The sequence below is a fragment of the Hordeum vulgare genome, chromosome 1H, assembly GCF_904849725.1.
Source record: "Hordeum vulgare subsp. vulgare chromosome 1H, MorexV3_pseudomolecules_assembly, whole genome shotgun sequence".
Lineage (NCBI taxonomy): Eukaryota > Viridiplantae > Streptophyta > Magnoliopsida > Poales > Poaceae > Hordeum > Hordeum vulgare.
Genome location: NC_058518.1, coordinates 32191022 through 32263110, shown reverse-complemented (window position 1 = coordinate 32263110; position 72089 = coordinate 32191022). Strand labels below are relative to the sequence as shown.

Below are 72089 nucleotides of genomic sequence, written 5' to 3'. Positions count from 1 at the left end.
CCCATTTCACAAGTTTTCTGCCACCAAGCACCAAGGAACAATCAGAAAGGTCAACAGTTAAAAGTCTAAGTTCTTCAGACCCCTGCCGACGCAAGCAGTCGACAGCGGTCTCGGGGACTACACCCAGTGGGTTCACTGAGAGTGACCCCACTGGCATGCAGCTCAAGCAGGCCTGCCCTATTGAGATGCATGTTATCACCTACGCCTACGAGGCAAATACTACCCGACCTGACTACAACCTACTCTCGGAGACTCTTACAGTAAGTGCGCTCCGAGTGCCACAACTGCTAGCAGTCGGTCATATTATTTACACACACGACCAAAGCAAAGACAATATGTATAAAGACAACTGTCGGTGCAAGCACTCGACAGAAGTCTCGTGGACTACACCCACTGGGTTCACTCAGAGTGAACCCATTGCAAACAACAACTGCTATTCAAGAACACCCACTGGGTTACAGGAGAAAAGTAAATACTTACTAGACCACTTACTCGGATATCATCCTGCAGCTCCAAGATCCGCTGGTACAAGGCCGCAACGGAGTCGTAGGCCCTCATGGCTTCTCCAGCCATGAGCTCCGCCTGCACCATAGCCCCCTTGGCCGCTCCCACATGCTCCTCCGGAAGACGCTGAATGCTGAATTCAGCATTCGACGATCCCGGAATCGTCGGAGGTCCCTGAGGCAGCCCAAGGCCCGCCCCAGTCGGCTCCTCAACCACCAACACTGGTTCAGTCTGTGGCAGCACTTCAGTCGGTAGCACGTCGGCGGCGAGAGCGGCAGCAGGAGGAGCAGCCTCAAGAACAGGCTCCACAGCTGGGTCGGCTCTCCCCTGGTCGCCCTCGTCCAGGCAAATCGCCCCTGACAGGCCGAATGACACGAGGTCTCAGAAAAAGAAAGAGGCAGAACTTATTATAAGATAAAACACTCGGAGTCACTACAACGCACCTGGCTGGGACGAGACGACGTTGTCCGTGTCCATGGGGTCATCTTCTTGGCGTGCCGGAGAGGTGGCAGAGGTGGCGACTCTGTCGAGTGAAATCCATTCGACCAATGAACAAGAATTCACTCGGATATCAGAAGGAATTAGAAGATCGATACACTTACGTGGAGGTGACAGGGACAACAACCCTCATTCGCGGCAGAGCCTTCCGAGGCTTAGGCCCACTCGGCTTGGCCGCCTTAGAAGACTGACCCGCAGGCTCGGCGGCGACATCCCTGGTCCTCTTAGTGCTTCGAACACTCGGGACCACCGGAGCAGTAGGCGGGGCACTCGAAGACGCAGGAGGAGCCGAGGGGACGGCGGGCTCATGTCGGCGCTTGGTCCAGTGCTCTAGTTGCGGAGGTGGTGAGTCTTGCTCTTCGTCTTCTTCCTCCTCCTTGCTGGTCTCCTCCTCTGATTCCCCGTTGTCGGAGACGTACTCAGCACTCTCCATGCTGCCCTCCTGGCTGCCTTCCTCCTCTTCCTCCACCGGATTCCCGTTCGAGACGGGGGAGAACTAGTTGGTCCACTCCTGCATAAATTTCAGTCAGCGATATCAGACATCACGCAGAGATTCAAAGCAAACGACAGGAATTAAGACAGTCGGGTGCACTCGACAAGTTCTGCTCACCTGATTCGGAGGAGGATGGTCCGTGCAGAAGGGCTTCACTCGCCGAGATCCTTTGGGATTCTCGCAGGGGCCTATGATCTGGAGCACCCACGAGGTCACCCTCTCCTCAGTCACGCCCACAACGTTGGTCCGAGTGGAATCCTCGGGCTCCATATAATGCCACATGGCATGGTCGCGAGCCTGCAGAGGCTGGATCCGCCGACCAAGGAAGACCTCCAGCAAGTCTATGCCGGTGACCCCCCCCCTCCTGACGACGTCCACGAGTGCCTCAACCAAGGGCTGGACGTCGTTCTTCTCCGCCTTCGAGAGCGCGAGCTGTTTAGGCGGGGCGGGCCGATCTAAACTAAAAGGAGGCAGCCCAGTCGACGCATTCGGACAGGCGATATCCTGGCAGTAGAACCACATCGAGTGCCAGTTCCTGACCGACTCACTTAACTGAAGAGCAGGATAACTACTCCGACTCTTCTTCTGAAAACCTAAACCCCCGCAGAGCTGGAGGAGATGCATCTTATCATCCGACTGGCTAAGTCGTTTGATGGTTTGAGATCTGGCGGAGAAGATGTGTTTGAACAAACCCCAATGGGGAGGGCAGCCGATGAAACACTCGCACAAAACTATAAAGGCAGAAAGATGGGCGATGGCATTCGGAGGAAAATGGTGAAGTTGGGCCCCGAAGTGATTCATGATGACCTTGAAAAAAGGATGCGGGGGCAAATAAAAACCTCGGTGGACGTGGCTGAGGAGCAGGACACGCTCCCCCTCCCGAGGCGCTGGCTCGACCTCGTCCTCCGCCGGCAGCCTCCAGGACTTATGCACGATCATTCCGTGCTCCACCAGCTTCAGCAGGTCCCCCTCCGTCACCGTGGAGGGGAGGAAGTCGCCCTGAATCCACCCCGCCGGCAGCGGCCGCTGCCGCCGCTGAGCAGGCACCGCCGCCTTGCCCTTCTTCTTCCTCGCCTCCATCTTGCTGGTCTGACCCTTGGTCATGGAGGCGACGGCGAACCCTCGAGAGGAAGGAGAAGGAAGGAGTGTAGGAGCGCTGGAGGTGGCGAGGAAGACGGAGCAGGCGAGAGCGAAAGATTCGGCGAGCGTAACGAAGAAGCCTCGCCGCCCAGATTTAAATAGGGCTCCGACTGGGTCACTGGCGGGTGGCCCCAAAACCTTATCCGCCCGACCGGCCGCGGCGATATCAGTGGAGGAGTTGAAGGCGCGAGAATCGAGGCGTCAGGCGCTACTCGAGTGCGCTGGCATCATCCCCACTGAGCGCGCGGAACCCGAAATTTGAGATCCCGGAAAATCCGCCGCTGTCAGTTGACCGGTCACGTCAAAAGATGTCGCAGAAACACTCGGCTCCCGACAGTCTGTTTCGCAAGCACTTCCACTCGGATCGTTGGTCAGAATAGATAAAATGGATAGAGGCCAGCAACGCCCAAGCCGAATCTAATCCACTCGGATCCGAACTTCAAGCACCGCTTCGTCGTTTCAACCCCAATCCATTCGGGGACTAATGATGGGGTCATAGTCCTAGGGTAGGGTCATAGGCCTTCCATACAGGTCCTACCCAAGGACTACCCCACACAAAGGACAGGGCCCTAAGTCTGCCCCGACTGAATTAAGGAGTCCCCATCATCCAGTCGGTAACAGGTCCTCAATCATCCAGTCGGATACTAGCATTCGGAGGATACCGGGCTAACCGACTGGCTACACTCGGTACATCATAACCTCTCTGGAGGGAATCGGTCGTACGTTTCCGGGTGCATTTATTAGCATTTAGAGCATACGTTACCTGCAACGTACGCATTCAATCCCCACTACTTCACCCCCGTACCGGAACCGTTGTGGAGGGCAGCGCACTCTATATAAGCCGCCCTCCCCCACTGGTAGAGGGGTTAGCAAATCATTGTATTCCATATTACACTCGACAACAAGCTCCGAGAGTACTGAGACGTAGGGCTGTTACCTCCACTGCAGAGGGGCCTGAACTCATACAACCTTGCCGTAGCTAGGACTGTGCCCATCTCATTCGTACCCTACACATCTACTGTCAGGCTTATACCCACGACACCAACTGTGTGCGTAGTCGTGACTGTCTCTTTCGTGAGTTCCTTCTCCGATCGAGGACACGGTGGGGTTATGTCTGACGTAGGTAGGTGTTCAGGATCATTCATTTGATCATCAGTAGTTGCGCCCTTTATACGTAGATCACCCCCCCCCCCCTCTTATTTCTTGTACTCGTAAGTTTAGCCACCAAATATATGCTTAGCCGCTGCTGCAACCTCACCACTCAACCTTGCCTCACCTATTAAGCTTTGCTAGTCTTGATACCTTTGGAAATAAGATTGCTGAGTCCCCTGTGGCTCACAGATTACTACAACACCAGTTGCAGGTACAGGTAAAGGTTACTTGACGTGAGCGCGTTGATTGTTCATTTGGAGTTGCTTCTTCTTCTTCTTCTTCATCGATCTAGGATAGGTTCCAGGCCGGCAGCGTGGGATAGCAAGGATGGACGTCGTTCTTCTTTTCTCGTTTGTTTTCGTCCATAGTCGTACCCTGCTCTTCTTCATGATTATTATGTAATGTACTGCTGTGACTCTGATGTAGCTTGTGGCGAGTGTAAGCCAATTATATATATATATATATATATATATTCTTTTCAGTACATGTACTTGTAACGATATCCCTTCTTGCGACACGATGAGATGCGCTTCTATCCCTGACGAGGACCTCGTGCCAAATTGAGGATAGGGTCGCATCTTGGGCGTGACAAGTTGGTATCAGAGCAGTACCGACCTAGGAGCCCCCTTGATTGATCGAACTTGGCCGAGTCGAGTCTAGTGAAAAACTGCTTTGAGTCTAGTCATATATCGGAGAGTAGAATTCTTTTTTCTCCTCTTCTATGCTCTGGTGAGGAATCTTGACGTAATAATTTATTCAATTCCTCTTCTCACTCAATTTTTTTTAGGATCACGCGGATATTTTTGGAATCTATATGATGCCGATGTGACGGAGTTCTGTCTTGGTGCCTCCTGTCTGACTTGATTTCTTCCGGGGAGTTGAGCTCCAGGGGATTCTCGAGCACATTGTTATCATTCAAATTTCTTAGTATCTCAGGACGAAGGATGTTCGTAATTGCTTCAATACTAGTAGTGGCGAGATAACCCCGATGTCCCCAGTACTGGTGCAGATTGTTCGGGAGTACTGCCATACTTTGTATCGTTGTGATCACGAGGGTCTTTTGTAGATGAAGGTCCGAGATTCTGGTTGTGTGTTGACGGATGTGATACAGGTGACGGGTTAGTATAGGAGTTGTGTGATTATTACTCCTTGTATCCGTGTACCAGATTGCATGACTAGATATTTCGGGAATTCTTAGGAGGGAATTCAAGTAGTTGCTTATAGGACACTCTTCCAACAAATGCATGATGTTAGGTTGGGGTTCGACATCTAGTGGATTCGTTTGTTGACGGTCGACTTACAGCGGTTCTCGTTGTGTCTTAAAGAGTCCTTGTAGCTTGCTACGACTCGGGGACGCTTCGTATGTCGGGTGCACTGCCTTGCACTTGATGGCTACTGTAAGGTTCGAGCCCGTGTGATCCTGTCCACGAAAATATCGAACTCTCATGAGTTTGTTCTGGTTTGTTTCATAAGCCTCATCCTTTGTTTTGTTGAATATGGTAATTCAAGTAGCTTCGATGTCAAGTGGAGATTTCAGATCTTTTCTAAGCAGTGTTCTCATGTTCACATGAGAGTGCTAATCCTTTTCCTTAATCAATCGTCTTATCAATTCTTGTCAACCGGAGTCATCGTATCAATTCCATTCAACCGGTGTGTTTCTCTCCAAGTGAATTCAATCCTCTCCAATTTTGCAAGATCATTCTCTCATTTTATTGCGGAGTTCATCTCATCTAGCCCAAGTTGTCTTTTTTTCCCACCCTCCCACCCTTTTCTTCAGTGATTAGTTTTTATCCAAGTGCATTCATTTCATTGTTGCTTCCGCTATCTTTTCTTCTGTATCCTATCTGGTGATTTATTGTGAAGATTCTCAGGAGCTTCGTGTTCATCTTTATTCAATCTTGTCATCTTTCCCGGTGAATTCAATTCAGTTATCCGTGTTCCTCATACCATTTTCATCCTTTAAATTCTTTCCCATGTTGGAGATTCTTATCAACCTATCTTGTTATTCATTCCTCTCTTTTCTATCCAGAGCGCTCAAATTATCTCAGAGTTTCTTGTTTCAATTCTTTAATTATTTCGAGGTGCTCAACCTCATCTAGTTTTCTTTATACCGGTGCAATATCTCTCTTTCTAGCAATCTTTTCAACGGTGGTTTCTTTGAGTGGGCCCATAACCCACAGGTTTTTCCCAGGATCTTATATGTCTCTTCTAATTTTCCGGAGATCTCTAAATCTTTTAACCTATGACGTAAGTATGAATTTCATCAGTCATATTCCTTCTTCAAGATCGCTTCAAATTTATTTTCGTCTTTGGCTCAACCTTTCGTTATTCGTTCTTCCGGAGTATCTCAGTAGTTCTTGGTGGTGTTCTCTTCATCCTGTTCAGCGTCGAAGACCGAAGGAGTGTTCCTCATAAATCTTGGTCCATTCTCTTGGAGATTCGTCATTTCAGCTTTGTGCCATCATCTTAATTTTTATCAATCATGAGTATCCCTTTCTTGATATTCGGTGCATTTCTGAGTTGTTTTTATTTCTCGTTCCTCTGAAGGCCATCCTTTCAGAAGATTCTTCGTTCTCAACTTTGAGCTTTCATCCTCAATTCTTCTCCATTGTTGTCTCTTCGTTCGTCTCTCGTTTATCCGGTGCCTTATTCTAGTTTTATTTCAGGTGGATCATGATCTCTTCATTCTCATGTATCTCCATTCATTCATGGTTGCCTCGTTCATTTCAATTCTCGCCGGTGTTTCTTGCAACAATTCTTCTAGTTTGTGCTCATATCTCTCCTCAATCTTTTCAGAAGAATAAGCTATATGCTAAATCTGTTGCTTGTCATCAATTTAATTTGATGAAGGATGAGCATAACATAATTCTTATTCTTCTTCATAGTGATTTCAATTCTTTTTCCGGAGCGGCTCATGATATCAATTCATTCTCAAGTGTTCTAAAAGATTCTTGTTGGAGAACCTCAAGTACCCTTTCTCTTGCATTTCAGAGTTCAATTCTTCCTCCTTTAACATGTGAGGTGGTATTATAGCATTCTTGTTAGTGTAGGAGCCTCGAAGAGATTTCCTTTCAAGAATGAGATAATTAAACCCACCAATTCTATGATCATGAGACTTTTCAACCCATGATTTCTTCATTGAGCTGTCTTGGTTTGGATTTCACCTAAAGCTTTTCCTATGGATTGTTGCTATCATGGTGCTTGTCATTAATCCAAGTTTTCAATGTATCCTCTTCAATTCTTCTTTCAAGGATGTTCTTCAATCCAATTGTGATACTAGTTGTCGTTTTCTTCTCCATTCTATTCTGCTCATGTTGTTGTTCATATTCTCTTGTTCCGGAGTTGTTGTGATGTTGCTCTTTTGGGTCTATCATGTTGTTCTATCAAGATAATGGTGTTCCCTTGTTATATTTAGTTGTTGGTTGTGAATATTGTCTATTTCTTCCATCTTATCGAATTTTTTGTCCCATTTTCCTACTGAAGTGTTGCCGAAATTTAACGTGAATTCTTGCTTCTTTCTCATATCATTCCTCATCTCTTTGCAACCTTCAAGGATCGTTGGTTTCACTCGTTTTTCAAAGAAGCGACTAAGTTTTACCTCTTGTTCTTTCTAATCCTCTCCCCCTTTCATTCTTGGATCTCGGGGCGAGATCCTCTTGTAGTGTAGGAGAGTTGTGACAGCCCTATGCCGACGTTCCAGAAGATTCCCCTTCTATTCCGTTTTCGTCGTGTGTCTGTTTTATTTTGTCGCATCATCATAGCATCATTCGCATCATCTACATTGCATCGGCATCCCGTTGCCGCCAGTTTTCAAAACTTGCATCCGTTGTTAGTTGTCGGTTCACGTCGTTGTCCGTTCTGAGCCCGACCGCACACGCACGCACCCGCGGCATCGTCAAAACCCTGTTTTAAAAGTGTGTTGAAAACTTTCTCTGATCGGGGTGAAACTTGGCATGCGGTCGTAATTAGATATAGCTAGGCCGCGTGTCAAATTTTGTCGCGATCGGAATCTGTCTGGTGCCCGAACGGTCGACCGTAGCGGCACCGTATTTGGTCTACCGTCGGACGGTTGTCGGTGTTTCAAAAACTCGTTGCCGCGCCGCCCGTTTTCCCTCTCGTCTCCGGATAACTAACCACACAGCCATTTAGTCCGTCCCGCGTTTGGAATTACTCGAATCCGACCGCGTGGTTGAAACCGGGGCAGAATTCTGGTTAGCCTAGCCCCCCATTTGTCTATAAATAGACCCCCCTCCTAATTATTTAGACAGCCAACCCTAGCCGCCTTGTTTTCCGCACCCCACCTACCCCAGCAGCCTCTCTCTCTCTCCCCTGTCTCCCACCTCCAACCGTCGGGCCCGCCCGAGCCCGGGTCAGGCCTGCCGAAGCTCATCTCGGCCCGAGGCTACCCTAGCCCGAGCCCCCGTCCATGGCCTCGCCCTGGCCGAGATGCCCTGCCCGCAGCCGCCGGAGCAGCCACCTAACCGGAGCGCCGCCGTCCTCCGGCCACCGCGCGTCGCCTCCCCGTCCTCGCGCCGGTCGCTGTATCTCCGACGAGCCGGAGTGCTCGCGCGTCGGTCAAAGGCAGCCGGAGCTGCTGCCGTTCCCCTCGCGAGTAGCATGCTTCGCAGCAGTTCAAGTCGATGGGGATTCAGTTCCCATGACCAGATCGCTGCACCTGGGCCCGAGAGCTCCAACCCCGCCGCCGGATCCGCAGGTCCCCTCGCCGCCGTCTCGTTCCTAGCCGGCCCGAGCTGCCGCCGCCCCGGGAACTTGAAGTCGCCGCCGCCTGGGGCCTCGCCTCGTCGATATCGGGAGGATGAGGCTCCCACCCGCGTTGACCGCTGCCTCGCAACGTGGGCCTCGACCCAGCTCGCCTCCTCCCGCTGGCCTGCCTCGCCCCGCCTCCGATCTGAGCTGAGCCCATCAGGTGCGCCCCCCCTGCCCCCTATCCCGCGCACATGGCGCGTTATAGCATAGAGCGATGCTGCCTGTTTAGGCCCGTTAGGCAATTCGGCCCGATAGGTTTTTTTTAGAGTTTCCGAATTAGATAATTTCAGAAATTAGCGTATATTCTTTTGCCCATAACTTTTAATCCGTGAGTCGGTTCGCGATGAGTTGTATATGGTTTTGGCGTAGATTTTCGCGTAGAATCCGTTTTTGCAACATGCATAATTGTTTGACGTAGTTTGAGACGCCATATGCATAGATTTACATGATGTTCCAATAGGATTCGCTCCGTAGTTTATTTTCCGCGCGTGTTCGAATTGCTCGGATGCCGTAGTATAAATGCCCATGTTTTAGGAACCCCTTTTGGCGTGTATTTTAGAGCGGTCGTCGGTATTTTTGCGTGTAGGGATTGCCGCTAGTTTATTTTTTTCGTGAATAGGTTATTATCTTGCATTTTCGTGTGGTAATATTTTTGTGTTGCAACCCCACATATTTTATAGGTTTTCGGGGTAGAAAAATCCATAGGATTTTTCTGTGCAATCAGTTTTAGCTTTTGATTAATTTAGTTCGCGCGATATTTTGCTATGTTGCTCTCTTGTCATTTTCGTAGGATTTGTTCCGTGTTTCGTTTGTTTAAGTTGTCAACTAGAGAGTTGTCCTTGGATGTTTACTCTAGCCCCTGGTATTTTTGGTTGCAATAGAAATGCATGTTTAGGTGTGGTTTGCATGCTCTCAAGTTGCTAGAAATAGTGTTGATCTGGAGGTGCTGAAATATTTCTAAGTCTGAAATCTGTTATATTTTGTTGTTGTCTTGTCTTGCTTCTATCTTTTGATTTGTAGCTCTTTTGAGGTTGATGCAATGGATTTAGTTGTAGACCTTGTGATTCTCTAGCATGCTATGAATTTTCATGCCATTTGGAGTCATGTAGCTTATGGTTTTGCAGCTGTCAATATGCCTTTAGATCGAAAACTGCAGCTTCATAAACTGCTATTTTCACGAAGTGTGAAATAGTGTGTGGGATGCCATTTTGTGACTTCTTTCCCTAGTGACCCATGATGCCATGCTAGTTGTTGTTAGCTGTTTGTTGTAGTGATTCTTGTCCTCTATAGTGTCATGCCTTGCTTGAGCATATTGGGTTTTTGTAGCTCGTAGTTGTGGGGTGTAGAAAATGCTATGTGGCTGATTTTGGCAGATTGTAGTGATATCTTGTTTTGCTCGTAGTTGTTGATCCATAGCTCCGTTTTGATCGTGTCCTATATGAAACTTGCTTAGAATCTTGTGTAGTTTCATTTTATCTTGTTGGTTGTATGTTTTGAAGTGCTCGTGACCGTCGTTGCACACATATTGCATTCATGCCATCATATCTTGCGGTGTCCGTATCTTTTGAACCGTAGCTCCGTTGGAGATGATATCTATGTGTAAATTGCTTGTAACGATGCGTAGAATCACGTGAACCTATTTGTTTTGCTGTTTAATAACTAATTAAGTGTGTTAGTTAAGATCTGGACAGTATTGTAAATTAACATGTGAGATCGTCTCGGAGATGCTATATGTCATTTCCGACCTTATTTAAAATGCCTAGATAGGTAGTTTAATTACGCTTCACCTCTTGCCATGTTTAACCACATTTAATATTACCGTGTACCTAATCGGGATAGAACTAAATAAATAAACGTGGAGTTTCGTCAATATGCAACTCGTTGCATATTGAACTTCACTTAATGTGTAGTGTTTGTTTGTGTGATTTGTCGAGCCTTGCTTATGCATCATTTGTGTTGTGCATCGTGAGGTGAATTCCGTGTGTTAATTTGTGTTTCCGGTTTGCTTCGTCTCGTTAGAGTTCCGCAGCGTGCCGGATTGTGAGGACCCGTTCGACTATGTCGGTTCGTTTGCTTCACGGAGGCATTCTTCTTCATAGCGGGATCTCAGGCAAGATGACCACTTCCCCAGATACCATTACTATCATTGCCATGCTAGTTTTACCGTTTCTATCGATTATGTCTTGTTGCCTACCACATGTTAAATATCAGCCTCTCGACAATGCCATGAAAACCTTCAACCTGTTCAACCTAGCAAACCACTGATTGGCTATGTTACTGCTTGCTTAACCTTGTGTTAGCGTTGCTAGTTGCAGGTGCAGTTGCTTCCATGTGATAACATAGGTTCTTTGTTATATCACCATATTAAATGCTATTTAATTTAATGCAACTATATACTTGGTAAAAGGTGGAAGGCTCGGCCTTTCTAGCCTGGTGTTTTGTTCCACCTTTGCCCCCTTAGTTTCAGCTACCGGTGTTATGTTCCATAATTGAGCGCTCCTAACACGGTCGGGGTTGTTATGGGGACCCCTTTGATAATTTGTCTTAGATTAAAGCTGGTCTGGCAAGGCCCAACTTTGGTACTACATTTGCCTAAACACCTAATAAAAATTGCATAGGGACTTTCCGGACCCCGAGGATAATTTAATCAACCCCCGGGCCAGTGCTCCTCATGAGTGTTGGTCCCACCTGAGCGATGTCCGGCGCCCCCTGGTCACCCATAGGTTTAGCGATCCCGATGTCTAGCTCATCTGTCGTGTCCTGAGAACGAGATACGCGGCTCCTATCGGGATCCTCGACACGTCGGGCGGCCTTGCTGGATTAGTTTTACCTTTAACGAGATATTTTGTGCATCGGGATTCCGGTGATGCTTTGGGTAAACTCAGAGTTGAGGTTTTCCACTAAGGAATCCGACGAGATCACGAGTGTCGTGATTGAGGATTTCTATGCGGCTTGTGGTAATTTGTGATGGACTAGTTGGAGCACCCCTGCAGGGTTAAATCTTTCGGAAAGCCGTGCCCGCGGTTATGTGGCAACTTGGAAACTTGCTTAACACTGGTTCTAGACAACCTGAAGTTAACTTAATTAAAATATGCCAACTGTGTGCATAACCGTGATTGTCTCTTTCGTGAGTTCCTTCTCCGATCTAGGACACGGTGGGGTTATGTCTGACGTAGGTAGGTGTTCAGGATCATTCATTTGATCATCAGTAGTTGCGTCCGTTATACGTAGATCATCCCCCCTCTTATTTCTTGTACTCGTAAGTTTAGCCACCAAATATATGCTTAGCCGTTGCTGCAACCTCACCACTCAACCTTGCCTCACCTATTAAGCTTTGCTAGTCTTGATACCTTTGGAAATGAGATTGCTGAGTCCCTTGTGGCTCACAGATTACTACAACACCAGTTGCAGGTATAGGTAAAGGTTACTTGACGCGAGCGCGTTGATTGTTCATTTGGAGTTGCTTCTTCTTCTTCTTCTTCATCGATCTAGGATGGGTTCCAGGCCGGCAGCCTGGGATAGCAAGGATGGACGTCGTTCTTCTTTTCTGGTTTGTTTTCGTCTGTACTCGGACCCTGCTCTTCTACATGATGATTATGTAATGTACTGTTGTGACTCTGATGTAGCTTGTGGCGAGTGTAAGCCAATTATATATATATATATATATATATATATATATATCTTATTTTCAGTACATGTACTTGTAACGATATCCATTCTTACGACACGACGAGATGCGCTTCTATCCCTGACGAGACCCTCATGCCAAATTGAGGATAGGGTCGCATCTTGGGCGTGAAAGGGTTCGAGAACTATGTAGACATGACCCGAGACACTCCTCGGCCAATATCAAATAGCGGGACCTGGATGCCCATATTGGATCCTACATATTCCGAAGATCTTTATCGGTTGAACCTCAGTGCCAAGGATTCATATAATCCCGTATGTCATTCCCTTTGTCCTTCGGTATGTTACTTGCCCGAGATTCGATCGTCGGTATCCTCATACCTATTTCAATCTCGTTACCGGCAAGTCTCTTTACGCGTTCCGTAATACAAGATCCCGTGACATACACTAAGTCACATTGCTTGCAAGGCTTGTGTGTGATGTTGTATTACCGAGTGGGCCCCGAGATACCTCTCCGTCACACGGAGTGACAAATCCCAGTCTTGATCCATACTAACTCAACGGACACCTTCAGAGATACCTGTAGAGCACCTTTATAGTCACCCAGTTACGTTGCGACGTTTGATGCACACAAGGTATTCCTCCGGTGCCAATGAGTTATATGATCTCATGGTCATAGGAACAAATACTTGACACGCAGAAAACAATAGCAATAAAACGACACGATCAATATGCTACGTTCATAGTTTGGGTCTTGTCCATCACATGATTCTCCTAATGATGTGATCTCGTTATCAAGTGACAAGACTTGCCTATGGCCAGGAAACCTTGACCATCTTTGATCAACGAACTAGTCAACTAGAGGCTCACTAGGGACAGTGTGTTGTCTATGTATCCACACAAGTATTGTGTTTCCAATCAATACAATTATACATGGATAATAAACGATTATCATGAACAAAGAAATATAATAATAAATAATTTATTATTGCCTCTAGGGCATATTTCCAACAGTCTCCCACTTGCACTAGAGTCAATAATCTAGTCCAGATCACTATGTGGTTCTAACGAATCCAACACCCTTACAGTTATGGGGTTTCATCACGTCTTGCTTGTGAGAGAGGTTTTAGTCGACGGTTCTGAACCCTTTCAGATCCGAGTGAGCTTTACAAATCTTCATGTCATCTTATAGATGTTGCTACTATGTGCTATTCGGAAATACTCCAAATATCTACTCTACTATACAAATATGTTTCACTACTCATAGTTATTCGGATTAGTGTCAAAGCTTGCATCGACGTAACCCTTTACGACGAACTCTTTAACCACCTCCATAATCGATAAAAATTCCTTAGTCCATTAGTCACTAAGGATAACTTTGACCGCTGTTCAATGATTCAATCCTGGACCACTCTCTGTACCTCTTAACAGACTTGTGGCAAGGCACACATCAGGTGCGGTACACAGCATGGCATACTGTAGAGTCTATGGCTAAGGCATGGGGGACGACCTTCGTCCTTTCTCTTTCTTCTGCCGTGGTCGGGATTTTGAGTCTTACTCATATTCAGACCTTACAATACAACCAAGAACTCCTTCTTTGCTGATCTATTTTGAACTCCTTCAAAAACTTGTCAAGGCATGCATTTCATTTGAAAGTTCTATTGAGAGTATTGATCTATCTCTATAGATTTTGATGCTCAATGTTCAAATAACTCTATCCAGGTCTTCCTTCGAAAAACTCCTTTCAAACAACCTTTTATGCTTCACAGAAATTCTACATTACTTCTGATCAACAATATGTCAACCACATATACTTATCAGAAATTCTATAGTGCTCCCACTCACTTCTTTGGAAATACAAGTTTCTCATAAACCTTGTACAAACCCAAAAGCTTTGATCAACTTATCAAAGCGTATATTCCAACTCCGAGATGCTTGCACCAGTCCATAAAAGGATCGTTGGAGCTTGCATACTTGTTAGTATCCTTAGGATCGACAAAACCTTCTGATTGTATCACATATAATCTTTCCTCAAGGAAACCGTCGAGGAAACAATGTTTTGTCTTCCTATGTGCAATATTTCACAAATAATGCAGCAACTACTAACATAATTCCAACAGACTTTTAGCATCGCTATGAGTGAGAAAGTCACATCATAGTCAACTCTTTGATCTTGTCAAAACATCTTTGCGACACGTCGAGCTTTTCTTAATAGTGACTTATCACCATCATCGTTTGTCTTCCTTTTAAAGATCCATCTTTACTTAATAGTCTTACTACCATCAAGTAGTTCTTCCAAAGTCTACACTTTGTTTTATACAGGGATCCTCTCTCGGATTTCATGGCCTCGAGCCATTTATCGGAACCCGGGCCCACCATTGCTTCTCCATAACTCGTAGGTTCATTGTTGTTCAACAACATGACCTCCAAGACAGGGTTACCGTACCACTCTGTAGTAGTACGTGACCTTTGTCGACCTATGAGGTTTGTAGTAACTTGATCTGAAGCTCTAATGATCACCATCATCAACTTCTACTTCAATTGGTGTAGGCGCCACAGGAACATCTTCCTGCGCCCTGCTACACACTGGTTGTAGTGACGGTTCAATAACCACATCAAGTTCCACCACCCTCCCACTCAATTCTTTCGGGAGAAACCTTTCCTTGAGAAAGGACCCGTTTCTAGAAACAAACACTTTGCTTCCGGATTTGAGATAGGAGATGTACCCAAATGTTTTGGATATCCTATGAAGATGCATTTATGCGCTTTGGGTTCGAGCTTATCAGACTAAAACTTTTTCACATAAGTGTCGCAGCCCCAAACTTTCAAGAAACGACAGCTTAGATTTCTCTAAACCTCAGTCTATACTGTGTCATCTCAACGGAATTACACGGTGCCCTATTTAAAGTGAATGCGGTTGTCTCTAATGCATAACCCATAAACGACAGTGGTAATTCGATAAGAGACATCATAGTATATACCATATCAAATAGGGCGTGGCTATGACGTTCAGACACATCATCACACTATGGTGTTCCACGTGGCATGAACTGCGAAACAATTTTTACTTTGTCCTAACTGCGTACCAAAAACTCGTAACTCAGATATTCATCTCTATGATCATATCGTAGACAGTTTATCCTCTTGTCACGACGATCTTCACTCTAAAATTGCTTTGAACTTTTCAATATTTCAGACTTGTGATTCATCAAGTAAATACTCCTGTATCTACTCAAATCATCGGTGAAGTAATAACATAACGATATCCACTGCGTGCCTTAGCACTCATTGGACTGCACACATCAAAAATGCATTACTCCCAACAAGTTACTCTCTTGTTTCATGTGGCATGTTTTGTATGTCTCAAGTGATTCAAAATCAAGTGAGTCCAAACGATCCATCTCTATGGAGCTTCTTCATGCATTTTATACCAACATGACTCAAGTGGCAGTGCCACAACTAAGTGGTACAATCATTATTACTTTGTATCTTTTGGCACCAATATTATGAACATGTGTAACACTACGATCGAGATTCAATAAACCATTGAGGGTAATTATTCAAGCAAATAGAATAACTATTATTCTCTTTAAATGAATAATCGTATTGCAATAAACACGATCCAATCATGTTCATGCTCAACGCAAACACCAAATAACAATTATTTAGGTTTTACCACCAATCCCGATGATAGAGGGAGCGTGCGATGTTTGATCACATCAACCTTGGAAACACTTCCAACACGTATCGTCACCTCGCCTTTAGCTAGTCTCCGTTTATACCATAGCTTTCATTTCGAGTTACTAATCACTTAGCAACCGAACCGGTATCCAATACCCTCGTGCTACTAGGAGTACTAGTAAAGTACACATCAATATCATGTATATCAAATATACTTATGTCGACTTTGCCAGCCTTCTTATCTACCAAGTATCTAGGGTAGCTCCGCCTCAGTGACCGTTCCCCTCATAATAGAAGCACTTAGTCTCGGGTTTGGGCTCAATTTTGGGTTTCTTCATTAGAGCAGCAACTGGTTTGTCGTTTCATGAAGTATCCCTTCCAGCCCTTGCCCTTCTCGAAACTAGTGGTTTTACTAACCATCAACAATTGATGCTCCTTCTTGATTTCTACTTTTGCAGTGTCAAACATTGCGAATCACTCAAGGATCATCATATCTATCCTTGATCTGTTTATAGTTCATCACTGAGCTCTAGCAGCTTAGTGGCAGTGACTTTGGAGAACCATCACTATCTCATCTGGAAGATTAACTCCCACTTGATTCAAGCGATTGATGTACTCAGACAATCTGAGAACATGCTCAACGATTTGAGCTTTTCTCCTTTACTTTGTAGGCAAAGAATCTTGTTGGAGGTCTTATACCTCTCAACAAGGGCACGAGCATGAAACCTCAATTTCATCTCTTAGAACATCTCTTATGTTCCGCGACGTTTCAAAACGTCTTTAGCGCCTTGCTTCTAAGCTTTTAAGTATTGCGTACTGAACTATCACGTAGTCATCAAAACGTATATGTGAGATGTTCGCAACATCCACAGACGACGCTCGAGGTGCAGCACACCGAGTGGTGCATTAAGGACATAAGCCTTCTACGCAGCAATGAGGACAATCCTCAGTTTTACGGACTCGGTCCGCAAAGTTGCTACTATCAACTTTCAACTAAATTTTCTCTAGGAACATATAAAAACAGTAGAGCTATAACGCAAGCTACATCGTAATTTGCAAAGACCATTAGACTATGTTCATGATAATTAGTTCAATTAATCATATTACTTAAGAACTCCCACTCAAAAAGTACATCTCTCTAGTCATTTGAGTGGTACATGATCCAAATCCACTATCTCAAGTCCGATCATCACGTGAGTCGAGAATAGTTTCAGTGGTAAGCATCTCTATGCTAATCATATCAACTATACGATTCATGCTCGACCTTTCGGTCTCTTGTGTTCCGAGGCCATGTCTCCACATGCTAGGCTCGTCAAGTTTAACCCTAGTGTTCCGCGTGTGCAACTGTTTTGCACCCATTGTATGTGAACGTTGAGTCTATCACACCCGATCATCACGTGGTGTCTCGAAACGACAAACTGTCGCAACGGTGCACAATCGGGGAGAACACAATTTCGTCTTGAAATTTTAGTGAGAGATCACCTCATAATGCTACCGTCGTTCTAAGCAAAATAAGGTGCATAAAAGGATTAACATCACATGCAATTCATAAGTGACAAGATATGGCCATCATCATGTGCTTCTTGATCTCCATCACCAAAGCACCGGCACGGTCTTCTTGTCACCGGCGCGACACCATGATCTCCATCATCATGATCTCCATCAACGTGTCGCCATCGGGGTTGTCGTGCTACTCATGCTATTACTACTAAAGCTACGTCCTAGCAATATAGTAAACGCATCTGCAAGCACAAACGTTAGTTTAAAGACAACCCTACGGCTCCTGCCGGTTGCCGTACCATCGACGTGCAAGTCGATATTAACTATTACAACACGATCATCTCATACATCAAATATATCACATATCACGTCATTGGGCATATCATATCACAAGCATACCCTGCAAAAACAAGTTAGACGTCCTCTAATTGTTGTTGCATGTTTTACGTGGCTGCTATGGGTATCTAGTAGATCGCATCTTACTTACGCAAAAACAACAACGGAGATGTGCAAATTGCTATGTAACCTCTCCAAGGACCGCCTCGGTCAAAACCAATTCAACTAAAGTTGAAGAAACCGACACCCGCCAGTCATCTTTATGCAACGAGGTTGCATGTCAATCGATGAAACCAGTCTTTCGTAAGCGTACGAATAATGTTGGTCCGGGCCGCTTCAATCCAACAATACCGCTGAATCGAGAAAAGACTAAGGAGGGCAGAAAATCGAACATCACCGTTCACAAAACCCTTTGTGTTCTACTCGAGATAACATCTACGCGTGAACCTAGCTTATGATGCCACTGTTGGGGAACGTCGCATGGGAAACAAAAAATTTCCTACGCACACGCAATACCTATCATGGCGATGTTCATCTACGAGAGGAGATTTCCGATCTACGTACCCTTGTAGATCGCATAGCGGTAAGCGTTAAGAAACGCGGACGATGTAGTGGAACAGCTTGCGTGATTCAAATCACCGTAGTCGTACTCTTTGTCCCACGATCCCATCACGATCCGTCCCGCGAACTTCATCACGATCTGTCCCGCGATCTCATCATGATCCTTCCCGATCTAGTGCCGAACGGACGGCACCTCCGCGTTCAGCACACGTACAGCTCGATGACGATCTTCACCTTCTTGATCCAGCAAGAGGGGGTTGTGACGCCCTCGGCTTAATCGTACGCTAATCATACACGCAAATGCGTACGATCAAACCCAAGGACTCACGGGGAGATATCACAACACAACTCTAGACACAAATAAAATAACATCAGCTTCATATTACAAGCCAGGGGCCTCGAGGGCTAGAATACGAAAGCTCGAAAAACACACGAGTCAGCGGAAGCAACAAAAATCTGAGTACAGACATAAAACATGGGGTGCCTTAGAGAAGGCTAGCACAAAAGATACAACGATCGAACGAGGCGAGGCCTCCTGCCTGGGAACCTCCTAACTACTCCTGATCATCAGCGGCCTCCACGTAGTAGTAGGCACCGTCGGGGTAGCAGTCGTCGGCGACGGGGACCTCCATCTCCTGGGCTTCATCATCTGGTCGCAGCAAACGGATCAAGGGGACAAGGGGGGAGCAAAGCAGCGGTGAGTACTCATCCAAAGTACTCGCAAGTCTTACATCAGAACTATTCTAATTATGCATCAGTATCAAAGAAGGGGGTTTATGTGGACTGACTGCAGCAATGCGAGAATAGAGAGAGAAGGCCTAGTCCTATCGAAGACTAGCATCTTCAGGGTCTTGCAGCAATAGACGAGAGTAGAACAGGGGTAACACAATAGTAGTCATATTGTTGCAGCAATATTAAAGTGAGGTCACGCCTAAAGATCCTCCCTCGACTCCCTGCGAGGAAGCAATCCCGAGGCAAACTAATTCCAATTAAGTAACAATTGTAGTTGTATAAGATCGGGGCACAACTCCAAGTCGTCCTGTAACCGTGGACACGGCTATCCGAATAGTTAAATTTTCATCCCTGCAGGGGTGCACCACATGTCCCGTCACGCTCGATAACACTCTGGCCGGACATACTTTTCTGGGTCCTGCCCGGCCTCGGAATATCGACACGTCGTAGCCCCACCTAAGACTAATCAGAGAGGCCAGCCCGCCGGTCTAAATCCTAAGCACAAAGGGTTCATGGGCCCAGTTCCCCTTCACGCTCCTGCACGTGGCGTGGGCGGCCGACGTCAGTCCTAGCATCCCTTAATCACAAGCGCGATGCATCTCGGGACCACTCGGGCGCGCGCCGCTACACTGCTGGCATCTGAAAAGCTTCGGCTGATACCGCGACGCCGAGTACCCATAATTCTTCCCGCGTAGCCGGTTAGTGCGAAAAGGTCTCCGACCAACCCAGATCAAATACCCAAATCCATTAGCATTTTAAATAGGCCAACAACACAGTCTCGCGGGAATCTACCCGTCTTACAACTAATCACCGAAGATCCCAGTAACATGGTCGAGTAACTGTGTGGTTGTATCATCGGGGGAATCCGAGGTATCACCCTCGTTGGATTCCGAACGATGTACCCGTCAAGGTGGGCTTAGAGGAATCACCCTCGGGGGTCCCACACTCGCGGGGTGGCATGACAGAGACGTCATCGGGAATGGTGAAAGAGGAATCACCCTCGATAACCACGACCGACTAGCTATACTACAGAGATATCATCAGGAGTACTTAGCGAGGTGTCACCCTCGGTACCCGATAGTATCCCTGTAGCGTCGTACAACGAAGGGGGGTGAACATGCTGTGTCGGGTCTGGCTCGTCGATCAGAGATCGAGATTTGGAAACAAGCGGGGCAACTGATCTACGGGGTCAGAGGGGATGACTGCTCCACCTATACTAAGCAGGTTAAAGGTACAGGACTGAAAGTAGCAGTTCATCAAAAACAGGCTATGCATCAGATATAGGAGCTAACTACAACAGTAGCAAAATACTAATGCAAGCAGTAGAAAGAAAGACATAGGCGATATAGGAATGATCAAGGGGAGTTTGCTTGCCTTGCTGCTCTGCGGCAAAGGACTGATCGGCAGGGTCGTAGATGTACCCGGCAGCAGCGTCAGTCTCGGGGTCTACCGGTAAGAAGAGGGGGAAGAAACAATAAATAATAGCACCGATGCAACACAAAGCATGACATGGAAATATGCAGGCTAGACATGAGCTAACGCAGCAACATCCGTCATAGACGGGTTGGAAGAATATCTGACGATATTTTCCGGGGCTCGGGCTACTACCGGTTACACTGGAAACGATGGAAAAGTTCCATGTTTGCTATGCTAGGGACGCGTGACAGACGAACGGGCCGTGTATCCGGGTTCGTCTCGTTTTGCTGATCAACTTTCATGTTGAAAATATTTTGATATGACTTACGGATTATTTAATATTAATTTTCAAAGTTTTATTAATTATTTAAGAATAAAACACAGATTTAAAAGATTTAGTAAAATCCTATTATGACATCATCGCGATGTTAGGCTGACATCAACGTTTGACCGGTCAACTGACCAGCGGGTCCCGAACGTCATAGGCACAAGTTTTTATTAAGATTAATTATTTATTAATCAGATTAATTCAACGAGGGACCCACGTGTCATACTCTACTTATGTTAGTTAATTATTTTAACTAAAATATCTATTTATTTATTTATTTTAAGAAAAACATTATTTTTAATTATCGCGTGGGGCCTCCCTGTCATTGACAGCGGTGCATTGGCCCCACCGGTAAGTGGCCTAAGGTTATTTTCTCATTTATTTTTATTAGATACCTATCCGTGCAAATACCGTATTCCTCTAATTATCCAAATACACAAATACATACATCACATCTCATACATACATACATACATACGCATCTAATACACCATTTATTCTTTTTCATTTTTTCTTTTCTCTCACAACACTCATCTCTCTCTCTGCTAACAGAGAGACAGAGAACCCACTTTGCTCCAACTCCACCTAGAAGAACCGAAAGTTCAAATCCTCCTACCGGAGTCCACCGTCGACGGATCGAGGCCCCGTTTGCCGGAACGGAACCGGGACGTCGAGGAGAACGACAAGGTGGGAGGAGCCCGAGGAGGGGCTCACCGACGGTGACGTGACGGCCCGGTGAAGCCGGAGTTCGCATGAAGATGACGGTGGAGACGGCGTGGAGGCGGTGACGGTGACGGTGACGATGGTGGTGACGTGCCGGCGAGGAGGAGCCGGTGAGGAGGGCCCCCCGGAGATGGAGCCGCCGATGGTGAGGGGCTCGGCCGGCGGGGCTCCCGGGGTCGGCCGACGGGATGGGGAGGGCCCCGGCCGCCGGACCTGGAGGGGGGGCCGAGGTGGCCGGCGCCCCTGCTGGCGGGGTGGAGACCGAGAGGGGGCTCGCCGCGGAGAGAGGGGAGGAGCCGCCGGGGGAGGAGGTCGTGAGGTGGGGGGGGCGCCGGGAGAGGATGGTCGGAGGAGGGAGGCAGCCGTGGGGAGAGGAGGCCGCCGGCGGGAGGAAGGTGGCCGCCGGGGGGCGAGGGGGATGAGGGGCCGCCGGGGAGGGGGCGGTGGAGGGAGAAGGCCGGCGGGGTGGGATCTGGGAGTGGAGGCGAGGTGGAGAGGAGGGGGGGCGAGATGGGGGGAGTGTCGGTGGGGTGGGGAGGGTCACGAGAGGGAGTGGGGGAGGTGGCGCGATCGGCGCGTGGGGTGGGGTGGGGCCCCCCACGAGGGGGGCTGGCGGCGGCGGACAGGGGGGGGAGGGAGTAGCGAGAGGAGTGGGGGTCGCCAGGGGGGATTAGGGTTGCGGGAGGTGGCCGGCTGGGCCGGTGGGTGGCCCAGCTGGGCCGGGGAGGGAGTTGCTTTCTCTTTTTTTTTAATTTGTTTTTATTTTGTTTTACCTTTTTCCTTTTATCATTTCTTTCTTTCAGTTTTCTTTTCTTTCTTTTATTATTTAATTTACTATTTGAATTTTTCTTTTGAAACACTTTCTCTTATTATATTTTCTTTTACAAATTATTATACGTACTTTTAATCCTATCTTTCATATACCTATTCTTTTAATATTCGTAATGAACTTATAAGGTACTTTTCTTTTGTTTCCAAATCTTTTAATCCGGACAGACGCGAATCAACGCGGGTCTGAGATGGGAATTCGATGACGTGGCATCGTTAGCGGTTGATCACTGTAGCTTAATTACAATAATCACTGTAGCAAAAGTCGAGGATGTCACAATTCTCCCCTACTAACAAGAATTCTCGTCCCGAGAATTAAGAGGTAGAGGGAAAGAGCCCGGGGTATTCATCACGAAGATGACCCTCGCGTTCCCAAGTGGCTTCATCTTCAGAGTGATTTGACCACTGTACCTTAAGGAACTTAGTGACCTTGCGACGAGTCTTACGTTCAGCTTGGTCGAGAATGCGTACCGGATGCTCTTTATAAGAGAGGTCTTGTTGTAGCTCTAACATATCGTGATCCACTGCTCGAATAGGGTCCTTGAAGCAGCGACGGAGCTGAGAAACATGGAAGACATCGTGAACCTGAGAAAGGTTCGCCGGCAGTTCCAATTGATAAGCCACTCTTCCACGCCTTTCGAGAACAGTGAAAGGACCAATATAACGAGGAGCTAACTTGCCCTTGATTCCGAAACGGTGTGCACCTCTCATTGGTGTGACACGAAGATAAGCCTTTTCGCCAGGTTGATAGACCATATCTTGATGATGACGGTCATACTGACTCTTCTGACGAGACTGAGCAGCCTTCAGATTCTCATGAATAATGCGGACTTGATCTTCGGCATGTTGAATAATATCCGGACCGAAGAGTGATCGTTCCCCAGTTTCTGACCAATTCAGAGGAGTCCGACACCTTCGCCCATACAATACTTCGAAAGGGGCCATCTTCAGGCTAGCTTGATAGCTATTGTTGTAAGAGAACTCGGCATACGGGAGAGATTCCTCCCATTTCTTACCGAAATAAATGACACAAGCTCGAAGCATGTCCTCGAGAATTTGGTTGACTCGCTCAACTTGTCCCTGGGATTGAGGATGAAATGCAGTGCTGAAGGACAGATGAGTCCCCATAGCCTTCTGAAAACTTTCCCAGAATTTAGAAGTGAACAAGCTGCCACGGTCCGAACTGATTACCAACGGAATACCGTGAAGTGAAACAACTCTTGACATATAAAGATCTGCCAGCTGACTAGCATTAATCGTTTCTTTGACGGCCAGGAAATGTGCAACTTTGGACAGTCGATCAATGACGACAAGAATAGCATCATTACCTTTCTGAGACCTGGGAAAACCAGTGACGAAGTCCATTTCAACATGGTCCCATTTCCACTCGGGAATAGAGATAGGTTGCAAAGTTCCAGCAGGCTTTTGGTGTTCTGCTTTGATACGCCGGCATATATCACATTCTGCCACATAGCGTGCAATGTCTTGTTTCATATTGGGCCACCAGAATCTTTGCCGGATGTCTTGGTACATCTTGGTACTACCCGGGTGAATAGACAATGGTGCGTCATGAGCTTCTTCCATCACCTTCCCAGTCATCCTGAGATTTTCCTTCTTATTTGGGACGAATAGGCGACCCTTGAAATACAAGGCGCCACCTTCATCAACGGTGAAAAAGGAGGGTTTACCCTTTGCAATATAGCTCTTAATCCTGTCGACATCATCGTCAAAGTTTTGTATATTCTTTATGGAGCTCACAAGATCTGGTTCAACCACTAGGTTACTGAGGGAACCCTGATTAACAACACGAAGGTTCATCTTTTGATACTCTTCAGGAGGGGGAACAAGGTAACCCTGAGGAACAATGTGGAGGTTCAGCTTACGAAATTCCTCTTGCAGACGATCGTGAACCTGATGAACCTGGAGGTGGTTGGAGTATGACTTGCGACTTAAGGCATCAGCCATTACATTAGCCTTGCCAGGGGTATATGATATACTACAGTCAAAATCTGCTATACGCTCCATCCATCTTTGTTGACGCAGGTTCAGCTCCGGTTGAGTGAACAAGTACTTCAAACTTTGATGGTCGGTGTAGATTTCACAGCGATTACCGACAAGGTATTGTCGCCATTCCTTCAATGCATGAATGACTGCGGCAAGCTAGAGATCATGAACTGGGTAGTTCTCTTCATGAGCACGCAGTTGACGTGAAGCATAAGCGATCACCTTGCGATCCTGCATTAGGACACAACCTATCCCTTGACGAGAAGCATCACAGTATATGACGAAATCCCTTTTCGTATCTGGAGGAGCAAGTACTTGAGCGGACGTCAGTTTGTCCTTGAGTGCCTGGAAACTTTCCTGACATTTATCAGTCCATTCATACTTAACACCTTTGTGAAGCAGGTTGGTTAAGGGCTTCGCAATCTTGGAGAAGTTCTCGACGAATCGACGGCAATAGCTGGCGAGTCCGAGAAAACTTCTGACTTGCTTGACATTCTTTGGGGGAGTCCAGTCAAGAATAGCTTGAATTCGTTCGGGGTTGACCGCAATACCATCCTTGGAAATCACATGACCAAGGTAAGTCACTTCGTCTAGCCAGAACTCACATTTGGAATACTTCGCATAGAGTTTATGCTCCCGAAGCTTATCCAGTACAAGACGAAGATGTTCAGCATGCTCTTCTTTGTTCTTTGAAAACACCAGAATATCATCCAGATATACCACGACAAATTTGTCGAGGTAGTCCATGAATATATAATTCATCAATCGAGAGAAAGTTGCCGGTGCATTGGTTAAGCCGAAGGACATGACGGTGTACTCGTATGATCCATATCGAGTAACAAAGGCGGTCTTTGGAATATCCTCCTTGCGAACACGGATCTGGTGGTATCCCAATCTCAAGTCGAGCTTAGAGAAAACGGTGGAACCAGCAAGTTGATCATACAAATCATTTATCCGAGGGAGAGGATATTTGTTTTGAATAGTGGCCTGGTTGATAGGACGATAGTCTTGAACCAATCGATTTGTCCCATCCTTCTTCTTAACAAAGAGAGAAGGTGCTCCCCAAGCAGAGGAACTCGGACGGATGAAACCCAGACGGAGCGAGTTGTCAATTTCTTGCTTAAGTTCAAGGAGTTCATGTGGTGGCATTTTATAAGGACGCTTGGCAATAGGAGTGGTACCGGGTACCAAGTCAATGACAAACTCGACAGCTCGAGCAGGGGGAATCCCCGGAAGTTCTTCTGGAAAGACATCTTGGAACTCTCGGACCACTGGAATGTTTTCAATCCCTTCAAGAGGCGATGCATTTAATGCATTCAAGGCATACAGCCGTGCCTCAGCATTACGGACGAGATGAGCATGGTAGCTTACTAGTTCATCTGAAGGGTGTAGGAGGTGGACGGTTTTGGTGGCACAAACGATCGATGCCGTATGAGCTTTCAACCAGTCCATCCCCAATATGAGATCGATGTTGGATGACTTTAGTAGGATGGGGTTGGCAAGGAATTCTAATCCTTCAATTTCAACTGGAACATGGGGACAAACCACAGAGGTTCGGCATTCGCCCCCAAGGGTGTTTACCACTATCGGGATGTTCATCTCTTCGCTCCTAATGTCATGCATGTATGCAAAATTTTCCGACATAAAGGAATGCGATGCTCCTGTATCAAACAATACAGAAGCAGGTACTGAGTTAACGAGAAGTGTACCCATCACGGTAGCAGGCTGGTCTTGAGCTTGACCCATATCAATGTTGTTGGCCTGACCACGAACATAAGCAGGCTTAGTGTTGAAGTTGCGGTTCTGGTTGTTGCCACGGCCAGTTGTGGGAAGTGCCAGCTGATTCTGATTCTGCCTGCAGTCTCTAGCACGGTGACCTGGACGGCCACACTTGAAGCATAGCCCGTCCTCAGGACGGGAAGGAGGAACTCGAGGCGGTGGAGCTGGGAGCCTCGGCTGTCTAGGTGGTGGAGGAGGCAGGCGAGGTGCAGCATAGGACGGCCTCGGAGTAGGAGCAGGTGCATGGTACATGTTGTTGGGGATCCAGATCTTCCGCTTCTGTGCAGATGAGCCCGAAGATGAGCCCATGTCACGGTTGCGCTTGCTGCTATCTTTGTATTCCTGCAGACCAGTCTCAACCTGAATAGCCTTGTTCACGAGGGTGGCGAAATCAGCATAGTCCTGAACGAGGAGTGTCAACTTGATATCAGGGTGGAGGCCTTCACGGAACTTCTCCTGCCTGCGTGCATCAGTCGCAATGTCTTCTTCAGCATAGCGAGATAATTCCAGAAATTCCCGCTGATAAGCATCCACAGTCTTGTTGCCCTGGACTAAGTTGCGGAACTCACGCTTCTTCCGATCCATGATTCCCTGGGGAATGTATCGAGCACGGAAAGCAGCCTTGAACTCTGCCCAAGTGATGATAGTTCCATCGGGCTGAGAGCGCCTGTGGCTGTCCCACCATTGAGCAGCAGGACCCTTCAGAAAGTAGGCGACAAAGTTGACATAGCTCGCCAGGGGCACATTGGCAGACTCTAGCTCATAAGAAATGTCACGGAGCCAGTCATCAGCATCAAGAGGCTGAGTTGAGCTGCGGTAGATCGTAGGGTTGAGACGGCAGAAGTCTTGCAGCGTCACGCCTTGTGGTTGGTTCATGTTCGGCCTTTGGAACTGATCCATGAGCCCTTGCATAAACTGGCGGTTCAGCTCAAACTGTTGGATCATCCCCGCCATATACTCAGGAGGCGGGGGTGGTGCATCGTTGGCACGGCCACGCGGGCGGCCAGCTGGTCTAACCATCCTGTTAAATATTTAGCAGGGGTAGTTTAGCTTAAAGTAATCGAAAGGCATCGCACGCATTCATGAAGTAATCAAGCATAATGAAAGGGAAATGCGATAGATACTCCATAGTAGTTGAGTTCGACATACAGACCCATACATAAGTTCGATTACAGACTAACGATTAAAAACTCGAAATTTGGCGATAGCCCGGACGCATTTGACGATACCCTGGACTCACTAGGCGGCGCGCAGGCACGCGGTGGAAGAGTACCACAACGAGATGTAGCGATAAGGCTACATCAACGTCGGAGAGGACGATCGAATCCTGGTAGCTGGCGGTGATAGAAGGTAGGGACAGGACCCTATGTCCCATTGTGACTCTGGTGAGGGTACCGCATCCAGTCGAGCAGCTGAGGTCCAAGTGCAGGGGTTCTACCCCCAACATCAGTCCACTCGAGAGATGATGGTAGCTCTGTCCTGCTCGGCTCGCGGATGCGCATAGGTGGAACCCTCGGACAGTGTGATGGCTGCAGCTCTGTCAACGCGTCGTAAAGACGAGCACGCGTAGCATACAACTCCACAGTCAGAGCTCGAAAAGCACGATCCATTGCCTCAGTGTACTGCACCAGAATCCGCGCGTCGTAGCGACGCGTCACGTAGGGGGCGCAGACAGCGACGTAGGAACGGCCGCTGTGCTCCCGAACGTCAGAAGCGTAGGCAGTGAGATCAGACCCAGTCTCATCCCCAGCAGGAGCATGCGGGATGTATCTGAAAGGGCTCTCCTCCAGGTGAGGGTACGCTCCACGGAGACGGGTGATGGCGATGTAGGCCGCATCATGGACGGCCATCTCGACCGACACTCCAATACCACAGAACACGTGGCGCTCGAGGGTCTCGCCGCCCCTCTGGTCGAAGATGCGAACCTCAGCCTGGTACTGGCACTGGTTGTACTCGCGGAAATCCTCGAACACGGTGTACTCGGGGTACCAGCGATATCCCAGCCTGGTCAGGAGATCGACCAAAATGGCCGGGAATCCAGTCGTCTCGGTGGCCTGTGTCAGGCGCACGTGCTATCTTGCGGGACGCATCTGAAAATAAGATTGACGAATGTCAATGACAGTGTGTGTAATACATATTCAGGAGAAAAAGAGTAGATAGTCCAGCGCTCCGGATTGATGTGATTCGAGAACCTAATGTTAGAGTTAGTAAAATCTTTGACCCGAAAGAGAAGAGAAAGTAGAGCCCAGAGTATAGAAAAGGAGTAAAAGATACTAATACCACCCAATTGAGATGTGGGCCCGTAAGCCACAACATCAGTGTTAGTAAAGTTTTTCAAACACTAGACTCAACTTCGGCCAAGGAGTTGGAAAGGGGGCTACCTACAGGCAGTTGGCTCTGATACCAACTTGTGACGCCCTCGGCTTAATCGTACGCTAATCATACACGCAAATGCGTACGATCAAACCCAAGGACTCACGGGGAGATATCACAACACAACTCTAGACACAAATAAAATAACATCAGCTTCATATTACAAGCCAGGGGCCTCGAGGGCTAGAATACGAAAGCTCGAAAAACACACGAGTCAGCGGAAGCAACAAAAATCTGAGTACAGACATAAAACATGGGGTGCCTTAGAGAAGGCTAGCACAAAAGATACAACGATCGAACGAGGCGAGGCCTCCTGCCTGGGAACCTCCTAACTACTCCTGATCATCAGCGGCCTCCACGTAGTAGTAGGCACCGTCGGGGTAGCAGTCGTCGGCGACGGGGACCTCCATCTCCTGGGCTTCATCATCTGGTCGCAGCAAACGGATCAAGGGGACAAGGGGGGAGCAAAGCAGCGGTGAGTACTCATCCAAAGTACTCGCAAGTCTTACATCAGAACTATTCTAATTATGCATCAGTATCAAAGAAGGGGGTTTATGTGGACTGACTGCAGCAATGCGAGAATAGAGAGAGAAGGCCTAGTCCTATCGAATACTAGCATCTTCAGGGTCTTGCAGCAATAGACGAGAGTAGAACAGGGGTGACACAATAGTAGTCATATTGTTGCAGCAATATTAAAGTGAGGTCACGCCTGAAGATCCTCCCTCGACTCCCTGCGAGGAAGCAATCCCGAGGCAAACTAATTCCAGTTAAGTAACAATTGTAGTTGTATAAGATCGGGGCACAACTCCAAGTCGTCCTGTAACCGTGGACACGGCTATCCGAATAGTTAAATTTTCATCCCTGCAGGGGTGCACCACATGTCCCGTCACGCTCGATAACACTCTGGCCGGACATACTTTTCTGGGTCCTGCCCGGCCTCGGAATATCGACACGTCGCAGCCCCACCTAAGACTAATCAGAGAGGCCAGCCCGCCGGTCTAAATCCTAAGCACAAAGGGTTCATGGGCCCAGTTCCCCTTCACGCTCCTGCACGTGGCGTGGGCGGCCGACGTCAGTCCTAGCATCCCTTAATCACAAGCGCGATGCATCTCGGGACCACTCGGGCGCGCGCCGCTACACTGCTGGCATCTGAAAAGCTTCGGCTGATACCGTGACGCCGAGTACCCATAATTCTTCCCGCGTAGCCGGTTAGTGCGAAAAGGTCTCCGACCAACCCAGATCAAATACCCAAATCCATTAGCATTTTAAATAGGCCAACAACACAGTCTCGCGGGAATCCACCCGTCTTACAAATAATCACCAAAGATCCCAGTAACATGGTCGAGTAACTGTGTGGTTGTATCATCGGGGGAATCCGAGGTATCACCCTCGTTGGATTCCGAACGATGTACCCGTTAAGGTGGGCTTAGAGGAATCACCCTCGGGGGTCCCACACTCGCGGGGTGGCACGACAGAGACGTCATCGGGAATGGTGAAAGAGGAATCACCCTCGATAACCACGACCGACTAGCTATACTACAGAGATATCATCAGGAGTACTTAGCGAGGTGTCACCCTCGGTACCCGATAGTATCCCTGTAGCGTCGTACAACGAAGGGGGGTGAACGTGCTGTGTCGGGTCTGGCTCGTCGATCAGAGATCGAGATTTGGAAACAAGCGGGGCAACTGATCTACGGGGTCAGAGGGGATGACTGCTCCACCTATACTAAGCAGGTTAAAGGTACAGGACTGAAAGTAGCAGTTCATCAAAAACAGGCTATGCATCAGATATAGGAGCTAACTACAACAGTAGCAAAATACTAATGCAAGCAGTAGAAAGAAAGACATAGGCGATATAGGAATGATCAAGGGGAGTTTGCTTGCCTTGCTGCTCTGCGGCAAAGGACTGATCGGCAGGGTCGTAGATGTACCCGGCAGCAGCGTCAGTCTCGGGGTCTACCGGTAAGAAGAGGGGGAAGAAACAATAAATAATAGCACCGATGCAACACAAAGCATGACATGGAAATATGCAGGCTAGACATGAGCTAACGCAGCAACATCCGTCATAGATGGGTCGGAAGAATATCTGACGATATTTTTCGGGTCTCGGGCTACTACCGGTTACACTGGAAACGATGGAAAAGTTCCATGTTTGCTATGCTAGGGACGCGTGACAGACGAACGGGCCGTGTATCCGGGTTCGTCTCGTTTTGCTGATCAACTTTCATGTTGAAAATATTTTGATCTGACTTACGGATTATTTAATATTAATTTTCAAAGTTTTATTAATTATTTAAGAATAAAAAACAGATTTAAAAGATTTAGTAAAATCCTATTATGACATCATCGCGATGTCAGGCTGACATCAACGTTTGACCGGTCAACTGACCAGCGGGTCCCGAACGTCATAGGCACAAGTTTTTATTAAGATTAATTATTTATTAATCAGATTAATTCAACGAGGGACCCACGTGTCATACTCTACTTATGTTAGTTAATTATTTTAACTAAAATATCTATTTATTTATTTATTTTAAGAAAAACATTATTTTTAATTATCGCGTGGGGCCTCCCTGTCATTGACAGCGGTGCATTGGCCCCACCGGTAAGTGGCCTAAGGTTATTTTCTCATTTATTTTTATTAGATACCTATCCGTGCAAATACCGTATTCCTCTAATTATCCAAATACACAAATACATACATCACATCTCATACATACATACATACATACGCATCTAATACACCATTTATTCTTTTTCATTTTTTCTTTTCTCTCACAACACTCATCTCTCTCTCTGCTAACAGAGAGACAGAGAACCCACTTTGCTCCAACTCCACCTAGAAGAACCGAAAGTTCAAATCCTCCTACCGGAGTCCACCGTCGACGGATCGAGGCCCCGTTTGCCGGAACGGAACCGGGACGTCGAGGAGAACGACAAGGTGGGAGGAGCCCGAGGAGGGGCTCATCGACGGTGACGTGACGGCCCGGTGAAGCCGGAGTTCGCACGAAGATGACGGTGGAGACGGCGTGGAGGCGGTGACGGTGACGGTGACGATGGTGGTGACGTGCCGGCGAGGAGGAGCTGGTGAGGAGGGCCCCCCGGAGATGGAGCCGCCGATGGTGAGGGGCTCGGCCGGCGGGGCTCCCGGGGTCGGCCGACGGGATGGGGAGGGCCCCGGCCGCCGGACCTGGAGGGGGGGCCGAGGTGGCCGGCGCCCCTGCCGGCGGGGTGGAGACCGAGAGGGGGCTCGCCGCGGAGAGAGGGGAGGAGCCGCCGGGGGAGGAGGTCGTGAGGTGGGGGGGCGCCGGGAGAGGATGGTCGGAGGAGGGAGGCAGCCGTGGGGAGAGGAGGCCGCCGGCGGGAGGAAGGTGGCCGCCGGGGGGCGAGGGGGATGAGGGGCCGCCGGGGAGGGGGCGGTGGAGGGAGAAGGCCGGTGGGGTGGGATCTGGGAGTGGAGGCGAGGTGGAGAGGAGGGGGGCGAGATGGGGGGAGTGTCGGTGGGGTGGGGAGGGTCACGAGAGGGAGTGGGGGAGGTGGCGCGATCGGCGCGTGGGGTGGGGTGGGGCCCCCCACGAGGGGGGCTGGCGGCGGCGGACAGGGGGGGGGGGGAGGGAGTAGCGAGGGGAGTGGGGGTCGCCAGGGGGGATTAGGGTTGCGGGAGGTGGCCGGCTGGGCCGGTGGGTGGCCCAGCTGGGCCGGGGAGGGAGTTGCTTTCTCTTTTTTTTTTGATTTGTTTTTATTTTGTTTTACCTTTTTCCTTTTATCATTTCTTTCTTTCAGTTTTCTTTTCTTTCTTTTATTATTTAATTTACTATTTGAATTTTTCTTTTGAAACACTTTCTCTTATTATATTTTCTTTTACAAATTATTATACGTACTTTTAATCCTATCTTTCATATACCTATTCTTTTAATATTCGTAATGAACTTATAAGGTACTTTTCTTTTGTTTCCAAATCTTTTAATCCGGACAGACGCGAATCAACGCGGGTCTGAGATGGGAATTCGATGACGTGGCATCGTTAGCGGTTGATCACTGTAGCTTAATTACAATAATCACTGTAGCAAAAGTCGAGGATGTCACAGGGGTGGAGAGGTAGAAGAGTTCTCCGGTGGCATGACGGCGTGCCGGTGGTGGTGATGATCTACTCCGGCAGGGCTTCGCCTAAGCTCCGCAGTAATACGATCTAGAGGAAAAACTGCGTGGTATAGGGTCGAGCAGCACGTGGCAAAGTTGTGTCTCAAAAACCCTCAATACCTCTAGTATATATAGGAGGGAGGGGGGGAGGAGGCAGCCTCAAACCCTCAAGGTTTGGCCGAAATTGGAGGTGGAGGAGTCCTACTCCAATCCTAATTGGAGTAGGATTCCACCTTCCCACTTGGAAACTCTTTCCACTTTGTGTTTTTTTCCTTCTCAAACCTTATGGGCCTTAGTGGGAACTTATTCCAGCCCAATAGGGGTTGGTTTATCTCTTCCCATAGCCCATGAGACCCCTTGGGGCGTGACACCCCTCCCGATGGTCCCCGGCACCCCTCCCGGCACTCCCGACACTACCGATGAGCCCGAAACTTTTCCGGTGACCAAAATAGGACTTCCTATATATCAATCTTTACCTCCAGACCATTACAGAGCTCCTCGTGACGTCCTGGATCTCATCTGGGACTCCCAACAACTTTCGGTTACCAACACCTATAACTCAACTATACTGAAACGTCACCGAACCTTAAGTGTGCAGACCCTGCGGGTTCGAGAACTATGTAGACATGACGCGAGACACTCCTCGGCCAATATCCAATAGCGGGACCTGGATGCCCATATTGGATCCTACATATTCCGAAGATCTTTATCGGTTGAACCTCAGTGCCAAGGATTCATATAATCACGTATGTCATTCCCTTTGTCCTTCGGTATGTTACTTGCCCGAGATTCGATCATCGGTATCCACATACCTATTTCAATCTCGTTACCGGCAAGTCTCTTTACTCGTTCCGTAATATAAGATCCCGTGACATACACTAAGTCACATTGCTTGCAAGGCTTGTGTGTGATGTTGTATTACCGAGTGGGCCTCGAGATACCTCTCCGTCACGCGGAGTGACAAATCCCAGTCTTGATCTATACTAACTCAACGGACACCTTCGGAGATACATGTAGAGCACCTTTATAGTCACCCAGTTACGTTGCGACATTTGATGCACACAAGGTATTCCTCCGGTGCCAGTGAGTTATATGATCTCATGGTCAAAGGAACAAATACTTGACACGCAGAAAACAATAGCAATAAAACGACACGATCAATATGCTACGTTCATAGTTTGGGTCTTGTCCATCACATGATTCTCCTAATGATGTGATCTCGTTCTCAAGTGACAACACTTGCCTATGGCCAGGAAACCTTGACCGTCTTTGATCAACGAACTAGTCAACTAGAGGCTCACTAGGGACAGTGTGTTGCCTATGTATCCACACAAGTATTCTGTTTTCAATCAATACAATTATAGCATGGATAATAAACGATTATCATGAACAAAGAAAATATAATAATAAATAATTTATTATTGCCTCTAGGCATATTTCCAACATTACTTGTATTATTCACTCATATTTGCCATCACGCCTTCATGATATTTTCTATCTTTATGTGTAAGTAGACCACTAGTTCTCGGGGTTATGAATGAACCTAGGAATGTATAGGATTTGAATCATTATTTTGGATATGAGATCCTCTATTGAATGCTTAGTTTAATAACTTTGTGAATGTTGTGAAGGGGGCCCACTCGGCATTATTGCCTTATGGCCATGAAGTATATCATTGTCGTTGTAAAGGGGTAGGACATGAAAGAACTTTGAGGTGACAGTAAAAGCATCTATTCCTAACCTTTGCAATCGATAGGGAAATTACGGGGAACCCTTAGAGAGGGCGCGTCCATGGGATAAACCCCTTAACTATCATAGTTGTAAACATCGCGGGGGGGGGGCTACTCTATGATGGTAGCGCACGTGCCACGAAGTTTACTTTGAGTAGAACGTGTTCTGTAACCATACCATATTATGACCACGCATAGGTTGAGCTATAAATACACTAGTGGGGATTCTCGACTCCTTGAGAACGCCTTCCTCCTCTGCTATTCCGTTAGTTACTCAAGTTACTATTTTCTTATTATTTTTATGATATTTACTTTAAAGCTTCTTGCACACCACAATCACAACTTATTTCCGCCATCACTTTGTTTGAAGACTACAATTACTTGCATGTAAAATTCACAATTCACTACATCAGGCAAAGTCAGATTCATGTGTTTCTTGTGAGATTGATACTTTTACTTCAAAAAAGCCACAACTAAATCCTATGCACTTGTGGGCTATCACGTGGATGCCTCAAAATGCCCGTGCGGCCGTGCCAAGCCGCTGCAAGAAGTTAGGGTAACTTATGCATATTTCAAACTAGCAGTTAAGAAGAGTGTGCTAGACTTGGCAGATGCATCTATGAACATGTTGTTTTTTTTCTAATTCGAATGATTTAGTTATTCATATTTTTCATCATTATCAACCAACATGAACATTTTCTTATTTTCTAACCATTTTTTAAAATTTGTCAACAAATTTAGAATTATAAATTGTGTATGAAAATTTTATAGACTTGAAGACTTTTTTCAAAATTGGTAACAAATTTTAAAAAAATTGATGGTGAACACAAGTTGCAAACCAAATACTCTTTTTAAAAAAATTACCAAACTTTTAAAAAATGCAAATATTTTTAAATTCGTGAAGAATCTTTTTCAAAAATGGGAACATTTTTTAAAGCTGTAGGTAATATTTAAAAAGTAACATTTTTTTATTATTTCAAACAATATTGCAATTTTTTCAATAGGTTTCAGAAAGAATAGAAAAGTTCAAAAGGAGAAAAATGAATGAACGAAAAAACGGAAACTGTCGTTGTAGCGAGTGGAAGTAAGGACACAGGCGGCCAAGCCCACGCTAAGTAGTGAGTGAAGCACGCTCTATGCAAACCAGTTGGGTTAACCCGGCCACGAAGGACCAAAAGTATATGAGGCTTTCGATCACGCTGAGCTACAAAAATGGGTGCACTGAGATCTGCTATATAATGTGATGGAGTGTCATAATACAAATCAACACATTTGACAAGTTTACTCGGTGTAAACTGAACACCGAACCCAATAAGCCGGTTAATCAAATTATTTGTTAACCGCTTTTGCGTGTTCATTTGGTTTTACAATTTTGCTAAATGAAATTTGAAATAACTGAATGGTAGAAAATGAGTTTTCAGTTTTTAACGCCCACCCTGAGATTAAAGAAAAGCTCACAAGTTTAAAAAGAGTTCATCGATTTGAAAAAGAACACAAATGTGATAAAAATATCATGAAATTGAAAAAGTTCATCGATCTAAAAAAATCACGAATTTAACAAAGAAGTGGACGAATACGTCAAAAATTTCATGAATTTGAAAAAAACTCATGAAATTGAAAAAAGTTTGCAAAATTTTAAAAAATCATTCATTTATTTGAAAAACAATTCACGGATTAAAAAATAAGTTCATGGTTTGAAAAAAGTTCACTAATTTAAGAGCTGTTTCACAAATTGAAGCAAATAAAAAAGAAAAGAAATAAAGAAATAAATCGAAGGAAAAAAGTCCAAACAAAAGTTAAAAAAAAACGGACTGAAAAGATGCACAACAGGAAGAAGAGAAAAATTAATTAAGCACAACAAAGGAGATGTTCTACTTGGTTATAGCGGGTGGAAGTAATCCTAGAGGTCCATAATTTAAATCCTATTTCATGCACCTATGTTTGAAGGTGAATAAATGAAGAAAAAAAAATATAGATGTTCTAGGCCCAGGACGAAGGGGTGTGAGCGCCAGTTTGTGTGACGCTACTCCATGTATATCTTATACGTATACGCAATCTGAGCTGTCCTTGTGTTTAGGGGGTAGGAGCTGCACCGAAGCAGAGGTGAAAAAAAAAAGACTGGCGCTAAACAGAAGTGTTAGATTTGGTTAAAGTTTTAGAGGGAGGTAATTTTTGGTTGAACATCTAAAAATTGTCTTGCCGGCATCGCAAATGTTTTCTCTTTTCCGTACTCTGATTTCATCCTATTGTGTCAGTAAACACTTAAACAGACAGCCATGGCAGCTGCCTACACATTTTCAGTGAAGACCCTCTGTTTCTCCCAGTGGATATCAACATTGTGAATTGATTTGAATTAAGCCTTCAACTCAATTTTAAAAAAGAAGGCATAAATGAAAGGAAGATGCCCCTCGCAAAAGAAGAAGATAGTACCCACGGCAGCAGCTCATCTCATGTTAAAAACAGCTCCCTGCTAATTATCTGTAAGAAAAGGCCAGCACTTAGCAGGATCTTTCAGAAAAAAGAAAGGTCCCCCTGCATTTCTTTGTATTGGATCAATCATAGTTGTGTCTACAGATTGGGCAAAGTCGAGATTAGTTGAAATTCTGTCGAAACTCATAAGCTTACAGAAGCCGGACTCAAGTATTCAGCAGAAATGTAAGTACACAAGTACCATTGAAAACTTCTTCACAAGTTAGTACTCCCTCCATTCCAAAATACTTGTCGTGGTGTTAGTTCAAATTTAAGTTAAAACCACGACAAAATATTTTGGATCAGAGGGAGTAGTACATAAGTACTCCATATCTAGTCTGTCATTCTGACCAATGGCTAATGCTTCGTCACCTACGAAATCACCTTTTTATGCAAACTGGGAAAGGCACAAACTGCATGGATCCAACACTATGAACAACGCAATCCCAACTGAAGTTTCTAATATTTTGCGGGAAACTTAGAATAGAGTATATAACTGAACATCACCACTACGACCAGAGTAAAAGCAGATGTTATATTCATATACGTAGTACATGATACAATGATGAATGATAAAACTATAAACTTTGCATAATTAAAAATCTTAGTGGATAGTCACAGCAGGTAGGCAAACTTTAGAAAATTTAGGTATCTAAGATTATCTGGGAAAATAGCATAAACATTGGATTTGTCTCACTTTTATTGCGAGCTCAGCTGAGAAAGCAACATAAGTAGTTTGAATCAGAATAGAGTGTCAACGCATTCCTTTCTTTACTCCGTGTAATGTAAAAAAACAAAACTATTTTCCAGTCAGAACAGTTCTACGGAAACAAGATAGGATAGCTCCCTACTAAGTATTATTGAAGAAAGAAGAGCGAAGAATCATGTACAAGTTTGTCGCGAGTTGAGTTGGAGGAGGCTGTGCACTTCACATTAAGAAAGGAAACTCACATGTTCATAAGAGCGCCGCATCGAATAAGACATCATTAAGAACAATGAAGTATCTCTACGTACTGCCGAAGATGCACAAGAACATATTTCTGGATCCACACACTCCTACTGGTCTGGTTAACCTTTTGAAGTATGCATAGTTCCATCAAGTAACCGAATGGCTCCCTTATTTACCAAAGTCTTACTCACCACTCCTCTCGAGCACAACTCAGCCATCATTTCCCGCGCCTCCTTGACCAGGCCTTCATAAGCCAAGCCTTCGATCAATATAGTGTAGGTCGATTCATTTGGCATGCAGCCATTCGACACCATGTAAGTAAAGAGATCGATAGCACTATGTGTCTCGCGCCTTTTGCAAAGCCCGAGGAGTATCGCGTTGTACAGCACGGTGTTGGGCCTTATGCCCATGTCCTGCACCTTACAAAATGCTTTGATCGCCTCTTCGATCCTGCCTTCCCGGCAAAGACCAGAAGATATCGTCGAGTAAGTGATAATGTCTGGCTGGAGCCCTTTGGTTACCATCTCATTCAGCAGCTCTAAAGCTTCCTCTGTCTTGCCGGCTTTGGTAAGGCCGTCGATGACCGTGTTGTAGCTAATCAAGACAGGGGTGCACCCTTTGTCCTTGAGCTGATGAAGCAGCTCGACGGCGGCATCAACCTCCCCGCCGCGACACAGCGCGGTAAGAAGAGTGTTGTACGAGACGATGTCGGGGTAACAACCGCTGGACACCATCAGCTCGACAAACGCCATGGCTCTGTCCATCTTCTTTTGCTTGCAGAACGCGTGAAGTATCGGGTTGTAGCTCAGCGAATTGGGCGTGCACCCGTACTTTGGGATCTGATCAAGAATCTCCATGGCAGGCTCGACCAATCCTCTGCGGCACAAGAAGCTGATGAGCATATTGAATGTCACCACATTTGGGGGGCGCCCCTTGCGACTCATCTCAGCCATGAGCTTCTCGGCGTCCTCCCACCGCTCTGCGGTGCACAGTCCCTTCAACACAATGTTGTAGCTGACGGTGTTTGGCTCGCATCCATAGGACGGCAGGCTCTTCAAGAACTCCATGGCGTCGTCGACCCGCCCTTCCTGGCAAATGCCGTTGACGACGACGTTGTAGGTGACGATATCCGGGGCGCACCCCTTGTCGCGCATCTCGTCGAGCAGCTTCACGGCCTGCTTGTACCCGCTCCTCTTGCAGGTGGCCTCGAGCAGGATGGTGTAGGTGACCACGTCGGGCACGCACCCTCGGCGGAGCATATCGTCGAGCACCGCGAGGGCGTTGTCGGTCCTGCCGCGCCCGCACAGGCCGCGGATGAGGGTGTTGTAGGTGTAGGTGTCCGGCTCCATGGGCATGGCCGCCACGAGCCGGCGGGCGTTGTCGAGCTGCCCCGTGACGCAGTACCCGGCGACCATGGCGTTGTAGGACATGACGTCGGGCTCGCAGGAGGCCAGCACGCGCCGGGCCTCCGCGGTGCGCCCGGACGCGCACAGCTTCTTGATGAGCGCGGCGCAGGGCCCCGCAGCGGAAGGCTCGAGGCCCGCCATGGACTCGACGAGACGGATGGCCTCCTCGAGGTCGCCGCGGCGGACCAGGACTCGCAGGCGGTCGTTGGAGGCGGCGCTGCGGTGGGGAACGGCATTGGGAGCCACGGCGCCAGCGTAGGCCAGGTTGAGGCGCGGTTTGGGGGCGGCGGTCTTGGGCGTGGGGAGGGATGGGTAAGGGTGGGAGGAGGCGAAGGTGGGGAGGGCGGACATGGCGGGAGGCGGCGCTGCTGCCGGCGGCGCCATCCGTGCTCGTGCCGCGGCGACGATAAGGTCGGGTACTCTGTGAGTGGGGCGGTGGGGAGGAGGCGTGGAGTGCTCGGAGCCTCGTAGATTTTTCTTGACGAGACGACGAAGCCCGTTGGCTGTGCAGGCCTTATTTTTCATTAAGGCCTTGTTTGGTGCGCAGGGTTTAAAAAGGTTTGTAGAGGATTAGCTTTGAAAGGATCAGAAACCCCCCAATTTCCCGCATGTTTATTTGGTGGACAGGGTTTATGATGAGTAAACCCCTTCAATCTTCTCTAATCCCTTTCGATTTCTTCCTATCCACGCGGTTCAGAAACCTTGTCTCATGGCTCAAGGATTTGGTAATTGAGGGGATTTGAGAGGATTGGGTGGAAGGAAGAGATTCATCCAATCCTCTGAAAAGCCCCCCTCCACAATCATCCCCAACCCCTTCCTACCAAATAAGGCCTAAGACTTTGTTTGGTAGAAGTGAATTGGGGAGGTTTGGGGAGGAGGGGATTTGAGGGGATTTGGTGAATCCCTTTCTTTCACCCAATCCTCTTAAATCCTCGGGACTTTGTTTCCACCAGTCCCTCGAGAAGGATCCTGAAACACATGGATAGGAAGGAATTGAAGGGAAACGGAGGGGATTCGGCTAAGCAAACCCCTCTTACCAAATGGGTGCCCGAGGTTTTGTGGGGTTTCTGATCCTTCAGGTCTTGTTTGGCACGAAGGGGTTGGGGAGGATTATGGAGAGGGGGGGGGGGTTAGAGGATTGGGTGAATCCCTTCCTTCCACCCAATCCTCTCAAATCCCCTCAATTGTTAAATCACTGAGTCATGAGACAAGGTTTCTGAGCCCCATGGGTAGGAAGAAATCGAGGGGATTAGAGAGGATTAAAGGGGTTTGCTCACCATAAACCCTGTCCATCAAATGGACATGCGGGGAATCGTGGTGTTTCTGATCCCTTCGGGGATAATCCCCTACAAACCTTCTCAAACCCTGCGCATCAAACAAGGCCTCAGGGGATTTTCCTCTCGAAACCTCCTAAATCCCCCCATGCCAAACGAGGCCTAACGTAACTGGGCTTCCATTTTCCATGCATCTTTTATACTTTCTTTGTTCCTAAATATTTATTGTTAAAAAAACTAAATTAGTTTTCTTCAACAACAAATATTATGATACAGAGTGAGTAGATCCAACTTTAACAAAAGCTACCCGTGTCTAAAACAAAAAGCAAAGGCTACCCAAATTATATAGGTCCGCCACCTCGGTGGTTGTTGGATATACGCGTTGTGCGCTTGATCTCCTATCACGCTTTGTTTGTCTCCTTCTCCATTTATTAATTCCCGCAACAATAATTTTGTTGTAAAAATATTTATAACAGAGTTTGTGTTTCAGAATTTTTATGCAACAAATGTTGTGTTGTAGAATTTTTTTTGTAACAAAGGTTGTGTTGCGGATTTCTTTTTGTAGTAAAGGTATTGTTGCAGATTTTTTCCCAACAAAGGTATCGACGGATGAAAGTTTTGCAACATTACTGATGTTGCAGAATCTTTCTTGCAACAGGGAGGATGTTGCAAGAAAGAAATTACCGTTGCTGCAAAAATTCCAGGCCTCACGAGTCTCCGCTGCTGCAAAAAGTCCAACATCTTTCTCCCAGCCGCACGAGTCTTCGTTGCTGCAAAAAATCTAGACTAGTTGCAAACTCTTTTCATGAAACAAAGACTCGGTTGTAGAAAACGAAGACACAAAAAAGGTTTCTCACGACTGTGCAATCAAGAATTAATCCAACGAACGCGAAGGTCGGGGACGCCTGCAGGCGATCTGCTGGCTGAAGGTAAGACTTTCCCTAGTTTAAAACAGAAAAAGTACTTTATCTGACAGAAAATTGTCATGTTCTCTGAAAAAACGACCATCCCCTCACAACTAAAAATGCCAGCGAAATTGTTTACAAATGTCACCCTACCATGGGCGAACATTCGCCAGCTAAGGGGGTCCCAAAAAATTATGTAGGGAATTGAACTATGCCAACCAACGCCGATCAATATCTGAACAGAACGAATTCAAACCTCTCCTACAAAAGTTTTTCATAAGAAATTTATATAAGAAAAGAGTAGTTCAAGGAAAAAAAATGAATTTAAGGCATGCTAGATGTACCCAATGAAAACTTGAGTGAACGTATCTTCGGGTTTTATTTTTATAGACTTTTTTATTTTATTTTTTAGTCTATGTTTTTTCTTACACACAAAACCGTATCTTCATCTATACTATTAAAGGGGAATGTGTCGTCGTGATGGTTCGACCACATCCTCTCCCTCGATGGCTAATCCCCGCATCGTGGATAGCTTCTGCTCTCGCCTCTGGCGATCCGCATAGCAGGGCACACAAAAATTAACAACCAGGCACACACGTCCCACCAACCCCTCGCTCCATCCTAGCCCATCTCTCCCAAGAAAATTGCCATCACCGTCGAGCCGGCAGCAATCACTCTCCCTCTTTCTTATGGCCGCCGACCACTTCCCTCACAGCTCACCTCGGTCCTCCTCTACCACGCGCCCGCCTCCTCGCCCAAACGTCGCCCATGCATAGATTATGGCGTCAGCCGGATCGACGAGTACAATGGGTTCGGGGACCTGGACCTCGATCTGGATCATCCCGCTCATCTTCGGCAAGTACGAAATCTGTGCGGATGCCGCGTCAGCCAACAACAGCATGGGTAGGTCATCCGAGTCTTCGGCCGACGACGCCCTTCCGTCGTTGTGTGTGCCGGCGCCGACGCCCACGCTGATGTCGTATTCAACATGTTCTTCATGAAAGGAACGAGGAAGACCGGCGTCAGCTATCGCCCCGTCTTGTCCGGGATCTACATCCTCTCATCCAAGGCTCCAACTACGTCCTCAATGAACTAAACCAAGCCGCTACCAGTACACAACATGTGAGTAACGAACCTTCCTATTCGGTGATGCAAGCTGCGTTCAACCATTCTTCCAGCGGGAAAGTTTTCATCCCTCTCTCTCTCTCTATATGCCTTGTTGTATTTTTTACATCATTGTCTTCGCTGTACAATGCTTCTCTCTCTTGCTATCATTGTATGATGATGTAACCTGGTGTGTTGTTGTATCAATAAAAGTGATTTGCTGACTTTGGAATAAAACGATCAAGTGTGCAGTTCGATCATGTGTGCATTTTCTTGTATGGTAGAAGGTAGATATAATTGACTTTGTGTATGTTTAGATTGTTCTTTGGATGTCGACGTTGCAGGGGCTATTTCTCTCCTGGTGGGACTGGCTTATTTTTGTATTCACTCTTTTGATGATCTTGCTGTATGTACCAACTATTTTTAAGTGATGTGTCAAGCTTTGTGACTTGACCAATTGGTGGGGCAAATAAATTGTAGGTTTAACATGATTTATTAGTTGTAGGAGCACTATATCTTTGATAATTCATTTACTGGGTGTGTGGGTCGGTTGTGTGCTACATGACAAGTAACTAAAAAAAATAAAGGGAACATAGTTGTAGAATAACTGTCAAGTTGATGTAATCAAATATGTTTTCTCTTTGTCTCACTTAATACTCTGTACAAACAAATTAAGAATATTTTTCGCTACGGCAAAAAATCTAAGATCTACATGACTCTACCTTTGGCTGCATACCTTGGTGGTTTCTTCATCATAGCAAGAGTGGGCCACGAGAATATTAGAATTCATCACCTAGCTTAGCCAATGCAACATGAAGAAATATAAGAGGATCTAGCTTAATCCATGTGTATAGTATCAGATCATCTACTTTGCTTTTTTCAATTTCTAAATTGCAGTTTCATCTCTACCCGCACTTGCAGGTAAAGAACATGTGCACATACTGTAGTTTGCGCAAGCAGAAGACCTAGAAACTGTAATACAGTGTCTGAGCTACTGAATCGACATCTAATAAAAAGAGGCATTTTCTTTCATCTCGATACATAATATGACAGTGCTATTGCCCAACCCACTGTAAATGAGAACCTTGAGTTTATATGGTCTTTTGTTCTGCATTATTACAATGTTAAGGCTACTAATTTGTGATATGTAGAGATAAAAACACACACTACAACCAAACTGATTCATCCCACGATGAAGTGTTTCTTGCTTGTTTCGTGACAACTTCAGCCAGAAATATAAAGTTGAGGCAAAGCACACATTAATAAATGTTTCTATAGCCGTGTGTTATCCGCTAGCCGCTAAGCAAATGTATTGACATACATATATTAAAAACGTGGTCTGGTTTATGAATATAAAGTAAATAATATTAAGCAAATGCTCTTTGCTTGTAGAGTATTTTTGTTTGTCGTGGACCTTGTTTGAACTTTTTATGTGGTGAGAATTCTATGAATGATGTGAATCTAATGTAATTACAATACATCATACATCATTTTTTTGATATTTCACTATGTACCCTTGTTTTTTATTCGATACATACACCACATAAATGTTTAGATCTTTTTTGCGGGATACATCTTCGTGCAGTACAAAATATTTTTATAACACCGCCTCCAACTCATGATCTCTCTGTCTAAATTTATTATTTGGTGGAACTTTTTTTCTTTGTAACCAATATCATACAAGCTACACAAGATTTGATTGAGCACATCTATATACTTTTTTTCTATTTCGTGATGATAAGTAGGTAAGTCTGCAATTCAAGTTTGAGTCATATATCTTGCTTTAGTGTCACATTGTATCGGGACGAAGGTATAAGACTATTTTATGGTATGATGGCCTTCATCTTCAGCGAAGGGGTTGTTAGGGCCATCAAAGGGTGGTTCTAGACCTTCATTTTACCCAACGCCGATGAAGAGCTAAGAGTAGACAACGCGTTCGTCTATGACCGCAAGAAAACTGGCAAGGTTGTATCGGTGTAAGCGATAAATAATGATGGTGAGCGATGTGCAAATTTGTCATCGCGTAGCAACGCACGGACACTTAAGTAGTATGGAGTGAAATCTGTGGACATGCTTCCAAAAAGGGCGAGAAATGTCGGTCGGGCTTCGCGTAGATGAGGCCCATGTGTAAACTTGGCCCGGCGGCCCAGAACGACGGGTTTTTCAACGACAGTTTCTCTTTCCTCGCCGACCGACGGCGCTCCCCTCATCTGCGGTGGCCGGTGGCTTCGCCGGACGTGAATCCTGCCCCCCCCCCCCCCCCCCCAACACACACACACACACACACACCACCCTCCCCAGTCCCGGTCCCCGTTGCCACACGCCCTCTGTCCGTATCGTAATCCTGCGCCCTCCCTCCTTGCCGGCGGCGGCTTGGGCAGCCTCTGCCCCGTCGCCAATCCTCAGGTAGCGCCCGATGCCTCTCCAATCCGCTCCAATACAGTTACAGTGTGCCTTTGTAGTTTGGAGGACTAGTGTTACTAATGCTTGACGCGGCCGTTAATTAGCTTGTTGTTACTTATGGCTCATATGTTGGTAAAAATATTCGTTAATTACATGAGGGATCTATTCTATGCCCTTTCGGTTAGGTAGAATTTATTTATTTTTGTTTGAAAATAAGAACAGGTTAGGTAGATTTTTCCTTATACGTAAATCTCATCTGCTGCATCATATGTTACGTATTTACATGGTGTTGTTAGTACTGCACAAACGTGTAGGAAGGATGGATTCTACCGTCAAATAAAATGTATCGGAGATATTTCTTTCCGGCTCCTCATTTGCTCTTGACGTCGGGGACTAAATTTAAATATATATAGCTAATAACAGGAAGGAGTTTAAAAAAAATATTTTGTTCCTGTTTCTTGTCATACTTTTCTGGTTTATTTCTAGTAAAATGGCTTTGAGGGATCTGAACTGTTTACCCTGCCTTGGGTCGTTTATGTCATCATATTATTGACCTCCCATATTACCTTCCAAGAAACAAGAACATGGGTCGGCGCACTCTGTACCTTCCAAAACGCCCCCATTTTTAAACATGAAATGCTGCTTCAACATTTGTGCCATCAATTTTCAGACCCAAATATGAGCTGCCAGCTATTTTTTCTTAAGCTACCGATAAATCCTTCTATTCCTCAATGACGAATGAAGTAACTTATTGCTGTGGGAAATTCCTTGGTCATGCAAATGTCAATATTCATGCTACTTTTCCCTCTACTTCTTGCTTGTTATTGTGCAGCACCTCTTTTCAACTTTCTGCAGACATATTATTTGTTTCCCGGTTCTTCATTTGAAATTTAATCTTTCTTGAATGCTAGTGGTTTTTTGGCAAAATGGATCCTGAAGATCTCAGTGAATCAGAGGAAGAAGAAGATGATGAGATGATGCTACTCATTTTGCCAGCTTTGTATCTAGCTTCCGCTGGGTACGAGGCAAAACGTACACGATATCGCAGTGGCGCAGAATGGATATGCAAAGTTCTTGAAGACGACCGAGGTCAGGGCTATCCGGAACTTCGAATTGAGCCTTGTATTCTCCGTGAATTTTCACAGCATGTTAGGTCAAAACATCTTCTGCGGAATACAAGAGGTGTTTCTGTGGAAGAGCAGATCGGCATGTTTGTGTACATGCTCTCGCGAAACGCTAATTTTGACCAATTAAGTGATAGATTTGAGCGCAGCAGAGAGACTATCCATAGACATATCAAGGCATGCTTTGATGCGATCGTCTCACTGAAAGGTGACTTTGTGAAGCGTCCTGGAACTAAGACTCATTGGAAAATATTATCTGATCCGCATTACGGGCCATACTTTGAGGTAAGCGTGTGTAACTTAAGGTTGCGTATTTCCATAACTTGTATGATTTTTTGTTACATCTCAAGTACTTAGTAGATGTTTCCTCTTGCAGAACTGTATAGGAGCAATCGATGGAATTCATGTCCCGTTGACAATATCAGATAGGGAAGCAGCTCCATATCGAAATAGAGAAGGATTCATTACTCAAAATATGATGCTTGCTTGTGATTTTGATCTCAGTTTTGTCCATGTGTCCTCTGGCTGGGAAGGCTCTGCATCTGATGCAGAGGTCTTGCATTCTGCTATGGAATCTGGATTGCAAGTTCCAAGGGGCAAATATTATTTGGTCGATGAGGGTTATCCGAACACTCCTTCCTTTCTTGCTCCTTATACCGGGGTCCCTTACCATATTGAAGAGCAGGAGCAGAGAAGTTTCCATGCAAGAGACTACAAGGAGTTGTTCAACCTTCGTCATGCACAACTTCATAACCATATCAAAGATGCTATAGGTCTATTAAACATGAGATTTCCAGTTTTGAAGGTTGCGACATCGTACCGGTTAGAGACTCAGCTGAAAATTCCAGCAGCGGCTGTGGTATTGCATAACATAATTCAGAGGCAAGGAGATGCTGAAGGATCTTCAGTGAACCAAACAATCCCAATCGATACCCGTGAAAGTGGGGATGACGCACATGGCCATGATGTTTCAGCACTCAGCAATCAGCATGACATGGGCGATGCTTTAAGAGACAACATTGCAAAGAGGATGTGGGAAGATTACATAAGAAATATGTGATTTTTCATATTTCTTACGTACCAAAGGTAAAAAAGAGAGGAAAGGATGTACAAGTCCTCTAAAGCCTTTGGGGTTTGCGTACACTGACACAGGAGAACTAGACGGCCTGAAGGAAGGATCGAATCAATGGAAAACAATCGTCAATTTCAATGCCACATGATGCTTCTTGTTTGAAGAATGCTTCATATGGGTAGATTTTTTCTTCTTCTTTCCTCTGAATCAAGACTCCGAGATTTGTAGTAAAGTTGGGATTGGACGTGTCACCGCGGGTTTTGACTTCCTGGTCTGACTCTGCCTTTGTTGCTTAGCTTCAAGACACGTGTCAGCAGCAAAGTTTCAGTTGACCCTTGTATTCCGGTTGTTCTATTTTTCTTGTTTGAACACAAGCACTGCCAAATTTGGCACTTGCCTCTACCTAAGAAATGTGCAATACAAGATTAGCCTGCAATGATCACTGAAAGTTGTGTATTCCTTCTTTTATATTTATAGGCAAAGTTGTGTATTCCTGAAGTAGAGTTGATACCATGTCTGCTAAATGCAGTGTTTCACATCGCTGTCTCGTGAATACACGGGGGCACCTGAGCCATACTTAAGCACATCATTTGTGGTAAAGTTCATTTCTATTGATTTTGCAGTCACTTTGGTGAGCATCCGAGGTTTTCCTCTTAGTTGCAGAGACGGCTTGAAATGTTACCAGTTACCTTGGCAATCCATTGCATTCGGCTGGTATGGTTCAGGCTGTTCTGGGTTCAGTTTGCGATAATGGCACCGACGGTGCCCCTGTTCGGTAACCAGATTTTGTAGGCTTGGGAATGACCAGGACAACGGATGGCAATCGCTACTAAAAACTGACTACCAAATCCTGGACTGTCGGGAGACGGGGCAGTAGTGCAAAACCAACTTCAGTTGGTCAATGACAATTAGCAGGCATTTTTCTCCCGACTTCAGTTAGTCAGTAACTAATCATGAATATGTTTGGTTTTGACTCTGCAAAATGTAAGTACGACTCATGGAAAAAGAGAGTATAAATACCCTGCTCTGAATCAATCATGAATAAGTTTCTTGGTCGAATATTTGTAGGCAACAGTTTCAAAATGATTTAGCATATTGTGAGCAAACAAATTAAAATGATTTAGCATAAGTTTATGAAAGGGGCCAGCATGGATAACAGTTAAAACCGCATCTCTGAAGTATTTGAACCAGTCTACTACTACTCCAAGGAGATGCTGTGGACATTCGTAGTGCAACCTCCGCAGCCCGCCCATTTCCCTGCTGCATCTAGGTGCATGATGAACATGCGTGGAGCACCAGTGTACCGGAGTGATACACATGGCAATCCACGGAAGGATACTCCGATGAGATGTTGTTGATTTCCTTGATGCAATAGCCATGTGATTTCATCCCATTTTCTAGCTCCACGGCCATTCTTTTAAGCAATGGCGCGCATCTGAGGATCAGTTTCAAGGCATCAAACTCATGATCCTCTCCTTTTACGCCCTTGATCCTCACTTCTTCCAGATGAGCCATGGAGATACTTTGGCTTCTCCAAATTTTGAGGATCAGTTTCAAGGCATCAAACTCATGAAAATTTAGCTTGGCAAGGGCGCAATTCATGCTTCTCCACTTGCGCCCCTGAAAACAAAAGTCGTTCCTTAATTTCCAAATGCTCCATAAGGAGGCAGCAATAACCAGATTCATGACTGAGTGTTTCTTTTTCGAATGCCAAAAAACATAAATATCCTCAAAGCTAGTAATGATATTACTATCAAAGCACTCAGAAACAAAGGTCTAAACATGCCTAGCAACCACACAATCAAACAAACAGTCGGGAAGGTGGGCAGAGAAGGGGACCAAGGGAGCAATAACTACAAGATAATAGAAGAAATCAAGCTCTGGTCAAACCCGCAGAAATGAATATGCCTGAATTCACGGATACAAACTATTGACTTGTATTTTGATGCAGTCAAGATTCCACCTGAAACTACGACAGAAATGGTTGTCGAAACAAAAAAAGGAAAAATTCAGCATGAATGCTTTACAGAACCCCCATTCGATCTCAGATCGACAGCCGAGGTGAGGTGCTCCCGTAGCACCAGATATTCTCCCACTAGCTATTGTACATCAATCGAGGTGCTTGCTTGTGTGTTTCATTCGAGGCTAGCTTTGCACGACAAGCGAACGGCAGAGATTGTAGCGAGCTGGGACGGAGCCATATATTTGTGTGCAGGCGTCTAAAATTCTGATTTTATTTTCAAAAATGCGGCCAATTTTTGAAAATCTGAAATTGTGAACAAACTTTGAATATCTTTCTGAAAAGAAAACAACTTTTGAATTTTCGAATATTTTCTAGAAAGTGTTAGCATTTCTTTAAATTCTAAACATTTTTGAAATATGAACAAAATTTTGATTCCAATGATTTTTTTAAAAACGTGAAGAATTTTTAAAGTGAACTATTTTTCCAAAAAAATAGTTTATTGAATTTTTTATTCCAAACATTATTTAGGAAACATGAACAATTTTTGAAATTTCAATTATTATTTTTTGAAAAATGAATATTTCTTTAGAAGATAATGAACATTTTTGAAAACTTGTGACCTTTTGGGAAAAAAAGAGGAAAAGTAATCAAATAGCCTAGTTGCATGTTAGCGGTGGACTTGTAACTGGGACAAAAAAGTGTTGGCCTAGTTGTGAATCGATGGTGAATTTGCAACTGAGATAGAAAAAGGTTAAACTCAGTTTTGAATTGACGATGAACTTGCAATTGTGTTAAAGAAATATCAGGCCAGTTGCGAGTTAAGGATGGACTTGCAACTTGGCTAACAATAATCTGAGGTCCAGTCACATGTCAATGGTGGACTTGCCACTGGAAAAAAATGGTCGAACCCAGTTGTGAGTCGATGATTGACTTGCAACTGTGACAAAAAAGATCAAGGTCTTAGTCGCGTGTCGATGGTTTACTTGCAACTAAAACAAAAAGGGTTAGACCCAGTTGTGAATCAATGGTTGACTTGTAATTAGAACAAAAAATTCAACCCTGCTTGCAAGTTGATAATGGACTTGCAATTGCGGAAAAAATGTCAATCCTAGTTGCGTGTCGATGGCTGACTTGCAAGTAGGATAAAAAAGTGTATGACCCAGTTGCGAATCAATGGCTGACTTGTAACTAGAACAAAAAAGTCAATCCTGCTTGCGAGTTGATAGTAGACTTGGAATTGCGGAAAAAATGTCAATCCTAGTTGCATGTCGATGGTTGACTTGCAAGTAGGATAAAAAAAGTGTATGACCCAGCTGCGAGTCAATGGTTGACTTGCAATTGCGACAAAAAAATTAAGGTCCCAGTTTCATGTTGATGGTTGACTTGTAACTGAGATAAAAATTGGCCAGACCCAGTTGCGAGTCGATGGTGTTGCAACCGGGACAAAAAAATCAACCCTAGTTACGGGTTAATAATGTAGTTGGACTTGCAACTAGGACAAAGAACGGGCTGGGCCGTAATTGTGTGTTGATGGTGGGCTTGTAACTGGAACAAGAAAAAGAAATGAAGCCCCCAATTGCATGGTGTTGCAACTGGAAAAAAATGATCAACCATCCAGTTGCATATCGAGGGAGGACTTACAACTCGGAAAAAAATTGACCAAGCTCGGTTGTGTATTGAAGGTAAAGTTGCAACTGACATAAAATTGGCCAGGCCCAGTTATGGACCGAAAGTGGACTTGCGACCAAAAAAAAGCCCCCAAGTGGGACAAAAAACATACAAAATAAATAAATCAAAAAACAGATAATAAATACAATTGCAATATCGGTACGTGTAATTGCATTTTCAGCGATGGACATGCAACTATATCAGTAGGAAAAGCAACATCTAGTGCAACTATATCAGTAGGAAAAGCAACATCTAGTTGTATGCGCATACCAATCCATGAGAAAAAATAAAAATAAAATAAAAAAGCAACAGCCCAATAAAATGAAGAATGGAAAGCTATGCACTGAACAGCTCTCGCGCAATGCAGAAAGAGCAACACCACAGCTCACGAGCTACAGAATAACTAAAAAAAACAGGTTTGCGCAAATCTTACAGCTTATAATCCTACGCTGTAACACCAGATACACAAAAATGTCCACCATATATTTTCCTACGTATCCAAAAAAAGTAGAGCATACCATACAAAAACTACATAAAACAATTATATTTTAAAAGACTGACTGGATACTAACATTAGGTACAAAATAGAAAATGTTTGAGCTCCAAAGTATCTCCCTTATTTACACACTTTTTTATCCCATTCTGTGGGAGTTAGTATGGCTAAATTTTCCTGCATGATGTGTTAACAGCTCACTTCAGACTCAGAGTTCCTTCCTACATTGATAGCCAGGTTGAAATTGCCAACAATATGCCCATAATTCCCAGGCCATACATCACAACAACATCAGAATTTTTGCCTTCCAGCTGTTCTAGCAAGACCTCTATCCATCCATGGGATCTTAACTGTGCCTCCTGGATGTTGCAATTACCAAAAGTGTTTTTGCAAAACTTGCTATAACTCACTTCCAGCTCTTCGATGTCTGATCTTCTTGCACTAGCCTCGTTCTGTAACATGACATGGTCATGTATATCATTTCCGGTAGGAAGGGGGGTTTCTGCGTCATGTGCAGCTAAGAAGCCTGTGTAGGCTGAATCCGTATGGATAGTCTTCATGACTGATCCAAAGAAATTTGTCACTGGGACCTGGTCAAAGACAGAATAGAAGGGGGAAAAGGTTAGCCATGGACAACAGAGCGACCATTAGAAATATATATTATTTTGCAATTACCTCATTTAAGGCACGCTTGTAAAGATCCATTCGATAATATGCAGTAGACAGCAGCATAGAAGGGTCGTATGAGTTGAAAAGACTGGAACATAAAAGGCAAGGTTATAACACAAAATGATGAACATTGGGTGATAATGTGAAGAACCACCCAGCTACATTGTTTTTAAATATAAGATTGAATCTAGTTGAGTGCCATTGCACGTAACTTAGAATAGAGGGAACAACTGATATTAATTCTTAACTGAACACAGAAAACAGTCAGAATTGAATTTAAAGTTCACTGCAATCTGATTAACCTGCAGTTACAAGCCATGAATTTCAATTATTTTATGTAAGTTCAAAAGAAAGCACATTGATACACAAAGCACCCACACGATGCAAACCTTCTTTCACCTCATATCACATAGAAATTTGAAAACTGAACAAGAACATGAACTATATCTTACTATAGAAACAGTGAAGCAAATTGTACAGCGCATTTAAATCATTACCTTCACCTGGCATAACACAAAGTTCAACACCCAACCCAAAGAAATGTAAATGGCTATTTTTTCAGAAATTACATCTCAGTAAGACATAACACAAAGTTCAACACCTTGTAATGCAGATAATTGATGAACTTTCAACCGATATATACAATCCAAGAGAATAACATGTAAAGTATAATTTACCTGTTCAATGAAGCATTGCTATACATGTTCAGCTTCTCAAAGAAAGCAAGTGTATGGAAGGTAAACCTATCCACAACAGAAACACCAATCTGCCACCAGAAATATTTAACATTAACCAGCTTCATGACATGTAATACGGTATAATAAGTTTGCAAATACTATGTTCTCACGTCTGAGTCAAGATGGTGAGAGTAAGAGTTTTCCCCTTTCATGCTGCTACCAATCGCCAAAACGCCAGGTGATTGAAGCTGTATATATTAAACAAATCAGGTACAGCCTTTAGACACAATTTTCAGATATAGAATAGCCGAAAGGGTGAAGTCTACTCAAGCAGAGCAGATCCTTGTCTGAATCTATAATTATGTGAACTATTATTCAAATCATGAAACACAAGTGGTTAGCATACCATTTGCACAAAAGCCATATTTGCCACTACTATATGCCAAACAGTTATTTCGTAATAAAACGGTAATGTACAGCGACAACTAATGTTACAAAGCGTATATGGTCATATGGAGAACAAATTCAGAAAGATGAACCCAGAGCTAGTTGTGCCCAAAATAAATACATAAATTGTGAAGGAAATGTATAGGTGTACAACATGCTATAGTGTGCACACTTGCCAACAAATATATCCACATCTGTAAACTGTACCCAAAGGGTAAAAAACATTGGACGGTTACAAAATGAAATGGATAATATGTATAATAGATTAACAGTAATTCAGCATGTGTCAAGACAAACGTGTGGCAACTAGAAATAAACCTGTGAAAACAGAGTAGCAGCCTGGCAGGTATCTACCATTATCAACAACTCCTTAAATCTGATGAAAGGAAGACCAAGGTGAAAGGTCAGAACCAATGAACCCAGAAACGAAGGGGCGCAAACCAACATCCAAATGTTGATATTAAACAATTCAACCTATGCTTCTCCTTCATTTGCTTTACTGCATCTGCTAAATCATGGCTCTGAAGTTCTTCGTTGTCTTGGAACTTCAGAAATTCATCCCCGCCATGCCCAGTCATGTACAATAGAATATGGCTTCCTTCATCACTTAAGAGACGCTTTGATCTTGGTACAGCACTGTCATGTCTTCCAGTCAAAATTCGCAAAAAGTTTTCAACTGTAACCTCGTAACCTCGGTAATCAACCTGCCATTAGAATACCAAAAGAGTAACATCAGCATACCAAGATCAGATATTACTTCTTTATATAAATATCAGATTGCATAGCATTATGAGTGGACAACTTGGAGAATTGCCAGCCCACCTTCCATAAATGACCTAACTGGCCATATTGAACTGTGTAGAGTGTGCCTTAAGTATCCATCCCTTTGCAAAATTTGACCATCTTTTAGGAGGCATTATTTCATAATATTATCAATTTGAAAATCAGGATTGTAGGTATTGCAATATATCAGTCATATGCCTATGGGCGTCTACTTGTTGAAAAAGAGGTCAAGTAGTCGTAGTGTGCCATTTACTGTGGGTATGCCTGCTTAGATATCATCAACTATTTAGTAGCTTTGGTACCTCACTGGTATCAATGATACATGCACATCATGGGCTTGGTGAAATATTGCACCCGAGTGGTTATCAAACAACAATATGAATTCAGCAGCACTATTTTCAGAGTAAAAGAGATTCACCTCAACATTGTCACCATAAAGATTAAGCTGGTGGTTCTCATTGTTGAACACTTGGGCAGGATAATTGTTCCGGGAATTACAAGCCATATCATCCGCCAACATAAGTATTATCCGCTCGTCAGGTATTCCTAATCTCTTAACAGTCCTGGGAAAAAATGGTATATCCAGTAATAAGGAATAACCTTACATATGGCATTGATTAACAATTGCATATAATGGCAGAATATTATAAGTATACTACCTGTACAAAGACAGCGTGTTGGCCATATGTCTATAATTAAACCTGCAGAACATTTCAATAATAGGTCAGAATTAAGTGACAACAGGGATAAGCAGCAGAACCAAACATCAACAAGACAACATAAAAGCATAAGCCACATATTCCAATGCTATAGGTAGATGGGAACTAAACATGCATCTCAGAGGGAAAACTGTTAAAACATTGACTGGTATTAACACAACTACTCCCTCCGTTCCTAAATATAAGTCTTTTAAAAGATTTCACTAAGGGACTACATACGGAGTAAAATGAGTGAATTTTATACTCTAAAGTATGTCTATATACATCCGTATGTAGTCCTCTAGTGAAACCTCTAAAAAGACTTATATTTAGGAACGGAGGTAGTACAAGTGTGCACATTCGATCCTTGGCATTCTTCTTCTGTGTATTCGAGAAAAAATTACAGTTGTGCATGTGTTCATACCAAAATGTTTATCAAAAGACACTTGTGCTCACCGAACCTACATCAATACAGTTAAACATTTTAAGTAACCATCATCATTATTATTACACACCCATAGAGAGATCGAATAAACTCCATTCAGTTATCAGCTGTACAACCCCTGAGATCTCCGGCCATACTAACAGATCCCTGTTGAAGTTATAGCAGGGCAGGAGAATTCAATATGGAGCTTCAGGGCAAATGCTCTGGCACTGATGACAATCACAAACTATGTCGCAATCAGAAGAATAAGGCACTAGAAATGGATCCTAGCCAATGAGAAAAAACTAATCACTGCATATACATGATAGAGGGGGTCTCACCAGAAGCGGGATGTGCAGACGAGCACGGCCCAGTTGTTGTTGTGCACAGCGGCGGGAGACGACGACGACGACGCGGCGGCGGGGGAGAAGGCGAGGAGCACGAGCAGAAGAAGCGTCTTGAGGGGGGAGAGGGGAGTGGGGCGTGAGGGCCTGGGGCACCATCCGGAGAACCCCATGCTCGCCGCCGGAGCCAGGCGCAGGATCAGACGCTGCCCTGAGCTGACAGCCGGAGGTGGGGCGGAGCAGAGGTGGCGGGGTCCGCGTCGGGTTGAGAAGAGGTGGTAGGCGTCGGCGGTGACGTACGGGTCGCGGGGCCTCACGGTGCTACCGGCGGCGGCGGCGGCGGCGACGGCGACGGCGACGAGACGCTACCCGATGCCGGGATCCATGCCATGGGGGAGGTGGCGGCGGCAGATCCTCTAACGTGGCTCGGCCACGGTCCCCTGACTTTTGTTCCATCCACAACCGTTAGATCAGAAATGGAAGGAGCAGATTGCCTGTCGCACTAAATCTGAGCCCGACCGTGTGGAGTGGACTAATCCTTACTGCGCTACGAGAGCGACTCCTGGACAAAAACAAAAGGTGAAATAAGTTTTTTTATTATTATTGTGTAAACCTCTAACGTTTTTTTAGTTGTGTGAAATGAGTGAAATGTTTATATTTGAAATGAGAGAAATTAGATTTTTGAATTTACTGGAATCATTTTTCTAAAATGGCTGATTTTTTAGAACGAGCGGAACCTATTTCTTCTATAAAGTGAATCTATCTTTTTGTTACGTAGAAAAATGTTTTTTGAGAAGGGCGGACCTTTTTTCTGAAATGAGTGGTTTTTTTTTTCAGTGAGTGAAATTTGCTATCTCAAATGAGCAAAATCAGTCTTTTCAAAATGTAACTGATATTTTGAATTTAATGGAATTGTTATTTTAATGGCTGGCTTTTTTTTAATTGAGTGAAATCAATTTTTTTTAAATTAATATATATTTTCCAAATGAGTGGATTTTTGTAATTGGGTGAAATGAGTTTTTTTGAAAGGAGTGAAATCTGTTTTTTGGACAAGTGAAATATTTTGTTTCGTTATAGTGAAATGAGTTGTTTGAGAATAGTTCTTTTATGAGTTAACCCATTCTTTTGGAATAAGATAATATGTATTCTGACTTGAACGAAATCCGTTATCTGAAACAAGTTGAAATCAAATTTTTTTATAATGAGTGATTTTCTTTAATGCAGTGAAATCAATTTTTGGCATAATTTTTTGAATTGAATGGAATTAGTTTTAAAAATGATTTTTTTTAATTGTGTGAAATCAGTTTTTTGGAATTAGTGAAACCTATAATTTTGAAATGAGTGAAATTCAAATTTTGAAATTTGTGAAATCTTTATTTTTTTAAACTATTTTGGAAACTAGTGATTTTTTTGAAACGAGTAGTGTCGTGGGAATGATCCTAATAATAATACAAGGGGTACGAATGATGGGGCGAAGCCTAGTTAAGCGTAGTGGATACACTCGGATGTACGAGTTCGACCCCCACTCGAAAATGGTAATAACCCTACGTCTCGAGCCATGAAGCTGGTGATTCTTTATGGGGGATGTGATATTACAAGATGCTGAACCCTTGCTCAGGAGTCCGGGGTGGCTTATATAGAGTGCGCCACCATCGGCCCGGCCTCATTACAAGGACGAGTAAATGCTAATAATTACGGAAGTTACTAGTAATAACATATCTAACTCTAGCGTTACTGGTAACACACGTCTTCACTTCACTTCATTTGGTAGTTCAAGTATGTGGCCGTTGCAGTCTCTTCGTTACCCACGCCCTGTTACAGCCCGAGTGTGGAGGCATGTCGGACTGATATGAGACAGTCCGAGTGACACCATGTGTCCGAGTGAACACTTACTTGACCGAGTGAGACCATGACTTCGTAGGTTACTTTTGGACGCTGATGTCCACGTAGGGTCTTGGGGAAGCCTAGGGATGCAGGTCCGTAGGACTACCCCTAATGTACAACCCCGTCAGTAGCCCCCGAATCAGTTGGGGTTTTACTGCCCGAGTGGAAGGCACTCGTTTGTACTTTCGGCGTCTAGGGGCCGCCGAGGACGTAGCTCGGAGCTACATCACTCAGGCTCTCAATGAACCGCTACAGATTCAAGAGTGAAAGGATCCGAGTGTGGGAGTATAGGAGATATTCCCTAGAGGCAATAATAAACGTTATTTTTTATGTCCATGTTCATAACTATGTTTATGTTCCATGCTACAACAGCTATGGTTTTCGAGTCTACAATAAGCACGAGGCTCAGAGGTAGACTCATATGCACGTGTGGAATAATAAATGGTAAAATGTATTCCTAGTCTCGCCTCTAAGACTAGCTCAAGTGTTGCGTGATGGTTCTGTTTTCCTGATCATGGGCATGACTATGCCGGCAACTTACAGGGCACAATGTTAGTAGAACACTTGTGTTGAATCGACCCAATTGATGTTATGCTATGAGATACATTCGTCACAAGTTAATGGTTAATAACACAAGGAAAGTTCACGTTTGCATAATTCCTTAGACCATGAGAGTTTTGAGTTCCTTCGTACTTGCTTCGTGAACTTTGGGGTTTGTTATACGCCATTTGTAACAGGGTGGCTATTATGGCTGCTTACGGGTTCACGAAAAGTATGACAAGTAACTTGTTAGCTCGAGATTGGGATTTTCTCCTCCGACCATGGAGAGATATTATTTGGGCCCTCTCGGTGTTACGGTATCCATCGTCGTCTGGTCAGACACATTGTGATTTGATCACAGGGATGCTGAAACACGGAAACGAGAAAAGAGAACAAAACCGGTAACGAGGTAACTGGCATAGTGGACAAGTGTTGATTCACGGGGATGCCGGCATGTCTCACCTCGGGTGTTTGTAACATATCGCGAAGTAAAAGGAATAGCACACGACAACTGGAGGATCGCTCGAATATTTATTCGTGTGGGTATAGGGGGTCAATATGGGTGTCCACGGCTCCGATGTTGATCATTGATCTGAAAGTGTTCCGGTCACGTCTATACTTCACTAAACCTATAGGGTCACATGCTTAAGGGCCATCTATCTGCTGAATACTAGACACGGAGTTTGAGAGAAAATCACCAGAAAAGTTTCGGGGACAATGGAAGAGTTCCGGGGAAAGAGAACACGAGAAGAGTTTCGGTAAAACCGAAAAGTTGTTTCGGAGTATACCATTAAGTCAAATTGGTTTGCCACACGCGTGGAAATTATTGGAGGCTACTAGAATTGTTGTGGGAACTTCTGAGATTTTTCAGAGAAAAAAATGGAAATGTTCCGAACTGCGTGAACCGATTTAGTTGCTTTTCGCAGATGAAAATCATTGATCTGAAAATGTTTCGGAACGCGTCCAAAATTATTTTAGTGGGTACTGGAAATGTTCTAGGCCTACATCAAAAGTTTCGGATTTTTCAGACACAGAAAAATGTTTTCGATAAATAGTGAAAATGCATTTATGGTTATGGTTGGGAGTTGACCTTCTACAAAATATCTTGAGGGGATGACATGGAAGGATAAGGGTACCCATTTGATTTCCCTTTATGCCCTTGTGAAGGACCACTTTCATGGGGTTATTGGGTATTTCAAGTGCCACCTCACCCCTTGAGTTTTTCTATAAACAGAGGTGGAGATGCACTCTCCACACTCATTCTTTCTCACATACACATGCCATGCATGATCTGGCTTTCTCTCTCCCTCACAGCGAAATAGTTTCATATAGCCAAAAGGTTATCTCGGTTTCGGTGGGAACTAGTTCTGGACGACGAAGCCCTGTCGGATAGCTGACATCGTATGTGTGCAACCCTGTAGAGAGGTCGTAGGTTTGATCTTTTGCCCGAGGGGTTGTTCGAGGGCATCCCGAAGGGCTGTCCGAGGATCCGTCCGGTAGGATTATCCGAGGGACTATCCCGAGGCATCCCGAAGGGTTGTCCAAGGATCCGTCGAGTGGGACTGTCCCGAGGCATCGCGAAGGGCTGACCGAGGATCCGTCCGGTGGGACTATCCGAGCGACTGTCCCGAGGCCTCCCGAAGGGCTGCCCGGAGATCCGTCCGGTGGCCAGACGAGGGAGTACATCCTCGTGGTTGGGAGGTTGTAAATCCTAGCTGTGGGGTTCTGCACCACCAATATTCGTCGACTCTACTTCCGATGCGCCATGAGTCGGTAATGATCAGATCAAACCTTGTATGCATCTCCTTAGTGATCCTGGGCGTGCTCACAGTACCGATTTTTTTTTGTTTTCTGTCGCATTCCCCAACAGTGGCATCAAGAGCCGGGTTATGCGTAGATGCAGGTTACGATCTAGAATACATGAGATGTATGGGTGTTGCTCAATATAATTTGTAGTAGATGAGTTCTATTACTAGAAAGTATTTGCGGGTAGTAGATGAAATTTGTTACCCGATGTTCACGTTGCTTCCTTTGAATTTGCGTAGTCCTGATCTTGACGGCATGGTGGAATCTGACAAAGTTCTCGCAATCCGTGATCCTTTCATGTTGCTCCTGAGTATGCTGATTGACAAATCAACGAAGTGCTAACAGTTCTTTGGGTTCCACCATAGTTGAGGAAGATGGATGTTTCGCAAATGAAAGGGCAATGCAGATATGATCTGCACGGGGGTCATACGTATGACGAAGTTTAGTATGGGGATCGAGATTTTATTATCTCTTGTTTTATACACCCTGGAAAGGTAATCTAGCAACTTGAATTATCATACGTGATGATGAATGTTGGTAGCTACTGTTTAAGTCAAAACCTTAGAGCATTTCCAACAGCCGTCCAACCCACGACACGCTAAAAAATAGTTTGCAGCGCGCTGTTTGCCTGTTTTGGCACGGCGGCCAGCGCTGGCTCCAGCAGGCGCGCTAAAATGCAGCGCCCGCGCGTAGCTCCAGCAGGCACGCTAAAATGCAGCGCGCGCGAGCAGCCGACGCTTTCCATATGTTGCATTTTGGACACATTTTGAACACAAAATGATTTTCAAACATCAAAACAAAGACATGGCATAATTTAAATCACACAAACAAGTTCATGATGACACAAAAAGTTCATGCCCATAAGATCATCCAACCAAGTTCATGCCCACAAGATCATCCAACCAAGTTCATGCCCACAAGATCATCCAACCAAGTTCATGCCCACATAAAAAGTTCACACCAACGAATGGCCCATCAAGAATCAAGCCTCGTCCTCGTCTTCATCTTCATCTTCGTCTTCGTTTTCCTCTTCCTTCGATTCATCATCCGAAGCGGATTCTTCCTCCTCCTCTTCATTGTCGCGTGCGGTGTTGGCAAGATCTTCGACGACATCATGTGAAGGTGTTGGCACACCGGAAGACATGCCGCCCATGGCGCCCGGATGTGCTCCCATGCCTCCCATGAGAGACGCAAAACTCATGCCTCCCATGCCGCCAATGCCGCCCGAAGGTGCTCCAAAGCCAACCATGCCTCCCATGGTCCCCATGGTAGATCCAAAGCCACCCATGGCACCCATGCCGCCAATGCTACCGCCACCCATGCCGCCAATGCCACCGCCATCCATGCCGCCTATGCCACCGCCACCCATGCCGCGGATCATGGCTATTTTTTGGATGAAGACTTCTTCACGGATAAGATTGATATACTCCTTTTGCGCCTCATTGAGAGTAGATGTGTCCAAGAAGAACAAGTACTTCTCCCATTCCAACAACCTATATCGCTCCTCCATGCCCACCTTCCTCTCCTCCAATGTCACCTTCCTCTCCTCGGCCGCCACCCTCCTCTCCTCGGCCGCCAACCTCCTCTCCTCGGCTGCAGCATCTTGGGTCCTTGCCATCTTCCTCACCTCGTTCGCTTCTTTTCTTGTCTTCACAATAGCTTCGATAGAATTTTTGAGCTCATCATACCCTTTCCTCTTCTTATTTTATTTTGCGTCTTTCTTGCACCCATCCGGTCGTTTTGGCTTCGAGTATGAAACCGAGTTTGGTGTAGGGCTTCTCTTGCCGTCATCACTTGATGCCTCCTCCTCCTCATGATCCAACTCAATTGTTCGCTTGCGTTTGTTGCTCTCATCAACATCATTGATGCCATCACGCTTCTTCCATTTCTCATCATCCTTCAATTCTTCATAGCAATGAGGCAAGGTAAATGGTCTCCCTTTCTTGATCTTCCCTTTCTTGGTCTTCTTCTCCTCTCCTATGAACAAGTTTGTGCAATATTGAACTACAAAAAAACAAAACAAGTTAGCACTACAAACACCAAGAACAAGCATGATGAACATGGATGAAATGGCACTTACCCTATCTATATCATTAGTGCCACTTGGGTTCAACTTGTCAACCGTCTTTTGTGCGGCCGCCCACTTTTGACAATCTCGGCTGATTGTCGACACCTGGAGCGAAGAGATGGTGCCGAGCAGTCAACTCCACTCTTGTTGTGTAGATCAAAGTGCTCCTTCATCCGGTTCTAATATGCATCTTTACTTTGATCACCTTCAATGGATGGATCCCTCGACCCTTGCAACCAAGTATTGCATAGTAATATGTCTTCATCGTTCGTGTAGTTGCCTCCTCTTCCTTTCAGTGCGTAGACAATGCCCTCACCATGCTCGTCCACCTCAACTCATGGTCATCGAAATGCATGTCATTGGTTTGAGACCAATGAGAATTGTTGGAGCCAACACCCATAGTTGACGTATATGCCTCATCGTTGACGCTACAAAGGATATCAACGAAGCAAATGAGCTATCTATATGTATGCATTCAAAACATAATAACAACAAAAAAAGTTGGCGATTTTTTTACCTTTGGTGCATTTCCTCGAACACCTTTTGTGCGTCGACGGCCGACTCAACAAGTGATCTCAGCAGCGCTTCGGTAGCCGCCGCAGTCGTCGCACACCCTGCAAGTTTCTTCCTCGACGGCTTGGAGGAGCTGGAGCCGTCCGCCGCCTTGTTCTTCTTCACGGGAACCTTGCCCTTCTTCGGCCGCACCGCATTTGGGAGCTTCGAGAGGGGGGCGCCGGCGCGAGGCAACTGATGACCCACAAGTATAGGGGATCAATCGTAGTCCTTTCGATAAGTAAGAGTGTCGAACCCAACGAGGAGTAGAAGGCTCTGATAAACGGATTTCAGCAAGGTAATAACTGCAAGCACTGAAAGTAGCGGTAACAAGTGATTGTGTAGCGAGGTGAAACGTAGCAAGCAAAGAGTAACAAGTAACAAGTAGTAGCAACGGTGCAGCAAGTGGCCCAATCCCTTTTGTAGCAAGGGACAAGCCTGAACAAAGTCTTATAGGAGGAAAAACGCTCCCGAGGACACACGGGAATTTCTGTCATGCTAGTTTCATCATGTTCATATGATTCGCGTTCGTTACTTTGGTAGTTTGATATGTGGGTGGACCGGCGCTTGGGTACTGCCCTTACTTGGACAAGCATCCCACTTATGATTAACCTCTCTCGCAAGCATCCGCAACTACAAAATAAGAATTAAGACAAAGTCTAACCATAGCATTAAACTAGTGGATCCAAATCAGCCCCTCACGAAGCAGCGCATAAACTGGGGTTTAAGCTTCTGTCACTCCAGCAACCCATCATCTACTTACTACTTCCCAATGCCTTCCTCTAGGCCCAAATATGGTGAAGTGTTATGTAGTCGACGTTCACATAACACCACTAGAGTAAAAACAACATACAACATATCGAAATGCCGAACGAATATCAAATTCACATGACTATTATTAACATGACTTATCGCATGTCCTCAGGAACAAAAGTAACTACTCACAAGACATAATCATAATCATGACCAGAGGTGTAATGAATAGCATCAAGGATCTGAACATAAACTCTTCCACCAAGTAATCCAACAAGCATCAGCTACAAAGAGTAATCAACACTACTAGCAACCTTACAAGTACCAATCTGAGTTGCGAGACGAAGATTGGTTACAAGAGATGAACTAGGGATTGGAGAGGAGATGGTGCTAATGAAGATGTTGATGAAGATGCCTCCCCTCCGACGAGAGGAGTGGTGGTGATGAAGATGGCGACGATTCCCCCCTCCGGGAGGGAAATTTCCCCGGTAGGATCGTCCTGCCGGAGCTCTAGATTGGATCTGCTCAAGTTTCGCCCCGTGGCGGCGGCGAAACCACAAAAAAGCTCCCGTCTGATTTTTTCCAGGTAAGGACGCATCATATAGCAAAAGAGGGGGGCTAGTGGGCCAGTGGGCTGCCCACAAGCTTGCCCACCGCCACCAGGGGTGGTGGTGGCGGAGTGGCGGCTTGTGGGGCCCTGGTGCCCCCCCTCCGGTAATTCTTCTACCTAGTATTTTTAATATATTCCAGAAAAAATCCACGTAAATTTTCAGGGCATTTGGAGATGTGCAGAATAGTGGACTAGGGTTTGCTCCTTTTCTAGTCGAGAATTCCAGCTGCCTGAATTCTCCCTCTTCAAATAATCCTTGCAAAATAAGAGAGAAAATGCATAAATATGGTACCACAAGTAATATAACAGCCGAAAAAGCAATAAAATACAACATGAAAGCATGATGCAAAATGGACGTATCAACTCCCCAAGCTTAGACCTCGCTTGTCCTCAAGCGAAAACCAAGTTCCATAAACATGTCCACATGTTTGGGGACGAAGGTGCCGATAAAACATAATACAGACATGAGGGCATCATGATCACACATAGAACATCAATATATCATAAAGATTCTTATGGGAAAGTAACAATTCCTTCACAAATCAAAGCATGAGGCAAAAACCTTACCGAGAAGTAACCAACAATAGTCCATAGTCATTGAAGCAATTGCAATTTATCACAACATCAGAAAGAGTCAAATAAGAGCTTGTAAGGCAAACCCACATACTCAATCATCTCTTTTGTTTTCCACAATTGTTATAACTCACGTGGTACTCATTGTGTCAAAGTTTCAGCTAAACACAGAGGAAGATAGGGGCTTATAGTTTTGCCTCCCAACGATTTACCTCAAGGGTATAGTCAACAACAATAAAGCATGAGTACTCAATTCCAAGTTGATATATGAATATAGATCTTTCCCAAGCATGTGAAGGTAGCCAAGACAAAGGAAAAAAGGGAATTGGTGATGATCACCATGACTCTTACAAGGGTAAAAAGTAAATTTACAAGATAGGCCCTTCGCAGAGGGAAGCAGAGGTTGTCATGCGCTTTTGAGGTTTGAATGCGTGTCCTCTTAGTGCGGAGGAACGTCACTTTATATTGCCTCTTGTGATAAAGAACTTTATTATGCAGTTTGTCGCTTTTATGTCTTCCTCATCACAGGTTCGTACAAAGCCTATTTTCCACACACTAATAGATCATACATATTAGAGAGCAATTTTTATTGCTTGCACCGATGACAACTTACTTGAAGGATCTTATTCAATCCATAGGTAGGTATGGTGGACTCTCATGGCAAAACTAGTTGGAGGTTTATGGATGCACAAGTAGTATCTCTACTTGGTGCGGGAGTTTTGGCTAAAATGAGGTGGAAGCAATCGTCACATGCTAAGGGATCTCTAATCATATAATATTGTTTGGAACCAAGCAAACACAATTCATTATGTTGTCTTCCTTGTCCAACATCTACTCCTAGGCATGTAATAGTTTGGTGAGTGCTCACAATTGCAAAAAGTGTCTAAGATGATATATCTATATGCGAACCTCTCTTTCCTTATTACTTCTTATTAATTGCAGCAATGACTGAGGTCTATGTTGATTTATTCTCAACAAGTTTCAATCATCATACGTGTCATAAGCATTGTTGAGGAAATCGTTAATTGGTAACTGCTCGGTTGGCTGGTGAGTAGGGGATTAATGGGCTAATCGGCAAGTTAATCGGCCATTTAATCCATTAATCGGGCGATTAATTAGTTAATCGGCTACTCGGTGACCCTGCGAGTAGGGATTAATCAGCAAGTTAACTGGTTAACTGGACGAATTCTTGAACAACGGTCATAAGTGAAGTTATCACTTTCCATAAGATCGTCTCATGATCTTTCATGCTATCGTTCCTTTCATACTTTTTGATCATGGCACAAAGCAAAGCCCTTGACTAAGACACTCTTTATTATATAGCTCGTAAGCTTGAATACAACGGGGGAGAGACACTTTGATGAATGCAAGCTCCAGTGATCCTTCAATGGACTGGTGCAAGCAACTCGGAGTTGGAATATACACTTTGATGAGATGATCAAAGATTTTGGGTTTGTACAAGGTTTATGAGAAACTTGTATTTCCAAAGAAGTGAGTGGGAGCACTATAGAGTTTCTGATAAGTATATGTGGTTGACATATTGTGGATCAGAAGTAATGTAGAATTTCTGTAAAGCATACAAGGTTGTTTGAAAGGAGTTTTCAAAGGAGTACCTGGATTGTGCTACTTGAACGTTGAGCATCAAAGATCTATGGAGATAGATCGAAAGCTCTTAATGGAAGTTTCAACAAGATGCATGCCTTGACAAGTTTTTGAAGGAGTTCAAAATAGATCAGGAAAGAAGGAGTTCTTGGTTGCGTTGTAAGGTGTGAATTTGAGTAAGACTCAAAACCCGACCACAGCAGAATAAAGAGAATAGACGAAGGTCGTCTTCTATGCCTTAGCCGTCGACTCTGAAGTATGCCATGCTGGGTACCGCACCTGATGTGTGCCTTGACTCAAAGTCTGTTGAGAGGTACAGAGAGTGATCCATGATTGAATCACTAGCAGCGGTCAAAATTTATCCTTAGTAACTGATGGACTAAGGAATTTTTCTCGATTATGGAGGTGGTTAAAGAGTCCGTCGTAAAGGGTTACGTCGATGCAAGCTTTATTATATAGCTCGTAAGCTTGAATACAACGGGGGAGAGACAAAAGCAAAAGACTCAAACTAAAAACTAAAGACTTATTCCTCTAAAATAAGAAATAAAAACTGAAAAGGAAAGAACTAAAACAAAGGTAAAAGCAAAAGATATAAAGGTGATACGATACCAGGGCAACTCCCCCAAGCTTGGCAGAAGCCAAGGGGATTGCCCATACCAATGCTTAGATGTCTTCCTTTGGTGGTGATGGTGGTGTTGTTGTCGACTTTTATTCCAAGAGAGCTATCAACCTTTGATTTATACCTTTGAGATCTGTGACATGGTTTTCCAGCAAAACAACTTCACGAGAAAGAGAAATATTGCGAGCACGAGTTGTTTCACAAAACCTAAAGACTTCAATCAAGGATGGAGAGAGCATGTGGAAGAAGGGTTGGAGAAAGTCTATTCCTTCAACGTCTTCAACGTTGAACATAGGTTGAACTTCCTCCTTAGCTTGGGTTTTCTCCTTAGCTTGGTCCCTGGCTTCCGCAACTTCTACTCTTTTCAGATCAGCATCTACTTCCTCATGAACTTGGTGAAGATCATTCTCCCCAACAGATTTCTGAGACATCTTTGCTCTAAATCTGCGGCAGACAACAAGCTCGAAACGAAAACAGAGGAAAACTACGCGATACGGAGATCAAAACCTTCGGGCAACTATATATTGATTTTTTCTGGGCCAGAAGGAGTCTTCTGCAAGAAAACGGAGTCCGGGAGGCACACGAGGTGCCCACAAGCTTGCCCACCGCCACCAGGGGGTGGTGGCGGTGTGGGCCCTTGTGGCTTCCTTGTTTGCTCTCCGGACTGCTTTTTTATTTTTCTAATTTTCCAAAAATTCCAAAACTGAGGAAATTTCCTATTGGAAAAGTATCGGAGTCCAATTTCTTGCCGAAGCAGATACATCTTCGTTTTCAGGGTCTGAAACAGGCTCATAAACATCCCTTGTGTACTCCTCTGGAGTTATGACATTGATGATATTGGTCTCAACATTTATGGGAGTACCAGAGATGTAATGCTTGATTCTTTGCCCATTTACCACTCTAGGAAAATTTCCTTCCGTGTTATTGATTTTGATGGCACCGGAACGATAAACTTCCTCGACAACATAGGGACCTTCCCATTTAGAGAGAAGCTTGCCTGCAAAGAATCTCAAACGAGAATTGTATAGCAAGACATAATCACCTACATTGAACTCTCGTTTCTGTATTCGTTTGTCATGCCATCTCTTAACCTTTTCCTTGAACAACCTGGCATTCTCATATGCCTGGGCTCTCCATTCATCTAACGAGGTGATATCAAACAACCGCTTCTCACCGGCAAGTTTGAAATCAAAGTTGAGCTCTTTGATTGCCCAATAAGCTTTGTGTTCCAGCTCAAGAGGTAAATGACAGGCCTTACCGTAAACCATTTTATACGGTGACATGCCCATGAGATTCTTATAAGCAGTTCTATAAGCCCATAGTGCATCGTCAAGTTTGCTAGACCAGTTCTTTCGAGATCTATTGACGGTCTTTTGTAGGATCAACTTGATCTCCCTATTACTCAACTCAACTTGACCACTAGACCGAGGATGATAAGGAGATGCAACTCTATGGATTCCATCATACTTAGCTAGCATCTTGCGGAAAACACCATGAATGAAGTGTGAACCGCCATCAGTCATCAAGTATCTAGGGACTCCAAATCTTGGGAATATGACTTCTTTAAGCATCTTAATAGAGGTGTGGTGATCAACATTTTTACTGGGGATAGCTTATACCCACTTAGTAACGTAATCCACAGCAACTAAGATGTGAGTGTACCCATTGGAACTCGGGAAGGGTCCCATATAATCAAAGCTATAATTGTATTGATTGGAAACACAGTGCATGTGTGGATACATAGACAAAACATTGTCCCTAGTAAGCCTCTAGTTGACTAGCTCGTTGATCAAAGATGGTCAAGGTTTCCTGACCATAGGCAAGTGTTGTCACTTGATGACGGTATCACATCATTAGGAGAATCATGTGATGGACTAGACCCAAACTAATAGACGTAGCATGTTGATCGTTTCATTTTGTTGCTACTGTTTTCGGCGTGTCAAGTATTTGTTCCTATGACCATGAGATCATATAACTCACTGACACCGGAGGAATGCTTTGTGTGTATCAAATGTCACAACGTAACTGGGTGACTATAAAGATGCTCTATAGGTATCTCCGAAGGTGTTCGTTGAGTTAGTATGGATCGAGACTGGGATTTGTTACTCCGTGTGAAGGAGAGGTATCTCGGGGCCACTCGGTAATACAACATCACACACAAGCCTTGCAAGCAATGTGACTTAGTGTAAGTTGCGAGATCTTGTATTACGGAACGAGTAAAGAGACTTGCCGGTAAACGAGATTGAAATAGGTATGCGGATACCGACGATCGAATCTCAGGCAAGTAACATATCGAAGGACAAAGGGAATGACATACGGGATTATATGAATCCTTGGCACTGAGGTTCAACCGATAAAGATCTTCGGAATATGTAGGATCCAATATGGGCATCCAGGTCCCGCTATTGGATATTGACCGAGGAGTCCCTCGGGTCATGTCTACATAGTTCTCGAACCCGCAGGGTCTGCACACTTAAGGTTCGACGTTGTTTTATGCGTATTTGAGCTATATGGTTGGTTACCGAATGTTGTTCGGAGTCCCGGATGAGATCACGGACGTCACGAGGGTTTCCGGAATGGTCCGGAAACGAAGATTGATATATAGGATGACCTAATTTGATTACTGGAAGGTTTTCGGAGTTACCGGGAATGTACCGGGAATGACGAATGGGTTCCGGGTGTTCACCGGGGGGGGGGGGGCAACCCACCTCGGGGAAGCCCATAGGCCTTGGGGGTGGCGCACCAGCCCTTAGTGGGCTGGTGGGACAGCCCAAGAAGGCCCTATGCGCCATAGGAAGAAAATCAAAGAGAAAAGAAAGAAAAAAGGGAGGAGGTGGGAAAAGGGGGAAGGACTCCTCCTTCCAAACCTTGTTGGACTCGGTTTGGAAGGGGAGGGTTGCCCCCCTTGGCTCGGCCGAACCCCTTGGGGGTCCTTGGACCCCAAGGCAAGGCTCCCCCTCTTCCCCCTATATATACGGAGGTTTTAGGGCTGATTTGAGACAACTTTTGCCACGGCAGCCCGACCACATACCTCCACGGTTTTACCTCTAGATCGCGTTTCTGCGGAGCTCGGGCGGAGCCCTACTGAGATTAGATCACCACCAACCTCCGGAGCGCCGTCACGCTGCCGGAGAACTCATCTACCTCTCCGTCTCTCTTGCTGGATCAAGAAGGCCGAGATCATCGTCGAGCTGTACGTGTGCTGAACGCGGAGGTGCCGTCCGTTCGGCACTAGATCGTGGGACTGATCCCGGGACGGTTCGCGGGGCGGATCGAGGGACGTGAGGACGTTCCACTACATCAACCGCGTTCTTTAACGCTTCTGCTGTGCGATCTACAAGGGTACGTAGATCGAATATCCCCTCTCGTAGATGGACATCACCATGATAGATCTTCGTGCGCGTAGGAAATTTTTTGTTTCCCATGCAACGTTCCCCAACACCTGTATGGTTCCCCTTCCCTTGTTCGCCTTGGCCCGCTTACGCTGCCTTCGACGCTTTGATGGTTCCTCCTCGGACTTATTGTTGTTTTGTTTGGGGGTATGATCGCCATTGTCATCGGGTGTGTCCACCATGGAGACATCATAGGTGGAGGTGGCCGTCCACCGCCCGGTATTTAGAGGGGCGGGGTCATCAACCTCATGAGCCATGTCTTCAACCTTCTCGGAGGCGTAATCCAACATGTCGGTTAAGTCTTCGACGGTGGCTACCAAGTGAGTGGTGGGTGGGCCGTAAAACTCCTCATGATCCATATCCGGACCGATCCGAGTATAGATCAGGCCCAGGCCGTCCGTAATTTTCAACGGCTAGATCTGGTCGAGCGTCTCTTTTAACATCGAGAGGCTGTCTTGATCGATCTCTTGATGGTTTTCGGAGTTGACCTCCATGGCTTCCAGGAGGGACGTGTATTCGACAATGTCCATTTGCTATTGCTCGGGCACTTAGGTTGGGTCTGGGCTCAAAGCCAACTCTCCGACAAAGAGGGGACCGAGGACATGGCCGGGCGAGACACCTGAAGTCAAGGCTTCAGGATTTTGGAGCTCATCGGACAAAACCCTGATCTTAGCGGGGAAAAGATCGCCATGGGAGTCGGCAGAGAATCCGATGTTCCCAAACCTTATCTCCTGACCGAGGACGAAGCCTCCGACCCGACCGAGGGGCCGGTCGGGTCGGCGCACAGCGTGAAGCTGCCGAAGGCGGCCTGCCCGGGGAAAAAGATGTCCCCATTGCTGATTTGATCACTGATGATTAAGCGAACCATCAATCCTCCGGTGATCTCACAACGTAACTCTCAATGAAAGCACCAATGTCGGTGTCAAAACCGGCGGATCTCGGGTAGGGGGTGCCGAGATGTGGACCTTGGATCGATGGGTTACATGGGACGAAGGAGAGAGTGTTTACCCAGGTTCGGGCCCTCTTGAGGAGGTAAAACCCTACGCCTCCTTGATTATATTGATGCGGATGAGAATTACAGAGTTGATCTACCTCGAGATCGTATGAGCTAAAACCCTAGATGAGTCCAATTTTCTATGCGGATGAAACCCTCTGGTTCATATAGACACCAGGGGTTCCTAGGGTTACATACCACCGCCTCCAGCCGGGGACAGATGCACCGATCTAGCCTACTTAACTTGGATGACACGCCAGCCTTCGGAGCTTTCCTTGGTGAACATGAGGTCGTCATGCAATCCGGCCTTCAACAACACATCCCATTAGGCCGACCTGTAAGAGATGGGCCGACTGTCCGAGGACCCCTTAGTCCGGAACTCCCTCACGCACATGCATGAATATGGGTCCCATTGGATGCATCTTTATTTGTAAGGCTCCAATTTAAATATTCTATACACATGTGTGTGCAGATCAATTAGTTTTTGCATCTTTACCCGAGGTTTGTGCATGTCTTCTATAATCTTTCATATAATAAATCTTGTGTTGTGTTTCTATTTTGGATAATAAAATAATATTTCATATAATTTATAGTAGAATTCATCTCATTGTTATCTTTACGCGTAATAATTGTGGTTATATATGTAAAGGCCATGTCGATAATAGGTATATACTATCCAAATGTTTTCATATACTACATACTACACATACATACTATTGATTTTGATAAATATTCCATTTGTTTCAAATTGATTTCTTAGATTTGTCTAGATACAGATGTATCTAACATTAAACTTATGTGAATGTAACTATCACCGGGTGATACGAAACATTGGGCTGGCTGTGGAAGGGGGGGGGGGTTGAAGTCCTCCTAGGACTCCTCCGCTGGGTGGCTTGCCCCCCACCCCCAAAGTAAAGGAGGGTACGACCGATCTATGGCCCATGGGCTGCGGCACCCCATTGGGATCCTTGCATAACATTGTGAAATTTTTCGAAACCTGCCGCACCATTCTGAAACATTTTATCAACTTTTGGTACGTACTAGGACCTCCCGGGACACTTCTGAGACCTACAAAACACTTCTCGGTTCATGGGAAACAATTTGAGAGCCCTTCTCTCTCATTATCCTTTATCTCATATACTCCTACATACCGCTAGTAGTTAAGTGTGAGTGGTGTCGTTCGCGAAAATTGCTTGGTCTATATATATTGAAAAGGTATGTTTACGCCTCAGTCGACTCAGACTTGGCAAAGTCTTAGTAGGTTGACGTGTCGTGCATTTGGCTGCGCATGATGTATGCCTTCGCTGGTTCGTGACTTCTTTATGTTGGGCTAGGATCGGTGGTTGCTTTTTTTGCCCTTTTCTTGCTAAACCTCGTGTGATACAGTCATAGGTTAGGAAAACTAGTCTGTTTCTTTGTTTGTTTTTTTCAGCAGATCAATTCTACTACCTTCACTTCCCGTTTGTAAGAAAAAAAATCTTTCACTTCCGGTCCATTTTCCTACCTTTTCTT

The 72089-nt window shown here is 45.2% G+C and overlaps 3 protein-coding genes across 3 annotated transcripts; 1 reads left to right on the top strand and 2 right to left on the bottom strand.

Moving 5' to 3' along the window:
- Positions 1 to 37528: 37528 nt before the first annotated feature.
- LOC123405918 (pentatricopeptide repeat-containing protein At1g09900-like) lies at positions 37529 to 39613 on the bottom strand. The gene has a single exon (XM_045099435.1). It carries the CDS (start codon positions 39518 to 39520, stop codon positions 37850 to 37852), a length of 1671 nt encoding a protein of 556 aa, XP_044955370.1. The 5' UTR covers positions 39521 to 39613; the 3' UTR covers positions 37529 to 37849.
- Positions 39614 to 45731: 6118 nt separating this feature from the next.
- On the top strand, positions 45732 to 47097 carry LOC123405907 (putative nuclease HARBI1). The gene is made up of 2 exons (XM_045099424.1): positions 45732 to 46231; positions 46323 to 47097. The coding sequence occupies exons 1-2, from the start codon at positions 45749 to 45751 to the stop codon at positions 47004 to 47006; spliced, it is 1167 nt and encodes a 388-aa protein (XP_044955359.1). The 5' UTR covers positions 45732 to 45748; the 3' UTR covers positions 47007 to 47097.
- A 4253-nt stretch (positions 47098 to 51350) lies between these two features.
- On the bottom strand, positions 51351 to 55537 carry LOC123405896 (putative GPI-anchor transamidase). Its single transcript, XM_045099417.1, has 9 exons — positions 55182 to 55537; positions 54378 to 54419; positions 54137 to 54281; positions 53410 to 53639; positions 53254 to 53311; positions 52659 to 52736; positions 52489 to 52577; positions 51818 to 51899; positions 51351 to 51732 (listed from the first exon to the last, which is right to left on the bottom strand). The coding sequence occupies exons 1-9, from the start codon at positions 55355 to 55357 to the stop codon at positions 51364 to 51366; spliced, it is 1269 nt and encodes a 422-aa protein (XP_044955352.1). The 5' UTR covers positions 55358 to 55537; the 3' UTR covers positions 51351 to 51363.
- Positions 55538 to 72089: the final 16552 nt, after the last annotated feature.

Excerpts from the sequence above, each read along its gene's own strand:
- LOC123405918 (XM_045099435.1), bottom strand. The coding sequence starts at position 39,520 with ATGGCGCCGCCGGCAGCAGCGCCGCCTCCCGCCATGTCCGCCCTCCCC.
- LOC123405907 (XM_045099424.1), top strand. The coding sequence starts at position 45,749 with ATGGATCCTGAAGATCTCAGTGAATCAGAGGAAGAAGAAGATGATGAG. Across the intron at positions 46,232-46,322 it reads ATTACGGGCCATACTTTGAG|AACTGTATAGGAGCAATCGA; the intron begins GTAAGCGTGTGT and ends TTCCTCTTGCAG.
- LOC123405896 (XM_045099417.1), bottom strand. The coding sequence starts at position 55,357 with ATGGGGTTCTCCGGATGGTGCCCCAGGCCCTCACGCCCCACTCCCCTC. Across the intron at positions 54,420-55,181 it reads GTCTGCACATCCCGCTTCTG|GTTTAATTATAGACATATGG; the intron begins GTGAGACCCCCT and ends AATGTTCTGCAG. Across the intron at positions 53,640-54,136 it reads TTTATGGTGACAATGTTGAG|GTTGATTACCGAGGTTACGA; the intron begins GTGAATCTCTTT and ends TTCTAATGGCAG.